This window comes from Populus alba, chromosome 5, assembly GCF_005239225.2.
Source record: "Populus alba chromosome 5, ASM523922v2, whole genome shotgun sequence".
Classification (NCBI taxonomy): Eukaryota; Viridiplantae; Streptophyta; class Magnoliopsida; order Malpighiales; family Salicaceae; genus Populus; species Populus alba.
The window spans coordinates 19099639-19170264 of record NC_133288.1 but is presented as its reverse complement, the minus strand read 5'-3'; the positions used below and the strand labels follow the sequence as shown (position 1 = coordinate 19170264).

The 70626-nt window shown below is 33.2% G+C and overlaps 7 protein-coding genes across 14 annotated transcripts; 4 read left to right on the top strand and 3 right to left on the bottom strand.

Annotated features, from left to right (window-relative positions):
* The first annotated feature begins 10591 nt into the window (after positions 1-10591).
* Positions 10592-17076, top strand: LOC118061839 (mitogen-activated protein kinase 20). Its single transcript, XM_035075434.2, has 10 exons — positions 10592-11343; positions 12678-13086; positions 13310-13437; positions 13524-13583; positions 14040-14189; positions 14399-14554; positions 14721-14932; positions 15048-15149; positions 15984-16153; positions 16244-17076. The coding sequence occupies exons 1-10, from the start codon at positions 11317-11319 to the stop codon at positions 16699-16701; spliced, it is 1872 nt and encodes a 623-aa protein (XP_034931325.1). The 5' UTR covers positions 10592-11316; the 3' UTR covers positions 16702-17076.
* Positions 17077-28691: 11615 nt separating this feature from the next.
* LOC118062220 (peroxisomal and mitochondrial division factor 2) lies at positions 28692-30444 on the top strand. 2 transcript variants are annotated; one of them, XM_035075952.2, is made up of 2 exons: positions 28692-28775; positions 29088-30444. In XM_035075952.2, exon 2 carries the CDS (start codon positions 29097-29099, stop codon positions 30006-30008), a length of 912 nt encoding a protein of 303 aa, XP_034931843.1. In that variant the 5' UTR covers positions 28692-28775; positions 29088-29096; the 3' UTR covers positions 30009-30444. The 2 variants fall into 2 exon arrangements, with proteins under 2 accessions (XP_034931843.1, XP_034931842.1); XM_035075951.2 differs by having other exon boundaries at positions 28752-28890.
* Positions 30445-32081: 1637 nt separating this feature from the next.
* On the bottom strand, positions 32082-35112 carry LOC118062217 (uncharacterized). Of its 5 annotated transcripts, none has more exons than XR_012169969.1 (5): positions 34888-35112; positions 33868-34630; positions 33665-33760; positions 32738-32793; positions 32082-32437 (listed from the first exon to the last, which is right to left on the bottom strand). XR_012169969.1 is itself a non-coding variant. In XM_035075946.2 (4 exons), the coding sequence occupies exons 2-3, from the start codon at positions 34612-34614 to the stop codon at positions 33671-33673; spliced, it is 837 nt and encodes a 278-aa protein (XP_034931837.1). In that variant the 5' UTR covers positions 34615-34630; positions 34888-35111; the 3' UTR covers positions 32082-32430; positions 33665-33670. The 5 variants fall into 5 exon arrangements, 3 of the variants coding, with proteins under 3 accessions (XP_034931837.1, XP_034931836.1, XP_034931838.1); XR_012169970.1 differs by having other exon boundaries at positions 32082-32430; XM_035075946.2 differs by lacking the exon at positions 32738-32793 and having other exon boundaries at positions 32082-32430; positions 34888-35111.
* Positions 35113-35962: 850 nt separating this feature from the next.
* Positions 35963-37306, bottom strand: LOC118061849 (xyloglucan endotransglucosylase protein 1). The gene is made up of 3 exons (XM_035075446.2): positions 36831-37306; positions 36551-36744; positions 35963-36461 (listed from the first exon to the last, which is right to left on the bottom strand). Exons 1-3 carry the CDS (start codon positions 37257-37259, stop codon positions 36056-36058), a joined length of 1029 nt encoding a protein of 342 aa, XP_034931337.2. The 5' UTR covers positions 37260-37306; the 3' UTR covers positions 35963-36055.
* Positions 37307-45783: 8477 nt separating this feature from the next.
* LOC118062244 (xyloglucan endotransglucosylase protein 1) lies at positions 45784-47167 on the bottom strand. The gene is made up of 3 exons (XM_035075980.2): positions 46799-47167; positions 46519-46712; positions 45784-46429 (listed from the first exon to the last, which is right to left on the bottom strand). Exons 1-3 carry the CDS (start codon positions 47081-47083, stop codon positions 46024-46026), a joined length of 885 nt encoding a protein of 294 aa, XP_034931871.1. The 5' UTR covers positions 47084-47167; the 3' UTR covers positions 45784-46023.
* A 2425-nt stretch (positions 47168-49592) lies between these two features.
* LOC118062295 (phosphatidylglycerophosphate phosphatase 1, chloroplastic/mitochondrial) lies at positions 49593-54552 on the top strand. Of its 3 annotated transcripts, XM_073409614.1 has the most exons (6): positions 49593-50136; positions 50248-50325; positions 50520-50593; positions 50689-50796; positions 51806-51965; positions 53782-54107. In XM_073409614.1, the coding sequence occupies exons 1-5, from the start codon at positions 49836-49838 to the stop codon at positions 51920-51922; spliced, it is 678 nt and encodes a 225-aa protein (XP_073265715.1). In that variant the 5' UTR covers positions 49593-49835; the 3' UTR covers positions 51923-51965; positions 53782-54107. The 3 variants fall into 3 exon arrangements, with proteins under 3 accessions (XP_073265715.1, XP_073265716.1, XP_034931907.2); XM_073409615.1 differs by lacking the exons at positions 51806-51965; positions 53782-54107 and adding an exon at positions 54186-54552 and having other exon boundaries at positions 49593-50004; XM_035076016.2 differs by lacking the exons at positions 51806-51965; positions 53782-54107 and adding an exon at positions 54186-54552.
* Positions 54553-62858: 8306 nt separating this feature from the next.
* On the top strand, positions 62859-64490 carry LOC118062246 (uncharacterized). The gene is made up of 3 exons (XM_035075982.2): positions 62859-63090; positions 63452-63803; positions 63926-64490. The coding sequence occupies exons 1-3, from the start codon at positions 62928-62930 to the stop codon at positions 64254-64256; spliced, it is 846 nt and encodes a 281-aa protein (XP_034931873.1). The 5' UTR covers positions 62859-62927; the 3' UTR covers positions 64257-64490.
* Positions 64491-70626: the final 6136 nt, after the last annotated feature.

Genomic DNA, 70626 nt, shown 5'->3' with positions numbered 1-70626 from the left:
CTTTATCCCACCCTCTTTTTGAACAAAAGAAGTAAATGATTGAATAATCGCTGAGCTTTCTCCTTCTTCTTCTTCTTGTTTTTTTTTTTTTTAAAATAAAAATAAAAATAAAAAATGGTAGTAAATGATTGAATGATTGTGATAGGGGATCTTCATTTTGATGGGCAAGTTTTAGGCGTCTTTCGCGTGCATATAAGGAGCCAACTAAGTCTTTCTTTAATCGTTGTATTGAACACTCACAACATGGCTGCTGAGAAAGGAAAATATATTCTACACTAGTTATTATTTTACCCGTGTTTGATTATAGATAGAAATAAATTTGTTTTAGCAAAAAAAAATATAAAAAGTTTTTAAATGTATTTTTTTAAATTTCTAATTATAAATCAAATTACTTATGGATACATTTAATTAAATAAATCTATAACCATTTATGTCAATAAATATATAAAAAAAAGTGTTAAAGTGTTTATTCAACTCGTCTCGTTGTAGGTCTACTGATTTTGTTTTCTAACACAAAATAATTAATATGTAGATGTTATGAACACGTTTTTTTTGACATCGAATAAAAAATATGACTGTGAATAAAAAAATCGATACTTGCATATAATAAACTATAGTAAATATCATATGCGTTAATAAAAACATGTAAGATCTCAAGTTAATTTTTAACGTAATAGAAGAATGGAACAATATTGTAATTGCTATAGTGAAACACCATTCCTTAATCTTTGTATAATAATTTTTTAAACATAAGTTTAAAGAAAAAAATTATAAAACAAATTACTAAAGCATAAAGACAAGAACAAAAAAATGGTATAAATAGTTCAAGTGTAGAGTGATAAATATTCAAAGTGTAAAAAAATATAAAGAAAAAAAGGAAAAAACTAAAAAAATATTAAAAAAAAATGAAGATAAATAAAATTGATAAATAAAACAAGTATAAAATAATAAAAATATATATATAAGAATTTTTTTTTAAAAAAAAAACCTAGACATTACAATTTTATCACTGCTATGGTACTGTTACAGTAAAAAAAAAATGGCAAACTTTATAATTATACATGAAAACACCATTGTCCGGTATATTTATAGAGGAAACAACGAGTCGAAACAGCTTAAATATATTAGCTATAACCTTTTTTTTTTCCCTTTTTACCTTATATTGCTTGGTCAGTGAGTGGACGCACTGTTTGCCTGTGAGATTTGGCTGTATGCTTAAATCTGTGTCGTGTTTTTCTCTGTATTTAAAAGGGATTCGTCTCCCTTTGTTTTAGTCTGTGACCTCAAGCCTTGCATCAACCTTTGTATTTTTTTTTTTTGATTAATATGGTGTACAATCTAGCTTACGTGCACTCAATTAATTCTACAGATTCTAAAATTAACAACCATATAAACTTAGTACTTGTATAATAATCTATTCATTTCCAAATCTTCCTATATATAAGACCGAAGATAAGTGCTTTAATATATAGTTGAAATTGGAATGAAGTAATTTCAGACATGTTTGATAGTTGTTGTATTCTGTCATGTATATTTTTTTTTATTAATATGAATATTCGTAGTAACTTGTATGTACCTCGATTAATCACACGAGTTCTAAAGTTAACAATCATATAAGTTTCCAGTGATCTTGAGATTTATGAGACTCAAATTAGTGATTTTTATGAAATAAATTTAAGACCTGGCCAGTTAAGTTATATTCCTTAAGGTTGTGTTATGCCATGTTTATAAATGATGTTAAATTTTAAGGCTTTGTTTGGACTGAAATGAGGTGGACATTTCAAGGTTTTTTTTGTTGGATTAAAACAATGTCTACACTACCATTAAATATTTGTTAATAAAAACTGCGTGTGGAGTCCACTTAAGCCCTCATGCACAAATTAGAGAAGCTCAAAAACTTTTTTTGGCTGTATCAAATATAATACATATAAAACATTTGGAATTTTATTTTTAAAACATAAATTAGCTTTCAACAACTCACATTAAACAAATAAATTTTTTCTATTCATAGCTAAGAACACAATTACAACCGGACCAAATACTAGGCAAAGTTGCAGAAACTATAATTTAAAAACAAACTAATTGACGTTTCAAAACAAAGCGCACCAAAGTAAGTATATCGTTCTGAACCAATTAAGATTAATTTAAAAAAAAAACAAAAAAAAGTTTGGGTTTCACTTAAGCACGAAAACACCATGGATTCTAATAGTGACACAAGTTTTGTTTTTTTGTCACCCAAATGTCTTTTCTTCCATTCTATCTTTTCAAATTATGTTGATTGTAGATTAAACTTAATAGTTTGCTTAAATTAACTTTATAAGAGGTTCTTGTGATGTCAAAAAAAAAAAAAATTTAATGTTCAATTGATACTTAGATTTGATAAAATAAAATTTAATTTCATTAATTTAAAACAATTCAAGTTTAGAGATTAAACTAGAATAAATATTTAGAGAATGAATTAAACAAAAAACAAAAAATATTTAGCACATGTGAGAAGGACCTCTACACTTGGAAGATGTAGGTGATTACTATTGGCCTTTAAAGACAGCTTTCTTTAATAATATTTGATTCGTCTCGGCATAATTTTTCTTTTATGGCAGCATGTGAAAATGACAACGCTTTAATTTGGCTGACGGTCCAATCTTCTTTTCTTTTTTTCTCCTTTCTCTTGTTTCTCCCATCGGTTTTCGTTCCTGGTTCTCTTTAAAATAGCTAAGTGGACTGTCATTTATTTTTAATGGTTAAATTTGATCATTATTGTTTGAATTTAGTCTTTTATCTTTCAATTTCATCATTTAATATTAAATTGATTATGAATTAATTTTCATAATTTTTTTTTTCCAATATGCTTAGGGAGTCATTTTTATATCACGATCCAGCTCATGAGTTTTCTGTGTGAATCTAGGTTGGCTTGAGTTTTTTTAATTGATTTTCTTTTTAATTTTATACTTTAATATTGAATTGATTTAAAGTTAAGCTTTTTTTTTTATTTTTTTATGGGGTTATCTTGATATCATGATTAGAGTTCTAGGTTTGATAGACTAACTTAGATTAGCTCTGTTTATATATATATATATATTATTTAATTTTTTTTCCTCAAATTCATCCTTCAATATTGGGTTGATCGGGAATTAAGCTTCATAATTTATTTTCAATTTGATTTCTATGAGCTTTATCATAATCTCATGATCTAATTTACGGATTTGACAAACTAACCTGAGTTGACTCATATTCTTTTTAGTTGATTTTTCTCCAATTTCTTCCTTGAACATTGAGTTGGTAATGAATTGAGTTTCATATATTTTTAAATTTTTATTTTTATTTTTATAGGGTTATCTTGTTTTCATGACTCTTGTCATATCTAAGAGGTTTAACTTAAGATGACTCTAGTTATTTTTTTATTCCTTAAAAAACATTTTTTTTCCCCAGTTCATCTTTTATTTTTTTTTTTTGTTAATTGAGAATTAAATTTTATATTTTGTTTTAGTTTTTTTATGGAATTATCACAATCTCATGATTGTAATTGCGAATCTAGTTGGTTATCCCAAGTTAGTTTTTATGTTGATCTAATATGTTATAATCTTAATAATTTTTTAAAAATATCATTAATATGTCAAGTTCTTAGTATTTAAAATTGGATTTTGAAATATTTATAATAAAAAATTTTCTTGCTAGAAAAGATTTTAATAATATTTTTTTATAAAAATAATAATAATTTGACTCACAGTACAGTGAAGATTAATCTTCTTGTAGCAGCTATAAAAAAGTCAAATACCACCGGATCATAGTATTTGTAGTCAATACTAGCCAGTAGATGGCAACGTCTAGAGCAAAGTTGTTATAAGTGCACGCAAAAATAAGTCTATTCAATTACTATTTTTTTTCCCCCCCCTTTTTTTTTCATTAAAAAAGAAAAGAAAACCGAGTTTATTCATTGAGAATGAAGACGGGTGTTTCTACCAAAAATAAAAAAAATTATCAAGATTAAAACTATTTATCATAAAAAATAAAAATCATAATTCATAATAGATGTCTTAATATTTAGTATTCATGATGATCTAATTGTAGGGTATTAATCTAATTTTATTTAAATTAAAAAAATATCATAAAAATTACATTACATTTATGATAAAAATTAGATTTACAACACTAACTAAAATGAAAAAAAATATAAAAAACAATATTTTATATAGCTAAAAAAAAACTTGTACAGAAGAAAAACAAATTATATGGTTCATGTCTTTTCTTCATATGAAAGGCCTGTAATTAAAAATCAAGGAAAACTTTTAAAATATATTTGCCAAACCCATTTGAAATTTGGAAAATAAAAAAAAAAATAGCTTTTCATTTACATTGCATTTGACCAAAAAATCTCAGTTTTTCGCCTAGAAACCCTAACTCTTCTGTTTGTAGATAGCAGCACTAACACCTACATTTTCAACAAAGTCAATTCGAAGGTGGGTAAAACGTCCAGATGAGAGGGAGATATTTGGTGTGGCGCTGGGTTTCATGTACAGGCCACAAAACTAATGGCTTGAAAGCTTCTTCTTGTTCGTCTGGTCATTGCTACAAGTTCACTCAAGCTGTAAATTTTTTATTTTTAAAATGAGAAATCAAAACCAAAGATCAATTACAAGAAATCAAAACATATGCTACACACTAGGAGCATGTTGTAGCATATGTTTTTCCACGACAAAAGCCTCGAGAAACAAATTTTGATGGAAACAAAACTTCCGATGGTTTTTAATAATAAGATCTTGTTTGTTTTTGTGTTTTAAAAATACTGTTAAAAAAATTAATTTTTTTAATTTAAATTAATATTTTTTTATTGTTTTTAGATTATTTTGATGTGTTAATTTTTTAAAAATAAAAAAATATTATTTTAATATATATTTTAAATAAAAATATTTTAAAAAATAACTATAATTATTGATAATTAAATCTGTGGGGGAGTACTTTCATTTAAGGAATTGGTTGATGAGATGATGGAGAGCAGTAATTACGGGTAGAAAAATGTAATTGATGTTGGAGAAAAAGTTGGGTCTCCATTAATTAATGAAGTTTATGCTTATTCATGTTTATAGATTTCAAAGAGATAGTTGAAATAATAAAAAATTCAACGATTAAAAACAAAAGAAAAAGAGAAATGAATACTTCTTCTGTTTGAAGTCTCATGCTTTATTTTATTATGTGACGTCTGCTATTTCTATAAAAAGTACTTTTTAATTAAAAAATACATTAAAAAAATATGTTTTGTTATTTTTTATTTCAATACTAAAATCATCAAAAAACACATAAAAAATATAAATTTAAAAAATAAATTGAAGAACAAAAACAAACACACCCTCCTAACATATCTATATTTTATAGCTTCGTTCTTAAAACAACCTAAACTCTAGCCCCAATAACAATTCAATAAAAATCTTTATAGGGTTGTATATATATGTAAAAAACATAATATTTCTTACTAGATATATCATTAATTTATTTATATATATATATTTTTGTCACAAAAAAATCTATATATTTGATGGTTAAAATTTTTGAAATACAACTATTTTTGCCTTTACAATGCCTCCACGTCATTATTAAAAAAAAACAACAAAATTTTACAACTCACGAAAATAAGAAATTAACTCTTTTTTTTAGACCTAGAAAACAATGAGGTTTCTCCTAGGTATAAACGCCTCATATGCTACGGTTCATAGCAACAATTTACTTCCCATCTAATGGAAAAGTCTTGACAGATATAGAAGTAGTTGTCTTTGTTATTAAAAACACAAGGCAAGAATCCCATCTAAAAGAAAGTGATAACAAGTGTAGGAAATGTCACATAATAAATCACAACATCAAGAATTGTCATTAACATATAAAATACAATTTTATTTTATTTTTATTTTATTTTTATGATTGGAAAGGACACACTTTTGAGACTTGTCGCAAGAGAAGGGTTGTAGCTGGAAAAAAAAAAAAAACGATATTGTTTCAAGAGGAATCAAGTTACATCTTACATGCCTGACAAGAAATAAAGTGCATCCAACTTCTCTTTTTCCCAAGATCAATGCAAACAAATCTTGAACATGTTGAGCATAAGTAAATTCTTTATAGCCAATCAAATCAATAATATTCATAATCATGAGAACTCTTAGGTAAAACCTTTTTTATTCACTCAAAATAGAAAGAAAAATATTTGGATTGTTATTAACCATATTATTCGCAAGATAAAGTTCCTTACCCACTCAAAATCAATTAAAAACCATATTCTGGAATTTCCAAATGTTCATCGACTAAAGTCACTCATGTTGAACAAGTTGTTCGGTCCTAATTTTATTATTGATATTATCTTATGTATACAAGTTTTTTATTTTTTAAACTTGATTTTCATCAATAAGTTGACTTTATTCTTTTTATATAACTATTTTTCTCATATAATTTTGTGTCATATAGGATTTACTGTCATATAAGATGACTGGGATGATAATTAAGCGAGTGAGACATTACTATCTCGACCAAGTAAAAAAAACTACTTGTAATTTTGTTCAAACTCAAAAACCTAGTCTCTGACATAAACGCCTTGAACATCCTTCTAAGAAAATATTTATGTTATTTTCATTTTTTAAAAATAAATCTTGTAATACAAATGAATGTTTAATTTTTATTTTGGCTAAACAAACCAAATTATCCTTTCCATTAAATTCAATTTTTAGTGACTCTTATTTTGAATTAATCCATGTTGATATTTTGGGTGGTTATCATTTTCCTTCACTTTCTAGTGCAAAATATTCTCACTATAGTTCATGATTATACTATGAGCGCTCAAATTTATTTAATGAAACAAAGATTAAAAAAAATGAGAAATTGTAGTCAATTTTTTCATGTGATTGAGAATCGATTCAATACTAACATTAAAATTGTATGAAATAATAATGGTGTTGTTGAACGCTAACATTGACATTTACTCAAGGCAGCATGTGACTTTTTTTTATAAGAATATCTTCTAAAATATTTTTTTAGGGGTGAACCCTTGCATTAATTTATCTTATTAATTATACACCTATACCTCTTTTTCATGGTAAAACTTTATTTGAATTTTTTTTTCAGAAGGAGTCAAATCTTGGTTAAAAGTCTTTGATTGTTTATGTCTTGCATCTATACATGTTAATCACCATACCAAATTTGATCTCTGAGCAACCTGTTGCATATTTATTGGCAACTCTCATGGCTAAAAAGGAAAACACATGTTTGATCTTACACTATAAAAGATTTTTGTCTCATGAAATATCATTTTCTTTGAGGATATATTTTCGTTCTAATCAATCAATTATTTTTTTGTCCGAAATCCGCAACTACACTCACCCATATTTTTACTCTCCTTTGATATAGATTCCTTTTCAATAACAAATTCACCAATCCATATCGATGATGTTTCAACAACCTTTTCCATTACTGAAAATCTTGAATCAACATTACCATCCCAATACTTTGATCTAACTCTATAGTATCATCCATCACCTACCTCACCTTCACTATCATTTGTTACACCACCATCATCACTTCATCATTCCACACCACCCACTAAGCTCCCTATACTTTTATATAATTTTTATGTCGATGCAATATTTTCTTTTAGGACTGTCTTATTCTCTTTCATGAACATGGTCATGACATCATATGTTGTCCACCATCTTTTATTTTTCTATTATGATCATCTTTCCCTAACTTACAGAGCCTTTACAACACAGCTTACCATTTTTAAAGAACTAACTAGTTTTTAACAGGTTGTTTGAGATCCAAAGTAGTGCCAAACCAAGCATAATGAAATCTAACCATTTCAATCAAACATGCATTTAAAGTTTTGTATCTTTACAACCTTATTAAAGACCTATTAGTTGTAAATGATCTATAAAATCAAACTTCATCTTAATGGCATTATTGAGAGGTATACGACTCAATTCAAGGAAACAAGGTAATAGTTAAATTACAAGTGTTGATTATCGAGAAACACTTGTTTTGATGGCCAAATCAACCATGATCCATGTGCTACTTAACATCATTGCATTTTAAAGAAGACATTTGCACAAATCTATTTATGATATAAAACAAGGTTCACGATAATGGTTCATCAAGTTGTCAAGTGCTCTCATATCTAATAGGTTTGATCAATCATATTTTAACTACTCATTATTTATTTGAAACCATTTATGCAACTTCATAACATTATTGGTTTATATTAATGGCATAATATTGGTAGAAAATAACTTATAAGACATTGCAAACACCAAATAATCTCTTTAAAGTCATTTCAAATTAAAGGATAGGGGTAAACTCAAATACTTCTTGGTGATAGAGGTTGCATGCTTAAATCAAGGAATTATATTATATCAAAGAAAATATGCACTAGAAATTTTAGAAGATACGAGCTTTTTAAGTGAAAAAACTCCATAGTTCCCAATTGAGCACAACTTATCACTCATACAGACAAGCATGGAGCCATTAATTAATCCATGTCTATACCAATGACTTTTAGGTCAATTGATTTACCTCACCATAACAAGACTTGATTTGGTTTATGTTATTCATGTATTGACTAAATTAATGAACAAATCTAGATAACCACATTTCAAAGTTGCACATAAGATCCTCAAGTACATTAATCAAACATATGGACAAATGTTTTTTACCCTCTATAGGTTCATCGGGGTTATAAGATATTTATGATGTTGATTGAGCCCCGATGCACAGATATACAAATATCGTTAATTGATTAATGCATTTTACCCTATTCAACACCAATTTATTAAAAGACAAAATAAACAAGATATTGTGTCTCATCCAAGTGCAAAGGTAGAATATCGATCTATGACCGCTACTGATTGTGAGATTACTTAGTTGAAAGATATATTAACATATTTGAGAGTGTATCATGCACAATCAGTAACATTATTTTGTGACAATCAAGCTATTATACGCACAACTTCAAATCAACTAGTTGACTTATTCATAAAGCCATTTAGTTTGGCATAATTTGAAATACTACTTAGCAAGTTGGTTGTCATTGACAATCACTCCAACTTAAGAGGGAGTGTTGAAGAAAAGAATCTCATATAATAAGTTGTCAAATATTGTAATTGGTTACTTGTTTTCTATCCTTGTATATGTTTGTGCATAATTATGCGCAATAAGAAAATAAGTTTGTTGTATAAAGATGTAATCTTGACATTGTGAATGAATTAATAAATTATTCCTCATCAACCACGTTTCTTCATATGAATCATGAATCATTCGTATTTTGAAATGAATTTAATATAAAATTAAATATCTAAAAATAGTATAAAATAAATAAGAGTTAAACCTAATTTGCTATAGTAAATAAGAGAAATTAATGTTGAAAAGTAGCTTCTCCAAAATACTTCATCATTAAAATCTCAGCTACATCACCACCAAAACACCATGCTCTTTTTTTTTTTTTTTTTCTAATCTCTTTAGATCATATTGTTTGCCCTTAAATATGGCTTACTAGGTCTTGAAAAAAACAAAACATTAAAAATAAATATTTGGATTTGATTTTATGCATAATTTGTGAATATAAAAGATAGAAAGAAGGGGGATTTATGGTGGTTGAAGCATGAAAGGGATGGGTTATTTATTATTAAAAATATCTATAGAATTGAAAGATCTTTTGTGAATGAATAAGATGATGAAGATATTATGAAGGAGACGAAAGTAATATAAATAAATAAATAAATAAATAAATTGAAGTTAGATATAAAATATATAAATTAAATTTATTTATTAATTAAATTAAATTTAAATACTATAATTAAATTTAGTTTTAATAATGAATTAATACAATGTTTAGAATACCAAATCAATTTTATAATAGAATTGGTTAAAAACATAGTTCATAAAGAGAAATAGAATCACATTACAAAATCAAGTTATGAAAATACCGACTCTAACTTCAAGCTTTAAAAAACTCTTTTATCTGCAATGTTTGGAATTTTAAAAATATTTGTTATTTAATGTGAGAAGTACACTTATAAATTCAAAACCAATATTTTGTTTTTATTTTAAAAATAAGGCTTACAAGGAAGAGTAATTAATTTTATTGTCTCCGGTTATTAAATAACATAAACGGTCGAATGGCAAGCAAAATCCAGCACAAATAAACCTTATGCAGCACCAAACCATAAAAATAAAATAAAATAAAATAATGTTCCAATAATATCATCACCCATTCATCATCACCAGCACATGCCAAGATCAACCATCATCAATGTTTATTCACATTTTACACACCTAGGCTGTAGGACCACCAATTCTTCACTCAACACACCATGATCTCACCACGTGTCAGGAAACTTGTCCATCAAATCATACAGACACTTGCACCTAACCCCCCTTTCTCATCCCCCCCGCCACCTGCCAAAAGAAAATAACCCCATGCCATCTCTACCCCTGAACACCCCATATAATTACACCCCAATGCCATTTCCGTATCTAAATCGCATTATCCGTATATTCAAACGGCATTAAATATCCGGTTATCAATTACAGTGCTAATAAATCAAAAAAATAATTTATAGTAATGGATATTGGATAGTTGGGAAGCAAAGCGTAAAAGCCCAAAATACCCCCATTCCATCCCCTGGATACATGCCGTAAAACCTCCCTCTCCCTCTTCTATTTTTTTCATAATCTCTCTTTCTTTACTTTTTTTTTTCCAGCTTCGTGTCGGTGACAGATCTTGCATTTCTCTACACTCAAAAACCCTCACAAACACACTATAATTTAATTTCTCTTACAAAATTCAAAATACGGATCTACACGCAAACCCGAAAGCAGTTTCGTTTTGTTAACTCAACAGATTATTGTTGTTGTTGTTGTTATTATTATTATTATTATTTTGTGTAGGGTTAGTTAGAGGAGAGATTGATGGATTAAGGAATGCAAGAAGGGGTATTCTCATCGTTGTTGTCGTTGTAAAAAAGAGACGGTGGCTGTTGATTTATGATAGTTATTGGTATTATATTGGAGGGAGGGAATTTGGAGCTTGGGATTGGGGGAGGAAGAAAATTGGAGGAGGAGTGCATGAAGGGATTGGTCTTGAATGTATGCTCGGTTAAGGATTCGAGGAGGATAAGGTGGGATTCTGGTCTTGTAATAAGGAGCAGAGGTAGATGGGGCAAATGCGGTTGATCAACTTTGATTGATCAGGACTTGTAACCTGTTTTATATATAATTCAAACGAGTTTCAGATTTTAGAAGTCGGAAAATTTTTTTTAGTCGAAATTTTGGGATTGGAGAACAAAAACTATGCAGCAGCAAGATCATAGAAAAAAGGTGAAATTAAGATTGTTTAATTTGTTTTGGATGGTAATTTTAACAATTTGACTCAGAATTGACTGTTTTCTGTGCTGTGTGGTTTTTTTATTTTCATGTTTAAAGATTTTTTTTTTGGTAAGATAAGGAAAACATCATTCTTGAATTACATGAAGAAATTTATGAATAATTAAGAGTTGGGATTTTTTTGCAGATGCGATTATTCTGTGTGGTAGCTAAACCATGTAGCAATTTGTTTGATTATCTACATAAAAATAAATGACAATGGATTTATGTTTTTGTTGTTTTCTTTTATGGGAGATGCAGTTGACAATGTTATCCATTAACTTAAATGCTTATGCTCTCCTGTGATTTCATTAGATGCCATTTTTATGTTTTCTTATTCTATGTATCTATCTTCATGTGGATTTGATTCTCTCTCTTTTAGTAGATTTTTTCATTAACCGATAATTTTTTTTATTTTTTTTCCCTATTAAGATTATTGGATTTTTTTGCTCCTCTTCATCTTATGTGTAAAATGTTTTCGATTTGGATTTACTTTCCTTCTATTCTGATTTTGTACAAGTGGAAATCCATGAATTGTCTATTTTGAGGGTGTTAATGCAATATTTCGGTGATTTTGAGGCTGCTAGATTGATGTTATGTTTGTTGAGATAGCTGTTCTAATTGATTCTAGGTTAGGAAGTATGAACTTGTAAGAAGTTGGTTTAGTAATTACATCCATTGCATTTCATCTGATTATTTTGGAAGCTATAGAACTTCTGTGTAATGTGTTTATATTTTCAAATTATTTGCATTATATTCCTTTTCTTTTCCTCCTTTCCATGCTTTTGATGAATTCCAATGTTGTACCCCACTGTTATAATCCTTTCAAAAGAATAAAACAAGGGTTTTGATCTCATGGAACCACTGGAAAATAAAGTGAAAATTGTGTGTGAGGGACAAACACAATCTTTATAAAAAAATCACTTTTGATTGGATTATTCTTTGTTTTTTGCATTTGAATAAGAGACTTCCATGTTCATAATAGTTACAATATGGGTACCACTTAATTCAATTTTATTTAAGTAATAAGATGTCAGATTTATTCATCTGAAGTGTCACATGCTGGAATATAGTTGCATATGATTTGGATATGTACAAAGTTCTATTTGATCTAAGATTCACTGGCTTTGATTTTCATGCTGTTGAATATGGTAAAAGAAGATATCAAATAGGCGATTAACTTTTCATAGATGATTACTGTCATAAAGTTAGTAGAAATGCATAGAAATATTTATTGATCTTGTGTAATGTGTTATTATTCCCAACTAACTTGGGTTCCAATGTCGCAGAATTCAACTGAAATGGACTTCTTCTCAGAATATGGTGATGCCAATAGGTACAAAATTCAGGAAGTTATCGGGAAAGGCAGTTATGGTGTTGTTTGCTCTGCAATCGATACTCACACTAGCGAGAAAGTGGCAATAAAGAAAATACATGATATTTTTGAACACATTTCCGATGCTGCTCGTATATTGCGTGAGATAAAGCTGCTTAGGCTCCTAAGACATCCTGATATTGTGGAAATTAAGCACATCATGCTACCACCTTCAAGAAGGGATTTTAAGGATATCTATGTTGTTTTTGAGCTCATGGAGTCGGATCTCCATCAAGTCATCAAAGCCAATGATGACTTGACACGAGAGCACTATCAATTTTTTCTTTATCAGCTACTCCGTGCGTTAAAGTATATCCACACAGGTACTAGACTGTTTATTGCTTTAATTGGAACTTTACTTAATTCCAGAAATAAGTTGATAATTTGCATTTAGCCACCCTTTCCTACTGTATTGGTATGCTTTGGTGACTGGTTTCCTTGCAATATAATTTCTCTGCCCTCATCTACCTCTTTCTTTGTTATGACTCTTATTTCCATTTGTTGAGAATGTGGCATATATCTAATTCCTTATCTACTTGGCTCCAGCAAATGTTTATCATCGAGATTTAAAGCCGAAGAATATATTGGCAAATGCGAACTGCAAGCTTAAAATCTGTGATTTTGGGTTAGCAAGAGTTGCTTTCAATGATACACCCTCAACAATATTCTGGACGGTACTCTTCTAAGATATTAAATCCATCATGCGCTTTTTAATAGGAACTGGGAGCCTTTACTTTGAATTCTTGTTGTACATTTACAGGATTATGTTGCTACAAGGTGGTATAGAGCTCCTGAACTCTGTGGGTCTTTTTTCTCTAAGGTATGACCATATGATTTTCAATTCATAGGCTTGACATTTTTGAAGTTAAGTTAAAAATGTTAGTTGTCGCTCTGGTTTGCGGAAAATGATTTTTCAGAACCATCTTCTTGTGTTAATGCTGAAAATTGATCCCTTAATTTGAGTATTGAGGCTTAGATGTGATACTGCTATTGTTCGGAAAAGGAAGCAATGGTAGCTGTGGTTATCTCTTAATTTTCCTTTTGTTAAATTGTGTGTAGTGGAATATCTCCATGCTTCATCATGCATTGATGGCTGTTTTGAGTTGTTGGTTCATAATTCTGAGGGTGAGAGCCAGAGTGGATTGTCTGTCAATGATTTATTATAAACAGAGTTATTATTCTGTAGAAAAAAACTGTAAAGTCTTAGTTTTCTTCTTTTAAAATAACTCTGTTAACAGTGTTTTTTTTTTTTGTTTTTCAATGGCACTGGTTGCAGTATACACCAGCAATTGATATATGGAGTATAGGCTGCATTTTTGCTGAAGTGATAACGGGGAAACCTCTTTTTCCTGGCAAAAATGTTGTTCACCAGTTGGACTTGATGACTGATCTTCTTGGTACTCCGTCATTAGATACAATCTCGCGGGTGAGTGCAAAGTTGTGATAAATCTTGTGTTTTTCTCTTGACATGCTCTTGCTCAACCTACATTAAAAACACTCCCTCGCAGCAGTAGTCCTGCTATAAAAAAAACAGAGGAATGCATGCTCACAAATACTAAAAAACACAAAATGAACATAACTTGTATATTTTATTGTGTTAAACTCTTTTTTTTTTATCTTTTATTATGAATCCAGGTTCGAAATGACAAGGCAAGGAGATACTTAACTAGCATGAGGAAAAAGCCGCCTGTTCCATTTGCACAGAAGTTTCCAAATGCAGATCCTTCGGCACTATGTTTGTTGGAAAGGCTGCTTGCTTTTGACCCCAAAGACCGGCCGACTGCTGAAGAGGTGTCTTCCTTTATAAAATTATTAACTTTTTGAGCTTTTATGCCATTCCTCACCCTTGTTGCTTGTCTTTTCTGCATTGCAATAATATCACTGCATGCTATTCTCTCTTGATCTTTTAATATGGCTATAATCTGTGGAATTCTTTTGGCCGGCTTATATTTATTAGGCTCTGGGAGATCCTTACTTTAAGGGATTGGCAAAAATCGAGAGGGAGCCTTCCTGCCAACCAATAACAAAGATGGAGTTTGAGTTTGAGAGACGAAGAGTTACAAAGGAGGACATACGAGAGCTAATTTTTCGGGAGATACTGGAATACCATCCTCAACTGCTCAAGGACTATGTAAATGGAACTGAGAGGACTAACTTTCTCTATCCAAGGTTCTAGCTTTTGGGACTTTCTTTTGTTTTATGCATTTTTTTTCGGCTTTCAAAGATGGGATATGCAACTATCTTTCTGCTTCCACTTTCCCCTGATTTTTGCTGGTGTGGACAGTGCGGTTGATCAATTCAGAAAGCAGTTTGCACATCTTGAGGAAAATGGTGGTAAAAGTGGGCCTGTAATTCCACTTGAAAGGAAGCATGTATCTCTTCCCAGGTAAATATATCCAGGCATCTTCTGTAGTCTTCTTGGTTTTTTTCTATGATCTTCTCGTTTTTGTTGCCTGCTTTTTGCAGGTCATGGTTTGTATAATAAGTAGGGATCAGAGGGAGGTAGTGATGATGTTACCAGTTACTTTTTGAATGATCATGAGATTTTGCATTCTATCAGTTTCTTCTAAACTTCAAAGTTTTCACCATTTGTTGATAGCAGAAAGTTAGTGATGACCTTAGTGAAGACTGTTGTAATGATCATCAGATTTTGTGTTCTTTCAATTTCATCTAAACTTTTAAGTCTTTCCAGATTGTTGAGAGATGCAAGTGTTGGGACAAGCCCAACAGGAAGATGGCATGTTTGTTGTAGTGGTTGGGGCACAGGATGTTCTTTATGATATGTAGTGGCAGTTTTAGCCGTATTGAAATTAGTTTGATGTTCCGCTGAATTGTTAGCTATTGTGTTGCATTCATGTTGAGGAAGGAATTGAAAGCAATTGTTGGAAGGATGAATAGATTGATGTGTGTGATCTTTGGAGTTAGATTATTTGTCCTGATATGTGTTGTGTTTAGATGGTTTGAAGGATCTGTCTCTTGTCAGATAACTTCTACAGGACAAGATATTTGGTTTTGATTCTGTATTGTGCTTCAGAGATTCTTGGGGGAGTTTATTTTCTGGATTTCAGCAAGACTGCAAAGTCTTATAGATTTGAATTTTCTTATTTTTTTTCCTTTTCAAGTATTTCTTGTTCTCGTTTTATTACTTATTCCCCTGGCTTAAAAGTATTTTACTGGTAGTCAGGTTAATTTTTCTCTGACCTTTGAAAGATATGTGCAGGTCTACAGTTGTACATTCAAGCTCAATCCCTTCCAAAGAACAACAGAACCTTGCTTCCTTCAGGGACAGGCACTCCGCAGAGGAAGTGTATAACAAAAACCCCCGAGAATCTGAAGGAATTCCCATAAATATATCAAGGACCTCGCAGGCACAGCAGAGAATTCCACTGGGTACTATACTCGTGGTGCCCACATTTTTTCAACTAAATGGATTTCGTTTTACATTCACAGTGTAATAATTCATTGCATTTGCCTCTGTAGCTAAACCTGGAAAGGTTGTGGGGTCAGTTGTGCCATACGAGAATGGAAGCAACACGAAAGATGCTTATGACCCAAGAACATGCATCAAAAGTACAGCCCTTCCTCTGCAGTCTGTCCCTTCTGCATATTGTTACCGCAAATCTAGCACAGGAAAGCTAGAACGATCTACCATGGAAGCTGAAAGAGACCTGTCCTCGCAAAAGCAAGTCCAGCAATGTGGCATGGCTGCCAAATATGCTCCAGATGTTGCTATCAACATCGACTCCAACCCATTTTTTATGACGAGGGTGGGAGTGAGCAAGGAAGAACATGCGGATGACCGGGTGATGATTGACACAAGTTTGCTGCAGACCAAGGCACAGTATGGTGGTATTGGTAGTGGTGGTGCTGCGACCGCATCTAGAGCTGCTCACAGAAAGGTCGGAACTGTTCAATATGGTATGGCAAGGATGTACTAGAAAAGGGCTGAGGAGATCCACTTCTCTTGAGTATAAAAGTGGAAAAATCCATGTAGAGCAGGATTCGTTCTAGGAAATTTGCTGTCAGAATACTACAGGATGTTTGTGTAAAAAAAGGGGGGCAGGATGCTTCTTCAAAGAGCGGTACTTTGTCAGGTTTTCAATAGGAAAATAGGTTTTGGTCATGAGAAACAATAAATGTCTATATCCATAAAAACTAAAAAAAAAGAGGGGGGAAATTAGTGGATTTAAATACGCATAATTCTCATTAAATAACTCTTCCAATGCACGTGCAGGTGTGAATCGGTATTTGTGTGTGGCTCTAAACTTTGTATGCTTCAAAATAGTTAGTATCCGTGTTGTGTATTGAGATTACTCCACGTGTTTTTGTTCCTCTTCTACGCTAGGCTTTATTCTTGTTTGCTGAGGTTAACAAACTAGATGGTTTCATATCAGGAAAGCATATGGTAAAGTGTTTTGAGAAGGTGATATTACTCTTTGTTATTCCTCTTTCTGTATTTTGGAGTGACAAAATTAGCCTTCTTTCATACTTTTAATTGCAATTTTAATATCTTTCTATTTTTCTTAATATATCAAATAATGAAAAGAACTCTAAATTTAATATACGATTATGGTAAAATAAATTAAAATTTAAAAGCGCGTGAATTTGAATAATTGATGTCCTGGGTGTAACATTTATTTTACTGCAAGTGGTCTTTTCATGTCTAAAATAAATTACAAATTTAGCTCTTATTTTTATTATTATTATTATCAGTTCACGCTTAAGTTGAATAATAGGTTTTTTTATGCCAATTTTATTCTTAAACATTTTCATCGGTTGACACGGATGTTTTTGCGTTGGCCAAATTAACTGAGTCACATCGTAAATATAATTTTAAACCTTGACTAGCAAATTAGACATGAGTAATTGTGGCGCTATGGTCATTATGGAAGAGACTGCTGATCGGACAGGAGCTCGAATAATGCTGTGACGACGTCGCAAGATAGGAGCTACATGGCGGCTGAGGAGACAAACCCTAGGGAAGAGGTGACCAACGTAACAAACCCTACAAGGAGGGTTGCTGGTGTTAACCCCGTGATTGGTGGTGGCATGTCATAAAAAACCAAAACCGAAATCCTTGAAAGCAACATTTGTAAAGGATTCAGTGGTGGAGCCACCAAAGAATAGATTGACGTCTCTTCAAAAGGTGGGTGATGTGACACGTGGAATGATGGATTTAAATGGGCTTAGTAATGAGTTGGGTGCAGGGAGCATCATGGGAGGTACGGGGAGAATTTTATAACAGGTGAGCCCAATGGTACTACAGATGTTGGGGGCCCATATCCTAGTTTAGCAAGGCAGAGGTCTCAATATAGCAGAAGGATATGGAGGAATGAATCAGATGTAACACCTAGTAGAGGTCTGGTGCATGTGAATGGCAAGAAGCAATTAAAGAAGGCTTATGCAAGAAAAAAGAAGAATATAGCTGGGAATTCAAAAGGATCAGATCTTGGGAGCATTAATGGAGCTGCCATGGAGGTTCTTACTGCTGGTACATCTCTGGTTGATAATAATATGACAAATATCACAGCTTCCACAACAGGAACCACAGATGACATGAATACGCAGGGAATGGAAGATAATCCTCTTGATCCGGGTATTTGTCATGAAAGTGCTTTTCCAGGGACTATATCTTCTATTCAGCAACCAGCAGAGGGTTTTAAGGATGATCTATCTAAACAGATCAGAATTCATCAGGAGGATAGCTCGTGGGTGGACAAAAGGATGGTAATGGATGTAACACATCATCAGTGATGTTGAAATCTGCTTCTACTATCTATACTTTTATCATGAATTGTTTTAGTGTCTACTCTATTCTTGCATGAAATGTACGGGGTGCTGCTAATATGAATAGCAAGAGACATTGACAAGAGTTCATACGCAAGTACCATATCCTTCTTTGGTTGTTTTACTTGAAACTCATAACCAGTTTGTTAGAGACTCTAATTTTTGGATGTAGCTAGGTTATTTGCCTGCAGCAGTTAGGGAGGCTAATGGCCATTCAGGAGGTATCCGGGTCTTTATGGCGAGTAGGAAATATTATTTTTCTATAAAGATGGCTATTTCGCAGTGTGTTACAATGGAAATTTCAGCTGGAACTCAATGCTGGACTTTAACGTCAATATATGCGTCTCCTGTTCCTAGCCTTAGATTCCATCTCTAGGACCATTTAAAGTCTATTAGAACACAGATTTCAGGTGCTTGGATGCTGATTGTTCAATGAAGTGTTAATCCCTTCCGAGACTCTTGGTGGGAGTTTCTCGATGGCCAGGGCATTAACTCAGTTCAAGGAAGTTTTAGAGAGTTGTGGTTTGTTGGACTTGGGTTCGAAGGGTCAGAAGTTAACGCGGTATAGACACATCCATGGAGTGTGCCATATAGCGAAATGGTTGGATAGAGCTATCTAACTATGAACGATGATTGAAGTTTCCTCAAGATTTTGTCCATTGCAAAGTAGCTTTATTCCAGGTAGAGGTACGACGGATAATATAATTATTGCCCAGGAAGTAATGCACCACATGCATCGTTCTAAACGTAAACAAGGACTGCTAGCTGCAAATAATATTGATCTTGAGAAAGCATATGATAGGGTGGATCGGGGTTTCCTTCACAAAACTCTTAAAGCTTCGGCTTACCTGCAATAACGGTTAACCTAATCATGTTTTGCATTAAATCTTCTTCTTTGAACTTGCTTTGGAATGGTTCGAAGCCGCCAGGTTTTGCCCCGATTATGAGGCTGCGGCAAAGAGACCCCATGTCTCCATATTTGTTTGTGTTAGTGATGGAAAAACTGGCCTGCATAATACCTAAGATGGTGACGAAAAGAAGTGGAAGGCGATTCATGTCTCTAGAGGAGGTCCTGGAATTTCAAATCTCTTCTTTGCGGTTGAGATATATCCTTATTCTCTTCGTAAAAGCTAAGATTTTGCAGGTACGACTCATGAATAATATTGTACCATCCGATTTTTATAAAGCCTCCGGGCTCGAAGTGAATTATGACAAGTCATGAGCTATGTGATCGATCCAAGGTTGTGAGTAGAAGAAAGAAGGCAAGAATATCTTGTCCTCAATCAGTGTGGCTAACAGTCTTGGAAAATACCTGGGATTTCCTTTAATTTAGGGTCGGGTTTTCAATTTCATATGGATCAATAAGGAGTCCAGAGGGGTTTTCACTTAGTTGATTTGATACGGTCACATGCCCGAGAGAGTGTGGGGGTATGCTCGTCTTACCAATGTGTCTTTACTAGGCAAGCTGATTTGGCACCTTGCCTTGGGGTTTGGCTACCTCCGTTGCCAGTGGGGCCGGGTTGAGAAAAACTCTCGTTAAAAGAAATTGCTCGACTCAGTACACAGTGGGATTAAGGCTGGCAGCAAAAGCCATCCACCAAGAATGCAACGATACCTGACTCCCACGCTATTAATTCCTCTCTAATTGGGATTATATTTATCGATTCACATAATTCGATGCTATGCAGGCGTGTAGGGCCCATCATAATTATTCAATACATCAAATTAACCCTCCGTCTCCTTCTCCTTAAGGGGCCCATATGCATGCATGCATTGTCCCAATAAAACCCCATCAAAGGAGGACCCGCTTCGCCCCTAAATCTTGCCTCATTCGATTAACCATATTCACCCAGGATTTATGCCTCCATAGAGTTCAAAATCATTTGACTCGCCTTGTTTTTATTGTTTAATTTTGGGAAGATAAGAAAACCTGTAGAGTCCTTTGTTAAAACTGTTCTCATCTAACGGTACCAAAAGTGATAAATGAAAAATATTTATAATCAAAGGGTGATAATTCCCTAAAATATGTATACATGATCAAGCCACAAGGTCATCTTTTTTTCCAGATAGCTTCGGAAATGAACTGATATATAGGATCGTATATATGTGTATAAGAGAACAGGGAATAGCTATATTAACCGAGGACAGAAGCTAATAATTGTCGATCAACGGAGCTTCTCAGTTTACCCTTTTGGACGTCAATGGGTACGGAATCAATACAATACATGAAGAAGAATAATGTAAATTATAGATATAGAGGATATGTGGGATTTGATTCCAGAAAATATGTATTTTGTGCGTGCAATAAAAACAAGAGATTAGGTGGTTCTGATCACATGGAACCCCATATCCCCGACACACAAAATCTCTCCCAAACAATCCCGATGACCAAACCACCTCCTAGTTTCCTTCTTGGACACCACCACCACGCAGTTCCCGGCTCCCCTCTACACCTTCACCACCAGTTCACAACCACCACCTCCTTACCTCCCACTTTCACCCTTTTATCAAATTTAAAAAGACTAAAAAAAGGCGTTTTCTTCTTGGGGCTCAAGGCGGGTCCCTTTGAAAAGTGCCACGTGGCTACCATGCCAATGAGGTAGTGGTATAGATCATAGGAGAGAGGGTGAATGAGAGGGCTGCACATGGGTGGTGCTAGATTCAAGAAAATCATGTGATCACATGTGCTCTCTCTTCCCTTTGTTTTGTATGGAGCCTATCCCACAATAGATCATCATCCAAGGTTTACTTAGTATCATTTATATAATTTTAAGGTTTTCAATTTCATTACACTCAGGATGACAGATATGTCTTGTATCATTTAAACAAAACATAAATTTTAGTTCATTATGAATCTCGATTCATTCAAGATTTTTTTGCTTAAATTCCAGCTAAAATGTTTCAATTTCATTCCATCTATTTGTTTTATTTCATGAATAATGTTTTTTTTTTCCTTTCCTTTTTCTTAGATTTATATATTTTTTTTAAAAATTTTATCTTTCAATACTTGACTTATTGAAGATTAGATTTTATAATTTGTTATAGTTTGGTTTTTTTATAGTCAGTATCATGATCCATGTCATGAGTTTGATGGATTAATCTAGTTGATTCAAGTTTTTTTTTTGTTATTTATTTAATTGATATTTTTTATATTTCATTATTCAACATCTTGAATATTTGGTTGATTATGAATTAACTTTTGTCATTTATTTTGGTTTGTTAATTTTTTATGAAGTTATCCTAGTCCTGATCTCATAACCCAGTCATGACTTTTGTGTTTTAACCCGGGAAGACTTAAATCGTTTTATTGTGTCCTTTTTTCATATTGAATTTGTCATATCCTACATCGGTGGGTGAGGAATTGGTAACTGACCTTATTAATAGTGTTGGTTGCTAACTTATCATACATGTTTTGGAGTGTTAGGCTCAGATGTGGGCTCGTGTCACTAAGAACAAAACCGTGAGGGCGGTAAGGCCCAAAGTGGAAAATATATGACAAGTTGGGCCGGGCTGTTATATTTGGTATTAGAGCCGACCTTACTGGCTGTTAGGTTGTGCCGATGGGGTCGTTAGGCTTTTTAAAAGGGGTGAATTATTATATCCCACATCGACGAGTGAGGGATTGGTAGTTATCCTTATTAAGAGTGCTAGTTGTTAACTTGCCATACATGTTTTGAGACGTTAAGCTCATATGCAGGCTCATTTCACTAATAACAAACTCGTGAGGGTGGAAGGCATAAATCAGACAATATATGACAAGTTGGGTCAGGCTGTTATATTTGGTATTAAAACCGACCTTACTGGCTGTTCGGTTGTGTCGACGGAATCGTTAGGCTTTTTAAGAGGGGTGGATTGTTATATCCCACATCGACGGATGAAGGATTGATAGCTGACCTTATTAAGAGTGACGACTGTTAACTTATACACGTTTTGGGACGTTAGGCTCAGATGTTGGTTCGCGTCACCAGGAACAAAACTTTGAGGACGGTAAGGTCTAAAACAGATAATATATGGTAAGTTGGGTCGGGATATTACATAATTTTCCCAATTTCATCATTAAAAAATGAGTTTATGAGGAATTGAATGTCATAATTAGTTTCGATTTGTTTTGTATAGGGTTAGTGAATTTGAAAGATTAACTTGGGTCAATTTAATATTTTAAAAAAATGATGTCGTTTTGAATTTTTTCAGTCAAACTATGTTTTTATAAGTTGCCTAGGTTGTTTTAAAACTCATTGAGTTGACCAGGTCACATCAAATTAACTTCTACACGGTTTAAATTTTTATTACTAGAAAAATGTTACCTATGCCTTGATTTTTTTTTTATATTAAAAAATTAATTCGACCCGTAGTACAATGCGAGCCAACAATCTAATAGTTACTAAATAGAAATGTTTAAGTTTTGAAATTATGTGTGCAAACTTGACATTGTATTTGAAATTTAAATGGTATAATTTCAAATTAATTTATCTTTGAATTTAAATTTACATTATATCTACTAAATTAATATTTTAAATTATATATATAATAGAATCCCAAAACAATACATCAAAATGCTCTAATATCAAAATGCATATTTGGAATTAAAAAAACAAAACCAAATTAACAACCTTAATATAATATTTTATTGTTTTATCCTATTTGCGCGTGGACTTGTATTTTGTATTCCTCACCCGAGGGCACATGAGATCTTTTCTAAAACAAAGAGTAAATTAAAAATACCTTTAAATATAGGTAAATAAAAACATGAGATATGAATTGAAAAAGTACACACGGAACCTATTTAGTGATGCATAAATTTATTTGGGTTTGGAAATTTCGGGTTCACTCTATTTTTTTTAGTTGAATATTTTTTAATTAGATCACACATTTATGGATTTAGTTTTTTTTTTTCTCAATTTCAACCTTTAACACTAGGTCTATTAAAAATAAAATTTGATATATTTTTTTTTATGAAGTTACCCTAATTTCATGATTCTAGTCACTGGTTTAACCGGTTAGTTTAAATTAACTTAAATTTTTTTTTTTTATATATATTTTTAATTAATTTTTTTTTAAAATTTTTTTTTAAAACATTAGGTTTATTAGAAATTAGATCTCTTGTTTTATTTATGCACACTATGAGGTTATCCCGATTTCATTACCTGATTTGTAGGTTTGACAAGTTAATCCAGGTAGTTTTTGTTCTTTTTTTAAATTTTTTGATTTCTTCCTTTAACATCAGATTGATTAAAAATTAACTTTTATAATTTATTTTGATTTATTTTTATATATTTATCATTGTTTATAATTTAAATTATAAATTTGACAGGTTAACTTGATTCAATTCATATATTATTATCTCAGTATTTTTTTTAAAATATCATCCAATATATTATCATATTAATTTTTTTAAAAAAAATATCATGCAATATGCATTATGCATTATATTTTAAATTTATAATTATTATTTTTTAATTATAAAATAAATTAATAACTCTTAAATATTTATTTTATATTAAAAAAATTGATTCCACCCAACCAAAAATATAGTTGGCTTCTAATCTCTGCATGCATGCCCTTCACAGGTAGGTCACAGGATGGCACCCTTGGTTCACCATAAACACGCACCATTGGTGCGTACACATCACCTTCCACTACAGTCCAAAAGCTAATTAAGATGGGCCCATCTTTGTTGGCATCGACAATTCGACATTGCTTGAACTCAACAATAATTCAACACCCTTTCCCTCAATACATAGCATAACACCGCAAGCTCATGATGCTCATAATTCTTAAACATAAACAGAACACAACCCTTCTTGCCCCATCTCTTTTCTCTCTTTGAGCCGTCCTTTTCTTGTGGGGTTCTCTTCACAGAATTGTATCCATGGAGATAGTTTAAATCAAGTAATAATACCCACATTTCATAAAAGAAAAGAAAGTAAAACAACCCACAAAAAACCTGAGATGGGTAATGCTAAGCATGGATCTTTAGTTAGTTTGACAAGGAGCAAGAGAGCAGATAATGTTCATAAGAGAAGCAGAAGAAAGGGAAATGAAATATTGAAGGCTCAAGAAAAGGATCAACCGTCGACGGTGGGTGTTGACGACGGTGGGAAGGCAGAAGTGGAGAGAAAGATTGTGACATTGCAAAGGATTGTGCCTGGGGGTGAGTCGTTTGGGGTAGACAAGCTGTTTGAAGAGACTGCCGATTATATAATGGCTTTGCGGTGCCAGATTAAAGCCATGAGAGTTCTTGCTGGTTTTCTTGAAGAGCTAGAAAAGGAAAAGAGGAAGTTTGGAGGTTAAAGCATACGGGCTACCACCTTGTATGACTTTGAGAGACTTGATGTCCATTTTTTTTCGTTTTATATTTTTTTTCCCTTTTTGTTCATTTATTTATTTTTATCTTAAAGATGGGAGGAGGATTTTCCTTGCATTTTGCCTCATATTCTTTAGTATTCATGTTCTAATTAATGGACAAGTTAGAGGTTGAGGTTGAAAATGGGATCATGGTTTTCGACAAATGGTTGTAGGAATTTTTCCTACCACGTTTTGTATAGAATTTTAATTGCCATGGTAAAGAAATTGCATCAAGTGATGATCTGCCTCTCTCCTTTTCGTTTTGTTACAGGTAGATAGATCTAATTAACGGTTATGAGGGGTTTTAGATGTTGCTGTTCTGGTTTGCATGCTAATCCTTTTTTGTTCTTTTATTCAAAATGAAAGAGGTTGTTGTATTACACGACTCGATGCAAACGAAAGCTAAAAGATTTTAACGAGAGAAAACAATTTGCATATGTTAACTTTTATAATTTGTAATTTTATTATATGATATTTAAATATATATATATGGAGGCCGTATCTTTAAAAAGTTCACAAATCCTTTAAGTAGACCAAGAAAACCTACATTACTAGTAAACAGTGTAAAATTCAAAAACATTAATAAAATTGAAACTTAATCCAAAAAAAATAAAAATAGTAAAACAACAAAATTGGACCAGCAAATAACTTTTAGTTATAATTTCAGAAAATCCACTAGTCCAATTAGCGACTCAAATGGTTCCTATAAGAAAACTGCATGTAAAATCACCTAAAAAAAAATAAGTCCGATTCAATAATTGAAACTTTTATTATCTCAGTTTTAAAGAGTTAGCTAAGCACGATTAATAATTCTTTAAGCCTAAATTTATCTCATTGATTCATAAAAACATTTGTTAAGACATCTACATAGTTTACTTGGGTCATATTTCCATCTAATAGTGTAAAATTTTCATTTAAATACTTAGAACTTTTAGTTTCTACAAGCTTGACTGCATCACTACTCCATCCACATTTGTTCTTTGCTGTCAACTATAGGAAAACAGGCTGGTTTCAAAGTGCTCAATCTGCACTCTCTTGTAGCATTCTAAGTTATATTTATGAGAATATTTGATGAAAAACCCACGTCTTTGCAATAATAATGAAACTATATTTGCACTAAAATATTCAGTTTACTATATATATAGTCCGATTGAACTAATATGGGTTAAAAGGGGACTCTATCTCATGTTAAAAGTATCTTGAAAATCGATAAATCAATATACAAGTCTGACTTAAGAACAGAGGCTGCCTTGTTACAATATGCAGGGATTCAGACACTTTTAACGAGGAGCAAACATCCTCCACAAAGCTTATTCAACTTGAAGCTAGCCTTCAATATATAACCTAGAAATCCTTTAGAATCACAGGAAAAAAAGAAGAAGTCAGTAATTACTCTTTTAATCGCTCTCGTATCTCTTTCAAAATCATAAAGAAATTGAAGTGTAAAAAATAACCAGAACAATGGCATATGGAGATTTAAAAAAAAAAAAAGATTTGGAGCTGGTAATCATATTTTCTAATATGTTGTATGTAATCAACTTAGAATATTTTTCATCATCCACATGGAAAAGTTGTCATCTTAATTTATAAGAGTTCATCGAATCATTATTAGACTATTAGTAAGCTTAACTATTTCAAGCAAACCCTTTCTTCACCTTATGACCTAGTCCAAAGGTTTTGTTCAAACAAACTAGTTAGCCTAGCTATTTTACTCCTCATCAATTCAAAATCTTTCAGGTAGTTTTGAATAAAAAGAACCCTTTTTTTTTTTTTCCATGACTTTGGAAAGATTGATAAATGTTAATTGTGTTTTTTTGTTGCCCCTTCTTCCCATTTATAAAACACAATAAATAACCTGTATAGACATGAATATTCATGAAAATGATGGAGTAGCCCTCTGTTATAGACATCCTAAGAAAAGGTTATAGTTAGTATGTGTAATGGTAAGTTGATTATCTAAATTAGTTTCAAAAGGGTCTCTCACTTCTTTATTAATAATCTTTATGGGATAAATAGAGACCTATAAATTATAAAGATTATAGACTGCGATATTTCCACATCAGCTACTAATAACGAACAAGTAGACTATCCACGAGAGTTTGGTAATTTTATGAGTTTTACCAAGATAAAAAAATTACTAGGGCACCATTACTTCCCTATATTATTAATCTATGGATAACATGTCCACAAAATAAAGTGTTGCACAGTGTATGAGCATAAATCCATATTCAATTTAGACAAATAAAAGGTATGATACATCAAAAGTAGACATATAATAATCACACCAAGTGATTAGGGAACAAGCTCGGCTATAAAACCTAATCTTCACTTTAAAATACAGGTATTGTATCTGAAAGGATGGTAATAAACCAATGGGTTATGGCTCATTTTTCTTTGTTTTATTCAAAATTATATTGAAGGCTTCCATTCACACCCAATGGATCTTTTATAGGATTGTGTCAATACAGCCCAAATTTGCTTGCCATATGAGCAAGAGAATCATAACACCTATAACATATTTGTATATATCAAAAAATCACATGGAAAATAAATTATTATTTTTTTAGCAATAATAAAAAGTAGTATATCAGCAATTTTCATTATTCGCTTGTCAACATTCTTGAATAAAAAGTTTTTTTTTTTTTTCTTGAGTTGACTTTAAATAATAAAAACAATTATTACGCAATTGTGAAAGGAACATAAACGATGTAATTTTTTTTTTAAAAAGTATAACTTTAAAGTAAGTAAGAACAAATATCTTAATCCAAATGAACAAAGACCTTATGGTTTATTTATAATGTATTGACTTTATGGAAAACAATATATACATGATAAATCAATTGTTATCATGTATGATACATAACTAAAACATATCAAATATCAAAGTCCACGATCCATATAAATCAAAGTTCACAACAACGAAGACTAGTTTGAGATTATTTTATTATTTTTTCTTTGATGAAAATCTTGCTTTAAATATACTAGATATATATCTTTCCTTTTCCAATGCCTACTATATATATATTTTTTTCCTCTTCCTTTACGATAATCTTGAATCTTTTCATTTTTTTTTAAAATCACAATCAAATATATTATTTTTATAGGAAGATAATCTTTATTTTTTTTAAATCTTTATCATATTACTTGATTCCCTATAATTTTGGTCTCTCTGTTTTTTTTTACTTGTCATTTTCACTTCCTAATCCTTTTTTTTTATTGATGTTGGTTTTTTTTTTTTGTTTTCGAATATTTTAAAAATATGTTGCAAATAGAAATAAAAAATGGATTATTACATGTTGCATCTCGGGCAGATCATTCATAAGATACAGAAAGCATTAGTTATAGGGTTGGCATTATGATTATTTATCTATAACGTCTTCTACGATGATTTAAATTTTTTAATTATAATTATTATTGCAATATCCACAAATCTTTAATTAGGATGAAAATTAAATATTAGTACGCAAACAGATGTATAATTCCTTGAATTAATAAATTAGAATTTTTTTTAATTTGTGAAATCCAAGAATGAGACCCACCAAATTGTTAAAAGATCATGCAGTTGAAGCTTGAAATAAGCATTTTTCTTTCCTAATTAGGCTTATGGAAAGGGAAAAAACTAGAAACCCTAAAAACTTTATTGGCTATATATATCAGATTAGATCCGGTATAGGCTGGGCCGCTGAAATCCGCCCAACTGGAAAAATATGGACTCAACTGTCCAGATGGCCTAATCTTGTGTGGGCCCAAAACCTTTATTCACGTGCACCTCACAAGCATCCTCAGCCGTCCATTGCTGGCAGATTCTGATGAAAAAAAAAACAGAAAAACACAAAAACAAAAACTTAAGAGTAAAGAGGAATCACAGAGAAAAGTAAAGGTCAAATTTCTTTTCCTTTCCCATCCCTTACTTTCCTGGAAAATATCTATTTTCTTAGAAACTTTTGAACAAATAATAATAATTCTTAGTAAGGAAGTTCTCTCCGATATCCGAGGTTAAACCCTATCTTCTTGTTTGGTTTCCGACTAAAACGATTCCTTTCAGACTAATAAAACGTTCTCGTTTTAAATCTTCTTTAATTCTACTCTTTCTCGGAAACCAAACAGTGCCCTTCTGTGTAGTTAAATTGCAACAGTATACAGTTATTCCTCTCTGATTTTGATTTTTTATAATTGATTTGTGTTATTTTAGGGTTAAGCAATGGCAGATGAGACGGCAATGGCTAACGGTGTTAACGATTATCAAATGGCAGAAGAGAATTTCTACGATCTCGATCAAGGGGAGAATGAAACCAAGCTAAAGCAAAAGATCGAATCTTTAGAGACCGAGAAGTACTCACTATCCGATGAGAACAAAGGAATCAAATATCAGGTTGCAAAACTGACGGCCGAGATTGAATCCTTGAGATCAGAGGAGTCAAGTCTGAAAATGAGGATTGCGGAGTTGGAGAGGGAAGTTGAGAAATCGAAGGAGACCCAGAGAACGCTTGAGTCGATAGCCGGGAGAGCTGTAGAGCTTGAAACAAGTGCTTCTAGGCTTCAACATGACTTAATTTCGGCGGTAAGTGAAGGAGATGAAGCGCATAAGGAGGCTGCGGAGTTGAAGAGGGTGGTGAGTCAGAAGGAAGTGAAAATTGAGGAGGTGAAGAAGGAGAAAGCGGAGACGGAGATGAAAGCGAAGGAATTGGAGAGGAAAGTTGGGGTTTTGGAGGTGAAGGAGATTGGGGAGAAGAATAAAAAAGTGAGGCTTGGGGAGGAGATGAGAGAAAAAATGAGTGAGAAAGATATGGAGATTTTTGAGTGTAAAAGGAGAATTGAGGAGTTGGAAAGTCAAGTGGCGGAGAAGGAGAGTTTGGAAAAGAAGTTGAGGGAGACAGAGGAGAGGGTGAAGGAAATGGAAGGGAAGCTGGTGGAGTTACAGGAGGAGGTCCAGGAGGCTGAAAAGGTGGTTGGGGGACTGCAGGAGACGACCGGGGAGGTTATTAATGGGATTGAGATTGAGAGTAGGGAGAAGGGGTTCAAGGTGCAGCCACCCGTGGTGGCAATTGGGTCAGTAGGTGCTATTGTTGCTGCAGCTGCGGTGGCTTATGTTTGCTACGCGAGGAGGCGGTGATTTGGAGGCTAGGGTTTATTCATCCCTGAAAGAAATGTTTCAGTTTTGTTGGCCGGATATCCTTTTTCCTGGCTTTGTTTTTTTCTTAGCCTTATTATGGATTTTGGTTTATACCTATTTCCGGCATGTTTCGAAGTTCAAATTTTGTTAAAAATGCTGAGTTATTTGATATAATTATAGAGGTCTTACATTAGGATGGTCAAGTGAAGATATCAGACATGATTGACGTTGCTCATTAGTAATCGTTTGCTTACCCTTCAATCTTGAAGTTAGTCAAGGTCTTCTTCCGGCATGAAACATTCTCCCTCATCTTTCACATTTTCACATCTTACTTTTTGTGCTCTTAAATGGCCAGTGTGATTGGAATTTGGAAGATCATGTAATTTGAAGCCTTTTTTAGTGATTAATCTAGCACGCTCTTGAATTTGTTGTGTTTTCTTATTGTTTTTTTTAGGAGTTCATCTAGTACATGAAGCATGTGTGACTTCAATTGCTCTTCATAGTGCCTCCGAAGCGGTGACTTGATTGTTTATCCTTGTTGCTCCTTCTTTCCCGATGCTTGGACATCCCCAAGCTTGAAATACCCATAAAACACCCAAAAAAGGCTAAAATATATACTACCTAGCTTATTGCCAAGAGAGATGGGCCCAGGCTGTTTTCCTGGCCTACGATGCATGCTCGGGCATGATAGCTCGGGCGTATGTAGGGCGTGCTGCCTAGCATCAACATGGACTCGGGCTACTATGTCCCGAGCCCAACACTCCATCAAATTTTTTTTTAAGACTTCATGCAAATTTTTTAGTATTTTATGCTGATTTAATACTTTATTATTTTAAGTAGTACATAATTTAAAATATTATAATGTGAAATTATATTTTACCACCTTTTTTATTTATAAAAAAACAACACTTTTTAGATTATAAATAATCATAAATTCTTCAAATTCAAGGTGCACAATCTCTTTTATTTTTAATATTTTTAGTATATATATTTTTAAAGTTATATCTAAAATATTATTGCACTTTTTTCTTTCAATAAAGTTACTGTTTTAAGCATTTAAGAGTTCTCACATTTATTAAATGAGATTTTTTTACAGTATCAATTACATTAGTTTATTAAACACCACCATCTACTAACTACTCAGCTTTTCATATCAAGTCACAAACTTCTCATTTGAGAAAATTGATCAAATTATTTAAATTAAAATATTAATTGATTACAACTATTAACTTTATTTTTAAATATTTTAGATTTTAAAACTCATCACATCTAATAAAATGGAACTTTATTTTTATGTCTAATCATTCTATGATTGTTAGTTTCTGAAATTACAACTTCCAGAAATGATGGCACTGAAATCATTTAGATCTCTATATTTAACACTGAACTCTATTTTTTAAACACGGTTTCCATGTTGGTATGCTGTTTACTAACGAGTTGATTATTTATTTATGTGTTCCGGCTAGTTGCGTACACCAAAGGGGTAAGCAGTAAGTATCAACAGAAGCTCTTTATATTTATTATTGCAGCAACTTTGCAAGGCATATATCCATGTGATTTTCAGCATTTTGTTCGTCTCTGTGCTTCGTAGCCCCTTTTTAGCTGATGCCTTCTGACAATCATGTCTTTTGATAATTTCATAAAATTCCCCTCTAAACTAAAAGTGAAACTTTTATCTTCTAGATAAATGAGGTATAGAAATAATATATATAGAGAGAGGGGTCAAAAAGTGGCCATTAATTTTTTTTTTTTATTTTTATAAATAGTTTAGTTATTTTATTATACTTTAAAGAATTTGAAAAGTAAAATAAAAAAATAAACTTCGTTAAATAAATTTTACTTTTAAAAATTAATTTAATTATTTTTTTTATGCTTTAAAGATGTAAAAAAATCGAGTTGATAATAACTATTTGATCTTGAAAAAAATTTATTACCTCCTATAACCAAAACAGTAATCTTTATTGAGAAATATAATATATATTTTTTTAATTATGAAACAAGCCACTGTTGAAGACCTGGTGGTGTTTTATGTCTTGCGAGATGAGGGAGCTTCCTTCGAAAATGTAGAGATAGTGAGAGTAAGCTCTTCGTCACTGTACCTCTTTTCTCATTAATCAATAAATTATGTTTTATAAATATACACTCGAAAGTATGGGATTTTTGCCATCAAACTTAATTACAAATCACTCTAATACAATCAGAATACCTCCAAAAAACAAGAAATACAATAAACAGACGAGGAGGAGGAGGAGGAGCACACCACACAATTGCCAATGAGCTGTAGGCTAACCGGCAAGTTTTCATCCCCATCCCATGCAAGATCCGGTTGCATTCGATTAGTGACACAAGACAGAAACCATAGCACAGGTCTCAAATTTTTGTCGATCTGTCTTAGCAGCACTCCCGTGACGATGCTCTTGATCTGCAACCTAAGAAGAAACACTAACGTTAAGCAAGAGTTCTTGATGTACGTACAAGTGTTGGATCACTTGCTACAAACTTCACGATTGGTGTTGCTATGCATCGATTTGTAGGTATTTATCCATTTAATTACTTGGTTCCACACAGTATTGGTTATAAATTTAGGAAAATGGAAGCCTCCTTTTACTATCTATCCATCTATGTATATCAACAGCTCTTTTCCTGTCATGGGACCGATTTATTTATTTTTTATCTTTTTTTTATGAAGGAAAGCTTCATTGTCAAATAAACAAGTGGTGAGTGCTCACCACATTACAGGAGCTTACAAATACGTTTGCCCTCGAATAAGTTCAAATTGTCCCCTCTTGATATTTTCAGAACACAGTTTCAGAAAACCAGAAGATGTTAGCACAAAGATGCAAAAGCCCCGAGCACACAGCAAGGATTTTCCACAATCAGCTGATCAATGAGTCCAACCAAGAGCATCCTAACTCTAGCAGTAACAGAATTTCCACACCAATCATAGATATGTATCGACCAACAGGAAATTAATGTTCCGGAATAATTCTGAAAAAGCAAAAAACAATGCCAAAGAAAGCCTTGCTAGAGGGATTCTTTTGTTGCAGGGAACAAACCTGAAGCAACGCAGGGAATGTTTTACCAGATATAGCAGCAGCAAGGAGAGACTGCAATATTGCAACTTTAGTCTTTATCAACATAAAATTAGAAGAACAGGTGGATTTTCCTGAAAAAGTAAAAGCCAGATTCCACCTTGCACGAATCCCTGCCCTCTACGGTTCTACCTTCTGTGACTTCAATTCAACATTAACCGCTAAGTATTTGCTGTTGATCACATGGACCATCCCCCCCCAATAATCTAAAACTTTTAGGATGGAAATCTCTGCCAGATCTTCAGCTTTAATTAAAATTAGGTGTCTAAGGTAAATGTCTGTTTCTCAATTCATAAGCTTATGACATAGGGAAATAAGAAAATCTTAGTGAATGCTAAATAGAGTTAGTCCACATGAGATCCCAGGTAATTAGAATAAGCTCCTGAATGAACTGCAGGCATCATAGGTTTTAGTCACTTCTTTAAAATCAAACCAGAAAATCACTAGAAACTATGTATAATCCACAATCAATATAATCAAACCATTAACAGAGAGAAAAGAAATGAATGACCAACTTTTCCATATGCTAAAGCTGAAAATCAATGAAGGGAGTTTATTGCTCACATTAATTTATCTATTGGATCGCCTCAGAGCTTCAAAAAGGCCACAGCAGTTCCTCCAAGATGGACACAGGTTACGCTGTTGAAGGGATATGATAGGCTGTGAAAAAATTCAAAACAGAACACTGTGCCCATTCAGTGAAAAAATACGAAAGGGCAGAACGATTAGGCGAACTTTCAACATTGAATCCCAATAAAGTTACTGACCGGATCTCCTGTGCTTTCAGGAAAAGCATCGCTGCTTCCAACTACAGTAGAAGATTCGAAACTTTCCACAGTTTCATTGTGGACATTGCCAGATGATTCCCCAGTGTTTTCCTTCAAAGCTGCCAGCTTCTCGTCCTCGATCCCCTTTGACACTGCATCTGTCAAAGCTGGAGGAGCCGCGTTGTTTTCATCAAGAGATTGCAACACGTTCTCCTCAATTCCCTTGGACACTTCATCTGTTACAGCAAGAGATGATCCATCTGTTGCATTCAATACCACTTCAGGTACTTCCGCATCATTCTGATCCGTGACAACTGAAGGAAACACACCAGTTTCGTTCAAAGGAACCAAAACCTTCTCTTTGGTTTCTTTCACTTCTACTTCAGCCACATCCGAGCTCTCAGATTTCTCCACCAATGCTTCAATAGTTTCAGCCAATTTTTCCTCCACAGACTCGGTCGACCCAACAGCTAAATTAACCACATCTTTCTCCACCACTTCCAGTATCTCTGAATCCTCCACTTGAACTGTTTTCTCTTTAGCCTTTGCCTCTTCCTTTGAACTATTGCTGCCCTCTAAACTCGAATTATTCTCATAAATAGTTTCTTTCACAGACTCAACAGTACTATCAATAACCACTTCTTTCACAAATTTATCCCCTGAATCGACCACCTCAACTTCCTCAATAACTTCCTGTCGTTCCACAATTTTTGTCTCCTCATTTTTCCCGTTTGAAGGCTCATCCATTTTGGTTAAAAACTACCTATACAACAGACAAAAGAAAATGCGTTTCTTTCTTTTCCTTCTTTCAGAAAGACATGTACATAGATCACAATAGTTATGGGATTTCGGTGGAGACCATAAATTGTTTATGTAAATGGAATTCCTGGTCGAGAATTCCTCCACAAGTTAATCAAAATAAGAAAGAAAACAAGAACTGATGGAAACAAGCCAAACAATAGTGTGAATTCTAAAAATATCAGCGAAAGAAAACAACAAATCACAGAAAAGAAAAAAAACCTGAGATGATAGAGAAGGAGATATGAGTGCCTTGAAGCAGAATAGTAGATGGAGGAGGATAGGAGATGACAAACCGTACAATCACTGTTGTTCTCTTTAGACTCCAAGTCTTTGACCGGTTGGTGTGCTTATGTAGTAGGAATTTGAAGGCGGATAATAGAATGGTAGATGGTGTTGATTGAAGATGGAAATTAAAACGGCTGACATCTGGCAGCTTTTGGAAACTGGAAAGGCGGGTGGTTTTATTTAAGTAGCACAGCTAGAGCTACCGAGCCAAATTCATAGTGGATTTGGACATGACTTCCTGTCGTATTGTCCGACGCTAAAATGCCACAACTTGGACCTTTCTCTTCTATCACTCTTCTTGCCCAATTGTCTGCTGCCATTTTACATAACCTCTTGTTTTTGTTATTGAACCAGTCCTAAGCCCAAGATATTACCGACAGTGTTTCAACGTAATTGACTAGATCATGCAGGCCGGGCTTACATGGTGTGGGTAATTTACCCTAGGACCGTTCCGTGGAAGATTTCAAAGTGAGAGCAAGATTTCAGAAAACAGTTCAATAACCACCTCCAAAATAGCCCAGCGTTTTTTATGATGAATTTAAATACCTACTTAGGATCCCTGTTGCTGTAATTGCAGGGCAAAGAAATAAAAGGTTATGAGAGACGTCTTTTTGCTAACAACAGAGATTGACCTGTGTTGGAGGCTTAAAATTTATATTTGTCAAATTATCTAGAGCAACCGTCATGTATACCATAAAAAGGGAATAAATATGTCAGTGTGCGCTATAAAGCAAGCATATGGTACCAGCCATGTGTGATTATTGATTATTCCTGGCAAATTTAGAGGGCTGGAAGGTTGGCCGACTGGAGTTTCGATGCTTTTAATTCTGATTCTGGTCTGTTTCTTGTACTTGACCAGTGCGTTAATAGCATGATTACTTCTGATGTACACCGCAGTTTCATCAAAATGCTGATGGGAGGATGTGTTGATCGAATGTTTTATTTATAATGCCAAGGTAACAGATGGGTTGTAATGTGTGTGAAGAATCAGAAAGTAACTCAAGATGAATTAAGAAATTGAATTGTTTCACATTACGTTATTTATATCTTCAGAAAGAATAAAGAATTTCATGTTCCAATTAAATTTTAGCATGTAGTTTCTTCAAAGGAATCTTGATCGCTTGCATTCAGCTGGGATACCCTGAGGGAATCTTTTCAAGTCAGTGCAGTAGTTGTAAATCATGTACTTCTGCTGCACCCATCGAAGCCTGTTGCGGCCGGAGGCATCAAGAGCTTGAACTTGCCAGATACTGTCCTCCACGGAATTCGGGGATGTGGAGGTGCAAGATGATCCAGGTGACCAAACACAAGCATTGGCTTTGAAATTTCTGTAAGAAGCAGTGAAAGGAGCTTGTGTCCAGTCAGTCTTCACGAGCCCCCCTCTCGTTGCCCAATCATCAGCATTCCAGAGACTCGAATAAATCCTCATGGGTTGCTTCGTCGGGAACGGCACTCCGATTGATTCCGAGTTGTGGAATACTCTTATAGGGATGTTGTCCACCAAGAAACTGAAGCATACCAAATTGCAAATTAGTATTCGAAAATTCAGTATCCGCAACGAGACAGAAGTACTGAGGTGAGCGTATGGTTGACTTACATTATTCGTTGTTGGTTCCACACAATAGAGTAGGCGTGGAAAGCCTTTGTGGGATCAAACCAGAGATAAAACTGCTGTTCTTTGTTGCCTTTCCCTTGGGAGAACACATTGGTATGGAGAATATATGGTTCTCCAGTTACATTGCCTAGAAACTCGAAGTCAATCTCATCGTGGGTCGGCCCTTGAGAGGATAGCTGCATAACAAGTAGGAAAATATGAGAAAACTCAAATTTACGAGTTACAGCAGAATTCGATTAGAGAAGAAAGGAGCGAGGCTTACATAGTATGTGGTGACAGTGCCGGCCGAGTTGCCCGATACCAGCTTGATTTGCATGTCGATTCGGCCAAATAAGTACTCATTCTTGGACCGGAAGCCAGAACCAGAATCCTTGTCAAGAGACAGTGTGAGAAGTTGGCCACCATTTAGCATCTTAGCACGTTGATCGCCCCAGGTGACGTCAAAATCTTGGAAGAAATTGCCACCCATGGAGGCCCCCAGTAGACAAGCAAGTAACAGAGCAAACAGAAGCATTGAGGGAAGCTTACTGGGACAAGAGAATGGCATCTTTCCTTTTCTAACAGAGGGAGATGGAGGTATCTTGAGGATAAGTAGAGAGCTAGATTTGTATTCTGTGATGTTAGAAATGCAGCTTGGTTCCTTTATATAGGGCATTTCCAGGCTGTAACCTTTCCTGGTTGACATAACCATTCGCTGGAGAGAACTAGCGTTTTTGGATTCTTTTAGAACTGCTGACAGGCTTGCAAATTAATGAGGGGCAGAGGAAGAAGCTAGGAAACTAGAAAATCGTGTTTTTCTTTTCTTTTCTTTGGCTGAAGAGGAAGTTAGTGAAGCATTTGAAATAGGGGATGGACTAATTACAAACAAGACCATGCGATTTGACCATATAATAAATTAATTAAATATCAGATTTATGACTAAATGATGGTGAGTTCACAACTTTCACATACATAGATAGGGCTCAAAGCAGCTTTATCACGGGAGACAGACTAGACAATACGCGTTGGGTGGAATATCAATCTAGGTGTATTATACTAGAATATCAATCTAGGTAGAGCTAATTATTAGAGATTTCTATTGTATATGAATGTACTTTATATCAAGAGATAATTCATTGTGGATCAAGATACAGTTAACTGTAGACTTGCATAATTGCTTTGCTATGTATTAAAATATATGAGGATTTTTTTAATGTAAATATATTGTGGACAACACTGTAGCTCTCTGAAGGACATTCCTTTATTGTATTTTTAGTTAAGAATTGCAGCTAGGGGCGTGGCCTTCTCTGTTAAAAGCTGTTGAGTCTGGCTTTGGCAGCTGGACCCAACGCTATTAGGTTTGGTTGACAAGTCAGACCTAAAACATTACAAAAAAATATCAATAGCATTGGGTCCTGCCTGACTATGGACATCACTGTAGCGTTTGTTAGGGGGGTGGAATGACAATCGCTTAACACACAATTAGGTAAGGGAATCTCATTTATTTTTCGTGTGCAACATGCTTCGGAGGAGATCCCCCCTTCCCTGAGTTAGTCCAGTAAATAAAGAGGAAGGCATGTTGACTACATTTCGGGAGTTTGAACACCATCCCATTTCAACCAAAAATACAACCTTGTCAAAGGTATCTAGCCTTCCTTCCTTATATATGGAAATCGAATCCCATTTTGTTTTTTTTTGCATAAAATAATAGATGATAATTTTTTTCCATTTGAGATTCAGTTGGATTTTCTTATTTAAGTATGTTTATTTTTGTTTTTCAAAAATGCTTTTAAAATGAAATTTTTTTCCCTTTACTTCAAATTAAGATTTTTATTATTTTTAATTTTATTTTTTAATATTGACATATTAAAGTTGATGGAGCTCTCAAAATTTTTTTGATTCGCATCATATACTTTATAAAATTTTGGTAATATATAAGAGAATTTTTTAACACTACAATTCATTAAAAAATAACTTATAAATATTATAATGTAATTTTATTTTTGGGTAATAGAAGATATGTTAATTTTTATAACATTAGTGTATGAGATTCAAAGTTTTATAATTGTTTTATTGTCTTTAGATTTTTTATCCAGTAATTTTGGATTATATATATTATTAAATAATGCAATATTAGGTAAAATTACTTTGGGTCTTGACGTGTGTAGAACCTAGTTGGGTGTTGGGTCATACAGGATGCAAGACCTATTTGTGTGTTAGGTCCAGTGGATGCAGGATCCAAAATAACCTTGGGTCCTACATGGTATAGGATCTAATTGGGTGTTGGGTCCTGTTGGGTGCAGGACCCATAATACCTTTGGAGATATAATTTCTTTGCTTCAAAATATTTTTTTTGATGTTTTTTATATTAATTTTTAAATACATCTTTTTAAGAATGTATTGAGATTGTGTCTAGTTGAGAGAGGAGACCCAAGAAATTTAAATTTTTTTTATTTTTTTTTTTACTTTAAATTAATATTCTTTTGATCATTTTGTATTATTTCTTTAATATTTTTAGGCACTAAAATTATATTTCTTTGATTTAAATTTATTTTTTTAAAATAAATTGATAGGACTTTTTTATATTGACCAAAAGTTGAGTGATGATAATTTTTTTTTCCGTTTCAAGTTCGGTTAAATTTTCTAATTAAATCATGTTTGATTTTGTGTTTTCAAAAATTAACTATGGACCAAGAGACAATTAACTATGGACTTATTGTACATGCATGTACCGTGGACCAAGATACAATTAAATGTAGACCTGTATAATTGCTTCGCTAAGTATTAAAATGTACGAGGATTTTTTTTACTATACATGCACTGTGAACCAAGATACAATTAAAAGAAAGCGAAAATGAACTTTGCAAAAAAAAAAAATTATAGGGATTACTCTATAAAATTAATTAGATCATGTTTGATTTTGCGTTTCAAAAATTCTTTGAAAAATATTTGACAATTTTGAACTTTTTTTTCTTTACTTCAAATTAATATATATTTTTTTATGTTTTTGTGTTATTTTTTTAAAAATGTTGGAATTGTGTTTGACTACAACGTTAGACTCAAAAAATTTTAAAAATTTTAATTTTTTTTTCTTTACTTCAAAATAATATATATTTTTTTAAAAAATATATTGATATTCTGTTTGACTGAGTAAATAATTCTCTAATATTGTGATATGAAAGTTGATAAAGCTCTCAATAAATTTTTGATTCATATCATATACTTTATAAATTTTAGGTATTATATAAGAGATTTTATTTTGGGTAATAGAATATATTTTAATTTTATAACATTAGTGTATGAGATTCAAAGTTTTATTGTCTTTACATTTTTTATGCAATAGTTTTGAATATATATATTATTAAATACATAAATAAATTGTGTGTTAGATCCAGTCCCCTATAGGAACTATTAGAGTTGGGTCCTGTCGGTGCTGAACCCAAGTGGGTGTTGGGTCCGCCATAAATTCCTTCGAAAAAATCAGAAACTGCCGATCCAAGAAGGTTTGCAAACTTTGAAAGCTATCTAGGGGCGTGAGCAGTCTCCCAGGGTCCGGTTGAAAACCATGGCCCAAGTAGAACGAAAAGAAAAAATCAGAGTTGTTCATAGGAAAAGCAAAGACCGAAAATGCCTACTCCCTTGGTAGAGCTATTCAAAGAAATCCACCCCAAGGACATCAACATAGGAAGATTGTAAAAAAACAAATTAATTTTCTTTAGTGGACAGATTGAGAATCCATGTTATCATGTACGCGAAACTTCAATCCCTTATGCCTCTCTATGCCTTTGCACATTGTCTCTCTCTCTCTCTCTCTCTCTCTCTCTCTCTCTATATATATATATATATATATATATATATATATATATATATATCTTCTTCACTATAGTATAACACCACCATTGAATATTAATGGAATACCATTGATCAATAAGGATGACTGGCTTCCAAACCCGGCAGTCATATCAAGTTAAATTTCTTTGTCAATGCCTTTTCTGATTTAAATTTATTTTTTAAAATAAATTGATGAGATTTTTTTTATATTGTACAAAAGTTGGGTGATGCTAATTTTTTTTTGTTTTAGGTTGGGTAAAATTTTTTAATTAAATCATATTTGATTTTGTGTTTTCGAAAATTCTTTGAAATTTTTTTGATAGTTTTTAAGTTTTTTTCTTTGTTTCAAATTAATATTTTTGTATTATTTAAAAAAAAATGTTAAGATTGTGTTTGACTGTGATGCTAGACCCAAGAAATTTTAAAAGTTTTAATTTTTTTTCTTTACTTCAATTTTTTTTTGTTTGTGTATTTTTGTTAAATGTTGGCATTGTGTTTGGCTGCGACACCAGACCCAAGAAATTTTAAAATTTTAATTTTTTTTCTTTGCTTCAAAATAATATTTTTTTTCATGTTTTTATATTTTTTTCTTTAATATATATATTTTTTAAAAAAAATATTGAGATTTTATTTGGCTGAGTAAATAATTCTCTAATATTGTCATATTAAAGTTGATGGAGCTCTCAATAAATTTTTCATTCACATCATATACTTTATAAATGTTTGGTATTATATAAGATTTTTTATTTTGGAACACCATACCAAGGCTAACCCATGGAATACCCCTTTATCAATGAAAGATAGACACTATGCAACTTTATTACAATGAAAAAAACTATGTTATGGACCTTTCTTTTTTTAGTGGATTATCTTGGAGAAATGATTCCATTTTTTAGTATTTTATAGCTTTGGGTCTTGCTGAGTGCAGGACCTAATTAGGTGTTGGGTCTTGTCGAGTGCAAGACCTAGAATATCTCTAGGTTCTGCCTGGTGTAGGACCCATAATTGCTTTGGATCCTGACATGTGCAGGACCTATGTTGGTGTTGGGTCCTATTGGATGCATGACCCAAAATAAATCAGCAAGATCCAAAATTGCTTTGGTCCCAACGCCCATTTGAGCTTTGTTGCCACCAGGACTCAATAGCTTTGTACAACCATGACCCAACATCTAATTGGGCTTTTCTTCCACAAGGACCCAACATCTTTGGATCATTTTCTAACCATAACCCAACATCTTGGGCCATGCCCAAAGTAGAACCCAACGCTTTAGGTCTTGCTAGGAGGCCAGGCCCAACAACGTTGAATGGGTCTGTTTCATTCAAAATCTAAGCCTGTAATTGACCTGGAGTAAACCAGTTGCCCTGCTGGGTCAACCCAAAACGCGGGTGATCTGGAAAAAATCTGGAAGGGACCTTTTTTTTCTTTTCAAATATGTTTTTTCTCCTACACTAGACTCCTTGTTTTTTCATATTTTCTAGTTGGTTACCAACTCATTTTATAGTTCACTATATAAATACTATAAGAATGTATTTTTTTCCTCATGTGAGATTTAAAGTGCTTTAGTATATATTTATGTTTTGTCAATATGAGATAATAAACCTTTTTGTTTAAATACAAAATAAAGTGACATGATAGGTTAAAAAACCAAAAACTAAAAAATAGACAAAACATTCTCTATTTTATTTTATTAGGAGCTTTTTAATTTATTTTTTTGATTACTTGACCCGTGGCGAAGCGCAGGTCACATAGCTAGATAGAATCATGCTTCGTTGTTGGTCAAATATTTTTATGTCTTATAAATAAAAATTTTTATGCACACATGTAAATAAATAAACTGAAAACTATGAGAACTAAAAAATAAATTAATAACATCTAAAAATAAAACTTGAAAAATTGAAAGATAAATATAAATCAAAATATTTAAACTCACAAGATGAGATATTTACATGATCATGTTTTTCTTATTTTTGTTTATTAAAATATTTTTTTATTTAATCAAACGATAGTGAAAATAGACAAACATATTAAATTGATTGAATAAAAAAAATAAAAAAGAATAATATGCAAGGCTACTCATATTAGAAATATTATCTGAAAAATAAATATTTTTTTTTATTTTAGAAAATATAGTTCATCTATACGAATGATAAAAAAAAAAAATCATAGATGAATCAGAAAAACTTCTTCGAAAACTAAAAGCATAACAATAAAATCACCATCATTTAAAAGAGATTCTCTAAACAAAATAAAAGAAAAACAGGGTATTAACATAATATAATTAAGTTTTTTTTAATAAAAAATAAGCATTAATTCAAATAAAAAAAATTAGAAAAAAAGGGTCTGACATTGATGGGTCTGGCAAGCCAGGGCATCCCACGTGTCCCATTTCATCAAGACCTGTGTTGTCCATCCCACTTTCTTTTAAATCAATATAAGATGTCGGCTGTCAAGGGCGACGACGTGTCACCTATTTTGCCTAGATTATGTCGATATGATGATTGGAAAATCAGGCTTAAGGTTCTTTTTACCTAAAACCCATTTTGACTTAAAACACCTATTAAACACCTTAGAAACCATGATAAATCTAGTGGGTTAACCATCATTAACCTGCTAAACTTAGGGGCCGTTTGGGATTGAGGTGTGACCTGCTTTTCGAAAAAATTCAAACTTTTTTTTTTTTTTTTGCTAAAATTGAGTTCGGTTTGTACTTTCTGGATCGTTTTGATGTGTTGATATCAAAATAATTTTTAAAAAATAAAAAACATTATTGACATGCTTTTCGGCATGAAAAGCTATTTGAAAAGCAACAGCTACCACACTCCCAAACACCCTCTTAATATTTAGTTTTTGAGACTGTGATAACATTTAAAAAACAAACTCGTGATCCATATTATGAATTTCATTGGGTTCAATAACATTTTTGTTTTTAATTTAGTTAGATGATAAAAAAAACTTTAAGGAACAAAATACTTAAAAATCACCTCCTGTACGGTGAAAAAAAGAAAAAGATGTTGAATTTTTTATTTGAGTTTAAAATTTTATCTTTAAAGCTTTAATTATTTTTAATCAATAAAATAAATTTTTTTTTTACTAAATCAATTATCAACTTAACATGGAAACAATTCTTCTACGTTGTGAAAACCTTATATCAACTTTGTTTTACTTATAATTATAATTATATATTTTTCTTTTGAAGTTTTTTTCTTGTTGACATCTGTTAAATAATTTCAATATTTTATTTGTTTGAAAATAAATAAAAAAGATGTAATTTCCTTTTGGTTGGAGGGTAATGCTGCAATTTGGTTAATATGTATGTGTAAAAATAAAATTTACCAAAAAGAAAAAGGAATGAACTAAAAAGATTGAAAAACAAAAAGTTTGTAAAAAATATTGGAAAAACATCATTGTGTTTGAACCCGTGCAATCTTAAAAAGTGTTTAGGAACATAGTTGAAACTGTATTTTTCATAAATTAAATGTTTTTTTTACTTAAAATTATTTTTTATATATATTTTCATATTGTTTTGATGTGTTAATATTCAAAATAATTTTTTAAAAATAAAAAAATATTATTTTAATACATTTGTAATTGAAAAATATTTTAAACTGCAACCATTATCACACTTTCAAACAACTCTTTGTCTCATGTTTCTTTAAATGTTCTTGTTTTTTTGGAAAAAAAAGAGAATAATCAACACGTCTTTTGACATCGTAAACAATATGTTGTTTTTATATCGGAACTTTGCTACCACAATGGTGACCATATATTTTTTATGTGAGAAATGCATCTTTCTCACCTATTATGACCCAAAAAAATTTCTATAAACTTAAAAAACCTTTTTATCATGATAAACAATCTTTTAAAAAAAAAAAACCAAGAAAATATTCTCACTCAACATTGCTTTGAATGTTAATGAGAAAGAAGTTCTCATAAATGACTTTTAAATAAATACATTGTATTTGAATTAATAGTTTCTTAAACTTAGTTGTATGTTACACCCTCCCCCCATGTAACTCCTTCAGATTATATCATCACACCATCATGATTGTGTGCATATAATATGATTGTCTCCACATCTTGATGAATTAAGTTCAAAGTTTGCAATTCATTATTTTAGAAGTCATTGAAAGAGATATTTCTTATGCAAGATTTAATTGATACCTAAAATAATTATACACCTAAGAAAAAGAATTTGAAGAGTTTCGATTAGACATCCATGAAATCAAGACATTAACAATCTGAACTCGATGATGAGTTTTTTCCTGTACAAAAAGGCTGACGCGAGAGATTTTATGAAGAATTATTTATTATTAGATATTTTTTATATATATAATTTAAAAAATTAAATATTGTGCTTAATAATTTTATTTCTTTATTTAATTTAGGAATCCTTATAATAATGCTATGGTTATTTATTAGCATCCTTTTCTCTTTAAGGTAGACATAGAGCAAGTATAAATAGGATTTTTTTTTATTTTTTATTTAAAGAGATTACTAGAAAATAATATATTTGGTAATAAAATTTTAAATTCGAGTTTTTATGCGGTGTTGATATTATGTGTTGCTTGTAATTATTATTTTTCTTGTATTGTTTTATTTGCCTCAATTAAAGAAGTTTCTATTGGAAGAAAGCTTATATAAGTTATATATAATTTTTCACTCCACCTAAAAGAAAGACTCGAAATTTATATATTATGGATAACTTATGAGCCATCAAACTAACATTATTAATATGGATTAATTTTAACTAGATATATTAATATCTTTTAAATACATCTAAAGCTAACTTAATTATTTAGGATTAAGAATTAAAATCTTTCTTAATAAAAGTTTTCAATCTCATCCAATACTTTTTTTTTTCAAATTGAGAAAAAAAATCAAATAAGTTGAAAAGGAAATTGGAATTAATAAAAGGGCTAAGTTACTAAGAACTAATATTAATTGATAATACTTTTTGAGATCCACAAGAGTTAAATTTTATTAAACTACAATGACTAAGTATTAAGTTATAATTAATTGAAAGAGAAGAACATGATTCGTGATTAGGTATTCATTTACAAACAAAATTTTGCCAAAGTTCCTTTTACAGCAGTGAGCATCTTTAAGAATGTGTTTGGTAAATAATTTATTTATTTTTGTATTTTAAATTAATCTGTTTATGAAAAAAAATGAAAATTATTTATGTTGTTTTATTTTAAATTATTTTTTTATATTTTTAAATTGTTTTAATATGCTAGTGTGAAAAATATTTTAATAAACAATTGCTAGCTATATTAATTCACTCTAATGTGAACGACTGCTGCATTTCTTCTAAACTATCAAAATCATTATGTTCCACCCACATTTTCTTGTAAATGTTGGATCAAGATTAGTTGTAATAATGCTGAAGGAATTAAGTAGAGGATAAATAATTAAAAATGATTTATTTAATGTTTCATTAATTTTTATTTGCAAAAAGAATAAAGAATTAAAATTTCATATTACATTTACATATATTTTCAAAAAGAATAAAGAATTAAAATTTCATATTACATTTACATATATTTTCAAAAAGAATAAAGAATTAAAATTTCATATTACATATATTTGCATAAAGAATAAAGAATTTTCATAATCTGGAACAGAGCCATTAATGTCTAGTTTTTCAAAGGAATCTTGATCGCTTGCATTCAGCTGGGATACCCTGAGGGAATCTTTTCAAGTCAGTGCAGTAGTTGTAAATCATGTACTTCTGCTGCACCCATCGAAGCCTGTTGCGGCCGGAGGCATCAAGAGCTTGAACTTGCCAGGTACTGTCCTCCACGGAATTCGGGGATGTGGAGGTGCAAGATGATCCAGGTGACCAAACACAAGCATTGGCTTTGAAATTTCTGTAAGAAGCAGTGAAAGGAGCTTGTGTCCAGTCAGTCTTCACGAGCCCCCCTCTCGTTGCCCAATCATCAGCATTCCAGAGACTCGAATAAATCCTCATGGGTTGCTTCGTCGGGAACGGCACTCCGATTGATTCCGAGTTGTGGAATACTCTTATAGGGATGTTGTCCACCAAGAAACTGAAGCATACCAAATTGCAAATTAGTATTCGAAAATTCAGTAACCGCAACGAGACAGAAGTACTGAGGTGAGCGTATGGTTGACTTACATTATTCGTTGTTGGTTCCACACAATAGAGTAGGCGTGGAAAGCCTTTGTGGGATCAAACCAGAGATAAAACTGCTGTTCTTTGTTGCCTTTCCCTTGGGAGAACACATTGGTATGGAGAATATATGGTTCTCCAGTTACATTGCCTAGAAACTCGAAGTCAATCTCATCGTGGGTCGGCCCTTGAGAGGATAGCTGCATAACAAGTAGGAAAATATGAGAAAACTCAAATTTACGAGTTACAGCAGAATTCGATTAGAGAAGAAAGGAGCGAGGCTTACATAGTATGTGGTGACAGTGCCGGCCGAGTTGCCCGATACCAGCTTGATTTGCATGTCGATTCGGCCAAATAAGTACTCATTCTTGGACCGGAAGCCAGAACCAGAATCCTTGTCAAGAGATAGTGTGAGAAGTTGGCCACCATTTAGCATCTTAGCACGTTGATCGCCCCAGGTGACGTCAAAATCTTGGAAGAAATTGCCACCCTTGGAGGCTTCCAGTAGACAAGCAATTAACAGAGCAAACAGAGGCATGGAAGAAAGTCTACTCGAACAAGAGAAAGACATCTTTATGTTTCTAAGATACGGAGATGTATATACCAGCTGCTAGTTAGAGATTATGAGAGAGCAAAATGTTCTGTGTGAGGTTGGATCTATGAGCTTGAGTCCCTTATATAGTTGTTTTCATAGGCAGGAACCTATCCTAGTTGATTGAAAATCAGTTGTAGCTGGCATATATTCACAATCTTGGAGGACTGGAGACAGGCTTGCAAAGTTAATCGAGGAAGTAGCCCAGGAAAGTGGAAAAAAGTGGGTGTATGTGAAAGTGAAGTGGTATGCGCTATTTGACTAACAGAGCCAAAGCAGTGTCCATACATAACAAAGAGCTGGCTAAGCTTAAAAGTATTTTATCCAACTGGAGACAGAAAATACAATACGCGTTGGGTTGTTTGTGTGCAAGGGGCGTTTCCTGTTCTGGACGTGCCATAGATCAACGGGCCACAAGCCACCCACTCTTTGAAAATAACCACTCTTCAATGGAAGGCTCTCATGCCCCTTGCTATCCTAGCAAGATCACATACCTCTCACACTTTAATGTGACCACTCTTCAAGAGATGATCTCAAATCGCTTATTCTCTAACAGAGTTTTAGATTAACACTCTAAGTAATGCTAAAGATTGATCTTGGATCTCTCACCTCTCCAATAAAAGTCTCAGACTAGCATATTCTCTAAGTAATGCCAAAAGGCCTCTCACCAATTCATCAAAGATTGATCTTGAATCTCCTACCATTTTAATATAGTCTCGGACTAGCATGACTCTCTAGAGGGGCTCCCAAGCGTTATATTATCATCAAGGATGATATTGGATCTCTCACTCTTAGGTGCAACTTCTCTCTAATGGGGGGCTCTCACTCCTCATTTCATCACGAAGAAGGCCATGGACCACAAGCCACCCACTCTTTGAAAATAACCACTCTTCAATGGAAGGCTCTTACGCCGCTTGCCATCTTAGCAAGGTCACATACCTCCCACATTCCAATGGGACCACTCTTCAAGGGATAAACATGATCTTTCTAGTGCAATAGCATCATCCTTCATGAGTCTTTTCCCTCCACCTCTTAGAAAATTTTCTAGTTATTGGCATCAACATGGATCCATCCCCTCCACCCTTTATGGATTCTCCTCAGCTTTTTAGAAAACTTTCTAAGTTAAGGCTCCACCCTTTATGGGTTCCCCTTAACCACTTATAAATTTTCTAAGTATAGGTTTCTCAATGTTTTTCCTTTAATTACTTCGAAATTCCTTTTACAATCATGATGTGTGTCTTTACACACGAGCTTCTTGTTATATTACCCGGGGTTTTCACCCCTCTTTTCATACAAATAAAACTAGATAAAAATTATCATATCAAGAATGTTTACAAGTCTTCGTGTATAAATATCACAAAGACTTATGAGATTACTAATAAACCTAAATTTAACAGGTCTAAACCCCATTAAAAGGAAAAGGAAAAAAAAAAAAAAAAAAACTCCATATGTTCAAGCTACCATGCCCTAGCCTAAATACTACCAAGATGCATAGGTCGGGTATCGTAACTTAAACCCATATTGAGCATGCATCCTAACGCCTCTATGGGTTAAGGTTGCCACACTCGAGCCTAACATGCTTGGATTCAAGTAATGCACATGAATTCATTTTTCATCTCTAATAGGCTCAGGCAACTTGCCTAAGCTTAACTTTCCCTTGAGAATTTTTTCAGCTTTTGATATTTTATAATGATTCAATATATATTAGTTTGAGTAAATACAACTTAAAAAATTATAAAAGTAAAATTACATTTTAACCCAATTTCTCAACAAAAGATAAGATTTATAAATTATAAATACATAATTAATCCTTCAAACGTTAGGTTTACAATATTTTTATTCTCAACAATTATAGCATATATATTTTAAAAGTTTATCTCAATAAAATATTATTATATTTTTTAAAAATATTTATTTAAATGTTTAAGAATCTTCATATCTTAAAAAAAAGAAAAGAATTTTTTTTTTTTTTTTTTTTACATTTAGTAGCTGCCAAAACTGAAGTAACATGTGATAAGCCAGTTACCAAAGATTCTAGGCCTGTGATTTTTCTTTAATTAGGAAAATTAGCAATAATATGAGGCTCAAAGCCCAAAATCTAATAGCATGTAGCTCAGAACGGGCCACAGCCACAGGCTGGCCTGTGAAATAAAAAATGCGGCTCTTTACTCCCTTCCCTTGATAAAATGAATATTTAAAACACAAAAATCAGCCAACTATAAAAGGCTGTTTCGAAATACTTTTTCAAAATATTTTAAAAAAATTTAAATTTTTTTTTATTTTTTATTTTATTTTGAATTAACATGTTTTTGATATTTTAAAACTATTTTTAAAAAATAAAAAAAATATTATTATTATATATTTTTAAATAAAAAATATTTTAAAAAATAACAATAATCACACGCTAATGTTACTAGTACTCACCCCTTACCCAACTGTTCTGTTCCTGTACCTCTTGACTTCCATGCCCATCGTTCCCATCTCAGAATCGTAGAGCCCACCTGCTTTTCCTCTTCACATCACCAAACCCACTCCAAAAATATCTGTTGCCTCACTCTCCACCCCACAAGCAATTGTAAAAGCAACAACAAAGAGCAAAAAGATTCCCAAACTCACGATAATAAAAGCTACCCTGAACCTGATCACTAACCAAATCCCAGAAACCAAAAACCAAGAAATTGAAGAAATAGGAGACACTCAAACAGGGAATCATAGAAGACTTTTATCAAACATGTGGTGGAAAGACTTGAGAGCTACTTTAAGCCAAAGAATCAACGTTGAAGGAATTGGTTCGTCGGCTTCCGTGCTTGTTAAGGACCAGCATTTGGCTCTGCCTCATGTTTTGGTGCCTGATGTAAGGTACATTGATTGGGGAGAGTTGCAAAGGAGAGGCTTTAAAGGTGTGGTTTTTGATAAGGATAATACTATCACCGTGCCTTACTCTTTGACAATTTGGGACCCTCTTGATGCGTCCATTGAGAGGTGTAAATCTGTTTTTGGGAATGATATCGCTGTGTTTAGTAACTCTGCTGGTAGCTTTGCCATGACCCTTTTGTTATTTGATCTTTTTTGTTGTTTGCGATTTTATTTTTTGATGGTAGGCTACTAAGCTTTGTTCGTGTGCTGTTGCTGTAATGAGTCAGGTCTCTTCGAGTACGATCATGACGGTTCAAAAGCCAGTGCACTTGAGAAGGCAATTGGAATTAAAGTAATAAGGCACAGTAAGTTTCTTCTCTGCCAATTTGAGCTTTAATTTTAATGGAAAACTTATTATTTTTTTATTTTATATGGTTATGCAATTGGGAAGCTGACATTTTTTTTTTTTTTTTTTTGACGATTGTGAATAATTTGCTTAGTTAACATGCTGTCCATTGAACTACTTGAAAATATTAATCATTCACATATTACACTACAGGGGTAAAGAAACCTGCTGGAACAGCTGAAGAAATTGAAAAGCACTTTGGCTGCAAATCCTCACAACTTGTAATGGTATATGCAAACTACATGAGCTGCTTTGAGTTGTTGCTCTGGTTTCTTTTTGTTCATTGTATGTGAATAGTATACTTGTGTGATGCAAATTACAGGTGGGTGATCGGCCCTTCACAGACATTGTTTATGGAAACCAAAATGGCTTTTTGACGATATTAACGAAGCCACTGAGTCTTGCGGAGGAACCATTCATTGTTAGGCAGGTTAGTCATCTTCTATTTGAGACACTGAATTTGATTTTTTTGGCATCCATGAAAAATAAGAAAAACATGGGGAGTTGTATTTTGAATAGATATATGCTATTTTCTATTTTATGGATGAAAAGATCCTGCAAAAGGTTTCAATGTGAAATAAGGCTGTTTAAGTGTTGTGAATGTGATGCCATTAACAGCCTGTTGTTTTTATTTATCGGAGGATATCACTTTCTTTCAATAAGTTTTTAGTTGTATGCAGTTGAGGCTGTCCATTATTTGTCTTCTGTCCAGCGAGAAGGTTTTTTTTCTGCATTGCTGATGGCTTGCCTTTCCCTTTGAAATATTCATCATTACCTCTGCTTTATCCCTCCTTGAAAATTGTACCTCGGTTTTCGATAATCCTCATGTGGGTCTCACTCCCTGATCTTGCTTGTGTGATGCCTGCTGTGTTTTTTGCTTTCGCATCTTTGTTTATGATTTTTGTGTCATTTAGGAGCAAAAGAATGTAGAACATTTATAGTAGCCTAACTCATTGATATATTGTGTTATAAGAATTTTCCTTAAGATGCCATGGAAGTTAAAATCGACTCATGGATGTGACATGATAGCTGTACCTTATAAAGATAGCTATTTAAGTTGCTTTACCATACTGAGAAATTGTACATTTGCGTTTACTCATAGAACTACTTAAAAGATTAGACAAGTTCTGCTTGACCGGTCTTCTGTATATTGTGTTTCTTCTTCCATTTTTTAGCTGAGGATTACTGCTGCTGCCTTGTAGCATGTGGCCCTTTTTACTTCTTGTATCTACCTTTCTTATTTCAAAATAAAAAGAGCAAAATAAAAGATTGACAAAATATTTTTGGAACTGAAGCAGGCATTGTCTGCTAGTTACTTCTCATCGCTAATACTTTTGGTTCTGCATTGTTGAAATCTCAGAGAATTAGAAGAAAAAGTTAGTAGTTTGTTCTAGCTTCCACAGAATACTTGATTGATTGGATGAAATAAATGTTCACAGGTGCGGAAACTAGAAATGTCTCTTATGAACTATTGGCTTAAAAGAGGAATGAAGCCAATCAGTCATAATCTACTACCAGATGCCATGGAATGTGTAAAAGATCCACCAACTTTGTAGGAAAACTTTGGTGCAAAATCTTGTAGCTACCAATGATTCTCAGGTTATTTCTTGTCATCAAATTTTGTTTATTTAATTGATTAATTGATGTCCAATATGACTTTTTGTGTCAATCACAATTTGAGTGAGAAATTTCCAAAAGAAAGACTGGTGATGGAAAGCCAAATCTTTTTAATTGATGAAGGCCCTATTAGATTGACAGATTTCATCTTGGAATGATCATAAACCACATTCAAGCAATTTACAGGGCATTTTTTTTCTCCTATAGGAGAGTCACTCATCCAGGGATGATTAACATCATCAAATATATACAATAGGTTGTTATTTATGCTGACATCATCATTTTTTTCCTTGCATTGTGAACTGTTACTTCGAGTCAGAGGACATGTTCTTTTATTCTTCTAAATTTTCATGGTTAACACGATGACATCTAATTGTATACATACATGAGTGTGTGGACAAGTATGTAGACAGATACCCTACATAAGTTGTGTAATTTGTGATAGATCATTAGGACAGTGATCAAAACCTCCCAACATTTTTGTGGTTTTTTACGGCTTAATACTAAAGAAAACATTAAGATAAGGTGTTGCTGTCATCTGAATACAGAGACTTTGCCTATTCATGTATGGATCGATGACATCATAAAAAATTCTTTTGGTTCTCATGTATGCTTTTGATACATGTTCTAGCATCTAACCTTTCAGACTACATTTTCTATGAGATATTTGAAAAGAAAAATATTAATCTATATTCTGCCAAGCCAGGATGTAGCTTTTAGACGTAATGAGATCAGGACTTGTGTGAGGAATAAATTCTTTCCAAACATTCCATGATATTTGGATTGGTGTTAGGGATAAAAGCCTTTGAAAACTGAACCATACAATGATGCTTTTTTCTTTCTGATACATGTTAGCATCTAATCTTTCAGACTACATTTTCTATGAGATATTTGAAAAGAAAAATATTAATCTATATTCTACCAAGCCAGGATGTATCTTTTAGACGTAATAAGATTGGGACGTATGCGAGGAATAAATTATTTCCAAACATTCCATGATATTTGGAGTGGTGTAAGGTATAAAAAACCCTTTGAAAACTGAACCATACAATGATGCTTTTTTCTTTCTGCTTGTTTTGGTTCTTTATTTGTTATTCTATTGTCTTTTTAATCTAAGATTTTCTGCACTGGTGAAACAAATACTTTCTGTATTCTAGTACTAAGTTACTCTGTGATGAAAAATCACATGACCAAGTACATATAGGGAGGACGTGTCTGGTGATTTTAGACACCTTTAGGGATATTGAGGTATTAACCAATATTGTATTATTAGTATTAAATTGAGGGAAGATGGGATTGACATTTCTGGAGTTGGGTTACAAATTGAAGGGGTCTAGATTAGTTCCATCTTGAAGTAGGCTGTGCTGGTAGCCTTTAGAATCCATTGTGCTTGAAATGCTTGCTTATGTCCGTGCAAATATATATCAAGTTGAAAGAAAAAGGTTTTTGTCCGGGCCTGCTATGAATACATTAGTGCATTCTCAGACATCCCAAGAGATTATATATATGATTGTAGATGTGAGATCCAGCGCAAGATTAGCCCCCTCATAATGCTGTAAAAAGTAAAACCTAGTTTGTAGGACATGATTCTTTGAAGAATTGAACATTTGTGTGCAAAGTATCTAAATCCTGCTGTTGGTTCTACTCTAAAAAATGACTTCTTAGAAACTTTGATGGGCATTCCATGGGAAGGGAATGGGAGAGGATCCATGGTGATTTGCTCATCAGGGCAGAGTAAGGACCAATTGTAAAGAGTTACAACAAAGTGGATGAAAATGAGGATATTCAATTTTGCCAGGTGGTTTCCTGCGCAAAGTCTTGGTCCTCCTCCAAAGGAAAGGCAAAGCATATGGTGGAATTGGCTTCTCAAATCTGCTTGGACTGAAAGTTAGAGGATCCTTGAAATCCTCTTTCATTGTAGTGGGTGCGGTATGTTGTCCACGGAACCTGCAGAAGACCAGATGAAATTAGATCTATGATGAATTGTTTGTTAAGATATTTGAAGGCTAATTTCCGGTAAACATGCATTTTTCTGTTGCCGCATGTTTTCTCCAATATCTGGAATGCTTGTAATCAAGCCACCCTTGAACTGTGTTATATAAGCGTTTTTTTTTTTTTTTTTTTTTTTTGAGAAAGCATGAAGATTGGGCCACGGGTAATCTTTTCAATGTTTGAGGCTTTGAGCTCTGTTTTGTGTACCAGCATCAAGGAAAGAAGGATTCAGAACAGATGCGCACCTTCCACCCTTCAGGAATAGTGAATCCTTCGCATTCAATGTCAACGATAGCTTTTCTAAAGGAGCCAAAGATAGGTGGGAAAAGCCGCAAGCTTTCACGTGCAACTTGCCGTGTATGTTTCATCTTCATGTCTTCCAATGTTAGATGCTCTACAGGTTTCCTCTTGCTCATTATGTCAACAATGTTCTGCCAAGAGTAATAATATACACTGCATTTAGTAGAATCATGGGAAGAAAGCGCTTCCTAAGTGAGTTCATTAAATTCACTTTCAAGTCTGAATTGTATTTATTTTCATATAATTTGTCTTAGGGATGCCCCTCCGATTTTGGAAATTTTCTTTGTAACCTAAAATTCTGAAAGCAAAGAGTACCTTGAAGGAGGAGAGAATGGCAGTCTGGATGCTCAGCTGGCATTTTGAAAGTCACGGCAACGGAAAAGGATGCTGTGTCATGAGCTGCAAACACTAGCAAAACCACATTATCAATAACCTCCTCTTCACTGATCTCCCCACTCACCAACTGGGAAAGTAATATTCCTTCATCACCCCCGAGCCCGCTTTCCTCCTCCTTCCTCTTCTCACATGCCACTTTAATCAACTTTTCTTTTCTCTTTGCTTGCTTTCTTAGCTCCTGAAAACTTGGAACCATGAAATGAAACAGGTGGTGCGAAAACTCCGTCCAAAACTCTCTCAAAAGCATTCGGTGTTCCAGGCTAAAAATATGATTTGAATTTTTTGAATTTTTTTGATGTGCTGATGTCAAAAATAATTTTTAAAAAATAAAAAAAAATCATTGGCATGCATTTCAGCACAAAAAGTTATTTGAAAAGCAATTGCTACCACACTGCCAAATACGCTCGTAGGAGGCAACTATTCAAGTGGCTTGCGTTACACTGTTGCCCGAATTAAAAAAATTTCAACATTTAAAAAGTCGAGACAATTCAGATTAAATTAACTAAAACATGGTTTGAGATATGAGAACAAAAAAAATTACAAAAAAAAAAAATTAAAAAGTTCAAGAACTAATAATGAATACTCAAGATAAAAACCAAAAAGAAAAATTTTAAAAAATACAACACCAAAGAAGAATACCCAAGTCATCTCTAAGTAATTTGACGAAATGATAACCCGTGATATGAAATCGGGATAAATTTTTTTTTTAAAAGGATGACTTAGTAAAAAAACTAAAGTTCAATTAAAAAAAGGTCAAAATAATGGTAAATTAATCCAAGTTAACTTTACTAACCCGCGCTCAAAATAATCAAACAATAAGAAAAGTGAAAAAAAATCTTAAAGGAAAATAATTTAATATAAAATGATGAAATTGAAAAAAATAATAAAAAAAAATTAAGAAAAAAATTTGAATTAACTTAATTAATTTGTCACACACGCTGCATGAGATAAAAAAAAAAATGATTCCATGAATGCATCAGTGCTGCTGCCCTTGCTTTTCCTTGATGGAATTCATGCCCATGAACTGAACCGATGTAGGAGGCCATTATTTAAGTGGCTTACGTTACTTCACGGGCCAAATCAAAAGTTTTTTAACATTAAAAAAATATATTCTAAGTGATGATAATCCGAGATAATCTGAATTAAATTAACTAAAACACAAATTGAGATATGAGACCAAAATTTTTTGAAAAAAAAACAAAAGAAAATTGTAAAATTTAATGTTTAATAACCTAATACTCAAGATAAAAACCAAAAAAGAAAACTTCAAAAAATACAACACCAAAGAAGAAAACCCAAGCAATCTCAGAATAATTTAGCGAAACGACAACTTGCGACATGAAATCAGGATAAAAAAAAAAATTAAATGATGACTTAGTAAAAAAACCAAAGTTTAATAAAGAAAAAGAGAGGTCAAAATAATCTTAAGTCAATCCAAGTTAATTTTACCAATCCGTTCTCGGAATAACCAAACAATAAGAAAAGTGAAAAAACAAAAAATCTTAAGGGAAAATAATATAATGCAAAATGATAAATTTTAAAAACAAAACATAATAAAAAAAATTAAGGGAAAAAAATCCGAGTGTACTCGGGTTAACTCAATTAACTTATCACACACGACATGAGATCATGATAAAAAAACAAAAAATTAGACCTCTAAAAGAATGGCCTAACTAAAAGGCCCAAGTTAAATAAAAAAACAAAAAACACTATGAACAAAAATGCAAGTTGATCCAGGTTAACTTGATCAACTCCCTCTCGAAATACCAAAATAGAAAAGAGAAGCAAAAAAAAATGACAAAACTAAAGGGAAAATAATTTAATGTAAAATGATAAAATTAAAAAAAAAATATAAGTCATAAAAAAATTAAGAAAAAAAATAGACTTTACCCAAGTTAACTCGATTGATCCGCCACTCACGACATAAGACCGGGGATAAAAAAAAAAAATAGACTTTCAAAAAAAGAACTTAGCGAAAAAGACCGAAGTTAAATAAAAAAAACATTAAATAAAAAAATGCAAGCTAATCTAGGTTCACTTGATTAACCCACTGGGAGAACCCAACAAGAAAAAAAAAAAAAGAGAAAATCACATAGTTCAAGGGTCAATAATTAAATGTCAAATGATGAATTAAAAAAAAAATTCAAAAAAAAAAAACAAGGTTAAAAAATATAAGGCAACTATGGTTAACTTGACTAACCTATTACCTGGGATATGAAATCATGATAATTCAACAAAAAAAAAAAACACAAAAAATAATCAAACTAAGGGCTTAATAATCAAATGTTAAATGATGAATTTGAAAAAAATATTCTATTAGAAGGTAACCATGAAAAAAATAACAAAGTAAAATATCCAAATATAAAATAACTTAAAACCTAAATAATGCAGACCAAATATAGTATAAAAATATAAAAGAAAATAATTAGGGGCTAAATTAAAAAAAAATAAAAAAATGATAAAAAAAAAAGTTAATGAAAGAATAAGGACCGAAACTGGATAAAAAACCAAATAAAATTAAATGTTGATAGATAAAATTAAAAAAAAATAAATCAAGAAAAAAAATAAGAATATAGAAATCAAAAGAATAAGAACAATAAATGAATTAAAAAACAAATATAATAAAATTAAAATGGATGGAATTTAAAAAATAATAATAAAGAAAAGTATAAAATATATAAATAGAGCAATTAAAAGTAGAGGGATCAAATCAAATAAAATAAATTAAATTGAATAAAATATCAAGTGATGAAATTAAAAAAAATAAAATATCAAAAGCCAAATAAACAGTTTGCCAAAACTATAATTTTTATTTATAAAAATATTAAAAAAAAAAGAGTTATGTAATCACATCTCATAATTTACTTATGAAAAATCATATATGGTGACAACAATAAAAATAATTAACTACAACAAAATTTAATCGAAGTTACAAAAAGAGGTAAAAAAAACCCACATCTACTATCATTAAAAAATTCAATCCTCAAGCTGTTCATGTCTTTCTAATTATGCAGATATTTATTTATATCCACCGTTTCACCTTGTATTTATTCACTTATGATTAATGTTTAAAATTTAAACATCAACAATTCTAGGAAAAAAAAGAAGAAGAAGTTTTATATGATGTGGGACAACTGAAAATGTAACATTTGCTATTTGTTCTACTGTGAACCATTTTTTTTTTTCATTTAATTGAATTGGGTAATTTACTTTCAGACAGTGTTTTAAGACCCGGGCAACCCGGGTCTGTGGCCGGGCCGGGTCTAAGCAAAAAACAGGCTGGGAATTGGCCCGGTCGACTCGGAGGGTCGACCCGGGACCCGGCCGGCACGGCCAAACCCGGCTGAGACCCGGTTTATTTTTTTTTATATCCTCATGCCCGAAAACAACGTCATTTTGGTCTTTTACAATTAAAAGACCAAAACGACAAGAGCAGAGCGACGAATGCATTGCAGAGCAGAGAAGTGAGAAGAAGACCTAATTAATTTCAAGAATTTGTCAAACCTATTTCACTCTCAGTTGCGAAGAAGAGCAGATGAGCAAAAAACTTTTGAATTCTTGATTGCCGTTTCAATTCTAAGCATAAGGTTAGATGAGTTTTTACTTGTTTCTTTTTTCTTTCACCTTTCGCTATACTCTGTTTCATTTTCTTTTCTCTGTTGAAATTGCAGGAGAGTATAACAGTGGTGAACTGTTCTGGTGGAAGCACTGATAAAGAAACAAAGAGCCCAAATGAGAAAATGCCTCAGAAAGTTGCAATGTACTGCACAGGAGGAATTCGATGTGAAAAGGCTTCGAGTGTTCTCCTTTATAAAGGTTTCAGAGAAGTGATTTTCTATTTGAATTCTTTCTTCTGCCATGCATTTTTGATGAACCTACTGGTGTTTGATAAACATGATCTTGTACCTTGTCGTCACATACTGAAGGTGATCTTTTGATTAGTTTTATAGTGTGTTCAGGTTTTAATTTTTAATGAATCCACAAATCATGCACTGTAATAGCAGAGGCTAATTTCCTTTCCATTTCTAGATTCAGACTTAATTATAGAATTCAGAGTTCAAACTTAATTATAGATCTAGTACTATTTTTTGTTTTTTGTTGAGATATATGTTAATTGTGTTCTTCACACAAAAAAAAAAAAAAAAAAAAAAAAAATATATATATATATATATATATATAGTTTTTTTTTTGGGTTGACCGGGTTAACTTATCTAACCTATAATTCTATCACTTGACCGGATCAACGATCAAATCGGGTTTCAAAATTATGCTAAGTGAACTTGGAGTGTTCATTGCTTTGAAGTGGATATGGGCAAGAAATAAATGAGAGTCATGAAGATGCCGAGCCAGATTTCAATATGTGTTGTCTATTCTATCCCTCCAGTATTTTTATTTATTTATATTTTAGCATAGTTAAAGAATAAAAAATTCATATAATGAATATTTATAAAAAAATTTAACCAATCGGATATATCTAACTCGTGTAAATAAATAAATAAAATTAACTAAACACATAAAAACTGTTTTTCAATCAATAATAATTTCAACAAAAGTTTAAATCAAATATATATTTTAATATAATTTAGGATAATAATTTATTTGAGAAATGTGATTACAGTTATTTTTTAAAATATTTTTTATTTATAAATATATTAAAATAATATTTTTTTATTTTTTAAAAATTAATTTTGATATTAACGCATTAAAAAATTAAAAAATATAAAAAAATATTAATTTTAAGTAAAGAAAAAAAATAAAAAAATAAAAACATTTTAAAAACATTTTTAAACATAAAAATTAATATTAAACCAACTTTTTATAAGCTACAACCGCAAAAACCAACGAACGGTTGAATTAGCATGTGGGCCACTGTAAAATCATGGGCCCCAAAAACTTTACCTCGCATGGAAATAGTGGGTGACAGTGACTTACGATTAATATGCAAGAGAGCTGGCAGGCAAAGCTAATGAGGTGATTCATATTAATTCCTGTTTCTGTATTTTAAAAATATTTTAAAAAAAATTTATTTTTTTTTTTATTTTTTTATTAATTTTAAATTAATATATTTTTAATTTTTTTTTTTAAAATTATTTTGATATGTTAATATTAAAAATAATTTTTAAAAAATAAAAAAATATTATTAATATATATTTTAACACAAAAACTTATTTAAAAAATTATGAGAACTACACTGCCGTGTTCATGTGGGACTTGGGCTTTCCTATCCTCGACAGACCAGAACTCTATAATGTATTACAGAAATGGCCAAGCAGTCTTCTACACTCAAAAATAAATTTTCACTTAAATAGGCCACAGCCCACAGCCATCCTTAAAAGGAGAGAGAGAGGGAAAAAAAAATAGTTTCAATTTATTTCGGTCGATGCCAATATAAGTTTGCAAGATAGGAGTGATGGAATATATTTTGGATTGAAATCTCTCGATCCTTTTAAATTTTAAAATCTAAAAATTTGAAACATTAGTAGTTGTATGTTAAAGAATTATTGGTCAAAGACAGTTTTGCTGTCATCGTCATCCAAGGCAACAGAGCCCTGAATTGACACCAGCTTTGCTGTATTTTATTAACTCATCTCCTAACGCTTGTGTTCTGCCTCAACTACTTCTCTGTCACAATCATTAAGGTGACAGCTTCTAATTTCAGAATTATGGGTCCCTTTTCCCTTAGGATGCCAATTGCCATGGTTTTTGAAGGTTTTTTTTTTTTTTTTTTTATCACATTCCTGTAGCCTGCGTTTGTCTGCTTATATTGAAGTTGCAACGATGACAACTATGGAGCAACAGGCTGTGCTGCCAAGAGACACCATTTTATATTTTCGTAAAGATTAGTACAAGATCTAAATATCCCAACAAGATCTTGTTCTTGTTTTCAATGGCCTGGTCTGGTCTACGACGAAGAAAATTAATTTATTTGAAAACGTACGTGATCTGAAATGGTAATAAAACCAATTACTGGATGGAGGTTGTGGGCAAGCGCGCAGGGCTCAAATCTTTATGGTCTATCGAACCACCATAATTCTTGGGCTCAATATTTGTTAGCTTGTCTGATGAGAGAGAGAATAGAAGGTACCTGCCCCTCTCCCTCTCCTATTTCGACAGAGTTAATTTATTAATTAGAAGAAATACATTTCATATCTAGCTCAAGTTTAAAACGGGACCGGCTGAACGGAGACTTTGAAAAAAAAGAGAAAACAACCCAGTCCTGAACTCAACAGCTTAAAGTCTAGGGATAATGAAACAGGATGAAGGGTTCATCCCTTGGCATGGAGCAAGTTGAGACATGCGTTTCGATCATTTCTCCTGAGGTTGAAACTAAATGCTACATTGATAACTAGGGGATGTTGCAGCACCAGCAGGTCTTACAGGAAATGATAAACAAAGAAATTAGGAGACATTATGATGTTTCGAACCTCCCAGTATCACAGTGGATGCCTATTCCACTGTGCTTCGTGATTAACCAGTTTGAGTATTAGTTGTTTAAGTTTTGCTGCTTGATCTTATTGTCTTTGCACAAATTTTGATGGATTCAAAAATCATGTCGATGCCGAAACTTTTGAGACTACGTACTCCCTGTAGATGAATCACAGCCTGTTAATTGAAGGCAACTTGGTCCCAGATCACTGTACGAGCTTGTTCTATAATCTTGTCAAATGGGTGCAGGTAGAGATTAGGTCATAGAATTCTGCCCCATTATTTTGTTTGCTCTTGTTCTCAATGATTCCCGATTCCGTCTCGCTTCTAGTGAACCATGAGCTAAGTCTGCGATCGAGCTTCTCTTTGGATTTGGAAGGACACGCATTCAGGAATAATCTTTGCAGAAATTAAACTGGTTCCTACCAAGAGAGCCAGGAATGTTTTTTGTCCTAAGCTATTAAATAATCATATAAATATTTTTTAAGATTGATTATTAACTCATATATATAAATTTTTGAAATTAATTGTAAAGTTTTAATTTAAATACACTATTCAAAATATTAAAAAATAAATTTGAAAGTACATAAAATTAAAGCGAAAGTAAAAATAAACTCATTATTAAAGTTACATCCTTCGATGTTTTGTGAAATATAATTCATCTATAATCGAATCTGAATTGATATTGTAACAATCTCTCAACCGGGATAAAATAACAATCTCATGTCAACTAGAAAACAAAGTAATTAATTTTTTTTTCTTTTTTAATTCCTTCTTCCTTCACTTGATTCTTCCCTAGATTAATGTTTTATAAGTTGGACTTTGTAAGTTTACAAGGTTATTCTCTCACTTCTTATTTTTTTTCTTGGAATTTTTTTATGTTTTTCCCTTACTTTTTTCTATTTCTCTTTCGCCTTTTATTTTCTTTCTTCTATTCTGGTTCTGCTCAGTCGGCAACATATAAAAGAAAGGAGGAGCTGATTTGTTTTATTTTTTAATGGTAAATAACCATTTTACTCTTAATGAGTTATTTTGTTTTTATTTGACGTTTTTTTTTTTTTGTTAGCACTACCAAGCTCTGTTCATCCAAAACTCTTAACTAGATTTTATTCAATATATTATAAGATCCCTCATAAAATTTTAACTCGATCTAATGGTCGGATTGAAAATTACATCCAATAACGTAAAACTGATCAAATTGTGATTTTTCATCAAATTTTTAAATTTCTCTAAAAATTCTGAAATTTTAACCCAAGTTAAAGTATCATATTAGAAGACTCCATACAAATTTTCAGAATTTTTAATAATTTAATTGAAAATTATAAATTTTTTTTACATAAAACTAGTTAAAAAATATTGATAAAGTCTTGATCCAGGTTAAAACCCACCCTAGTCTTTACCCTGCCTCCGCCTATGGTTCCTACTATACATCCTTAGAGTTTGGATAATGACAGCTCCCGCTGCTAGAATAATTCATGCTACAGTAACCTTGGCAAAACCTAGATGGCAATGACAATTAACACATCAAGCTGACAAGTTCAATCCCCACAACAATCCATTATCACGAGTGATCAGCTTATGGAAGTTAAAACTATAAGTATGTCGTGGGTGAAATAAGACGAGGGAAGGGGTGGATCTGCACCATCGCATCAATACAAGTCATTAATAGCCTTATTAATGCTCCTGCAACACATCAACTAACCACATACTCTTTCACCTGCTAATATTTACTTCCCTCTGTCAACTCTATATAATCACCTGTCCTTCACTGGAGAAAGCATCTTTCAGTCATCTCTTATCTTCCTTCTACTCCTCTCCGAGCATACAGAGATGGAGAAGCAGAAGAGCAATCAGGCTCCAATGTTGATGTGGGTTTTGGTCGCTGGCTTGGTTTCCCACAACTTGGCCTTCCCTGTCTTGGCCACAACCTTTGAAGATCAAAAGAACTACTACTACTCCCCACCAGACCCCCATTCAAGAAGCCCCCCTTCTGGTCTCCATCTCTCTCTCTCTCTCTCTCTCTCTCTATATATATATATATATATATATATATATATATATCACACAGGCAATCGCGCTCTAAACTACAGTACTTGCACCCTATATATGTTGCATGCACGACCTACTTTCTTCTTACTAAGTAGCTAGATAATTTGTAAATTATGTGTTCGCGTGTCTTCATGCTATTATATATAGGATTTTTTTTTTTACTATATATGCAAGTGATAGTGGGAAGAAAATGTTCATATCTGATCAAATCACTAAGAGGATTCAGCTAAAGAAACCTCTGTAAATCTACTTCACTTCTTTCTTCCAATATCTAGACTGTTAACGGTTCAAATTCTAATTGGCAGGTTCACACACCCCTTCCCATGGAACTACACCTTCACATGGCTCAGGAGGTAGCTCTGGTGGCACACCATCTCACCCAACACCATCAACCCCTTCAGGTGGAAGCCACAACCCAACACCATCAACCCCTTCAGGTGGAAATTGTGGAACCCCACCAAGAGTTCCTACTCCATCAATACCATCAAACCCTCCTCGAGGTGGTGGATACTACCCCACCCCTCCGACCACTGGAGGCAGCCCGCCTACACCAGTGATCAGTGTAAGCCCACCAACCACCCCAAGTATCATTCCAGGCACCCCTTTCACCCCCACGCCTCCTTTCATTCCTGATCCTAATTCACCCTTCTCATGCAAGTAAGTTTCTATTATTCACCTCGAATCTAAACTATATGAAATAGATTAAATATATACATCTATCATCATGCAGTGTCCATATATTAACAACTAACAACTGACACGTATGTTTTTTTTTTCAGTTACTGGAGAACTCACCCTACGCTAATATGGGGTGTTTTGGGCTGGTGGGGAACAATGGGAAACGCATTTGGTGTTGGTAGCTTGCCAGGATTTGGAACGAGTATGACCGTGCAGCAAGCACTTTCAAACACACGTACTGATGGGTACGGAACACTCTACCGAGAAGGTACTGCTTCCTTGCTCAACTCCATGGTAAGCAACAGGTTCCCTTTCACAACCAGGCAAGTCAGGGAGAATTTCATTTCTGCACTCGCCTCCAACAAGGCTGCAGGAGCCCAGGGACATCTCTTCAAGCTGGCCAATGAGGGCAGACTCAAGCCTAGAGCCTGATGAGAGATTATCTTTTGCTTATGTTCACTGTTCAGTTGGTGCAAAGCATAATTAATTAGTGTATCTTTTGTGGTGTGTGCTTTTTAATTGGGTTCTTATTTGACCTAGTGTCTTATGATCAACGTTGATGTCATATTTATATTCAAGGATAGAAACTATGTTGACATTTGAATGCTTAAGTTGATGTTTTCTTATTTAGTCTTAAATAAGATTCATGGTTCGAATTCAATTCCATTTTTGTTCTTGTCAATAAAAATGTGCTACTGGGTTAGCAGTGCATAGACTTCTGACAGATTTTTATAAATAATAAAAGCCCAAAAAGAGAGTCTGCGACTCCAAATACACATGAAGTATCTATACAGGAGATCAGTATAAGAAATATGCTGCATGATAGTTGGAACTTGCAGAAAAATACAAGGTACAGTTTGTCAAAATCCCAATATGGATTTTATATATCCTTAATAATAATAATATATATATAAAAAAAAAAAACATCCCGCCATGGCCTAGCTGTCAGTCTAAGAAATGGCAGCAAACGAGGCAAGCTAGGTTACTACCAGAGAGTAAATGAGAATTGAATGGGCTTTATGTAAGGCAGCAAGCAGTGCAGAAAAACACTTACTGCATAGCACAGCTGGAGGAATTAACTCAAACCCTACTTATTTATGAGAAATCTGAACATGCATGGATAAGGCTGTCAAAGGAATCCAAGATGAACGTGCACCAAGGTCAAAATACATCTAGGCCTGTGATTATCATTGTTAAATCACAACATCTAGAGGAAGATTTGTGCCTCAGCTTAAGATGACCAGAGGAGCATTTTATGAACACAAATATCAAGAAACAATGGACGATAGGTGAAAAGAAAAGGCTTTAATAAGTTTTTTTTTCTTCTAACAAATAACCAATATAATTTATTTCTTCTTTCCTTGTTTCTTGATGTACGAACAGTTGAACACTGAGCACTGACTGTGTGGTGTTACCGACAAGAAGTACTTAAAATATGCAAAATCTTGGAATCTAGAACAGATTGTCAAATCCGTCTAGGTTTCACTCGTCCTTCCTCTTTGCAATCAACAAACAAATGATTCTACAGCTCTAAAGTCGGTTAAGTTCCCCCTCACTGTCCAGAGTACAACAAAATTTGGTGCTTGAATTATGACTTAAAATGACAGCAATGGCTTTGTACATATACGTGATAAAGATTGATGATTTAGCATATGTCGGATCATGATATATATGAGCTGGGACATATAATTTGTCTGTAATAACAATACCTACCTAGAATCATCAAAATTCCCATGCCAAATGCAATTAATATCACTTAAATTTCATCATCACCCACCTAATTGTTGTATGAATAAGAGAAGAAGAAAAAGTATTACTGTGTTTTGGACATTTGTTAGCTGCACATTTACAAATGTAAAAGATTTTAGCAGGAGAGAACAGCTATCGCCGTGTAAAGGTTGTTTCCTTTAGGCGCATTGATTCAGTTGCAGTTCTGACGTCAGAAGAGAAAAAAAAACTCTTGATGTGTTCCAACTTAAAATAATACTACTAACAAATTGGCAGAGGGCCAGATGGCTTAAGTTAGAGTAACAATAAATGCAAACCGACGGAACAAAATAAAGGAAGGAAAACAGAAACTTTGAGAGGTATGATCTCAGGACAAGAGCAGTCCAGCAGCTGCTACATTTCCTTGTGGTATGTAACAAAAATATTCCGACAGGCAAGTAATTGAGAAGGAAATTTAAAAAATGGGTTAAAATTCTAGCTCAAGAATCACGGCAAAAAAATTATTAAATACAAATACCAGAAATTCGCTAAATACCAACGGACATACCGACATAATTTTTTTTGTCGGTAATTTTCGGCCGAAATCACCGACGGAAAATATTCGTCAGTAATTAGGTCGGTAATTACCGACGGAAATAGGCCGTCGGTAATTACCGACCGAATTACCGACCGAAAATTCAGAATTAATGAAAAAAGGGCGGGCAGTGGCGCCGGGGTTTTAGCGGGTGATTTTTCCGACGGAATCACCGACGGAATTAAAAACTGGGGCCCGTACGCGTGATGGGACCTGTTCACCGTCAAAAAATACCGACGGAATCACCGACGGATTTGAAATGCCAGATCCGTACCGGTGACGTGACCGGTGCACGTTAAAAATACCGACGGAATCACCGAGGGATTTGAATAGCAGGTCCGTGCGGTGACGTGTCGATTGCCCGTCATAATTACCGACGGTTTTTGCCGACGGATTAACCGACGGAATACAAACCGTCGGTAATTCCGTCGGCAAAAGTGAATATATGGCCACTCTGTCGACACTCTCCTCCTCCATTTCTTCTTCTTCTTCCTAATCCTAACCCTCCCCATCTGCAAAATAATCAGCCCCCCCTCGCCCCAAAACAAAAATCTTTCTCATCTCAGCACAACAAGTTGTATTTGTTTTGTGGTCACAACATCCGTGTTCTGATTTACCGACGGATTTTATCATTTTTTGTAAGTAATTCTATCTTTTAAAATTTTAACATTTAAATGTTAATTTTATTGTTTTTTTAGTATATATATATATATTTTTTTAGTAGATGTACATGTTTTATTGTTATTTCTCAAACAAACTTGTAGTATAATGAATGTATAATTTTATACTTGTTATGGTTTGTTTTAGATTTTGTAAGATTGTATTTGTTTGAAAATTGTTAAAACTTAATTTGTAGAATTACTCGAATTACATGTTGTGTTTTGAAATAATTAAGAGCTTGCTTAATTAATGGGTCCTTTTTATAGAGGTTCGATAGAAGTCATGGATGATCGTTCATGGATGTATCTAGATTCACCCCAAGGATTGCGGAGGATGGATTATTGTAACGGGGTTCAGGGTTTTATTTAATTTCGCAACATCTATTCCCAGAAATTTTACTGGAGGCGGTATTAGGTGTCCATGCAGAAAGTGTCAAAATAAAAAAGTATCTGCATCCAGATGTTTGTAATGATGCATCTTCTATACAAAGGGTTTGTGGGAGGATTACGAGTGTTGGTATGCACATGGAGAGGTATTTGTTAGTAATAGGAGAATGGGAGAAACGGTGGTTGGGTCAACTTCTAGTGCTAGCAACGTGCATGAAGCGGCAAATGACAACACTAATCCTTACAGAAACATGGTTATGGATGCAATGAGAATGAATCAAGATAATGTCAATCAATGTCCAATCGTAGAAGAAGAACCTAATGCAGAGGCAGCTAGGTTTTTTGATTTGTTGAAAGATTCTGACGAACCATTATGGGATGGCTGCACAAACCACAGTAAATTATCGGCTGTGGCACAGGTGTTCACCATCAAGTCAGATCACGGGTTAAGTGAGGCCGGGTATGACAAAATTATTGATTGGGCAAGAAGCATTTTACCAAAAGGGAACAGGCTCAAAGAGAACTTCTATGCTGCGAAGTCCATGATGAAACCCCTTGGTTTAGGATACCAGAAAATTGACATGTGCCCTAACTTCTGCATGTTATACTACCTTGAAAATGCTGTGATGACCGAGTGCATGACATGCGGGCATTCCCGTTACAAACCCAGAACTGGCAGGGGGAAGACTCTAGTGGCATATAAAAAACTTAGATATTTCCCGATCACACCAAGACTGCAGAGGTTATTTATGTCACCAAGGACTGCTGAGCACATGACATGGCACCAAACACATGATGCCGTTGATGGTGTGATGGTGCATCCTTCTGACGGCGAAGCGTGGAAACGCTTTAACAGTGTTCATCCGGACTTTTCTGCTGAATCAAGGAATGTTCGACTTGGGTTGTGTACAGACGGGTTCAACCCATTTGGGTCATTTGCTGCTCCCTATTCTTGTTGGCCGGTCATTTTCACAGTTTATAACTTGCCACCGGGAATGTGTATGAGGCCGAAGTTCATGTTTCTATCTACTGTCATACCCGGTCCAAGCAGCCCGGGGCGGAATATAGATGTTTGTCTTCGACCGTTGATAGATGAGCTGGCACAGTTGTGGTCCTCCGGATCTCTGACTTATGATATATCGAGGAAACAAAATTTCCTTATGAGGGCGGCTTTGATGTGGACTATCAGTGATTTTCCAGCTTATGGAATGCTTTCTGGTTGGAGCACGCATGGGAAACTCGCATGTCCATACTGCATGAAAAACAACAAGGCATTCACGCTAGCAAACGGAGGTAAAGCTTCTTTTTTTTACTGTCACCGTCGCTTCTTGCCACTTAATCACAGGTTCAGAAAAAACAGAAAAGATTTCTTTGTTGGTAGAGTTGAAAAAGATGTTGCATCCCCGCGTCTTTCTGGTGAAGAATTGCATCATGTTGTATCAGAGTAGGTGACATTGTGTTTGGCCTTCAATCAGGTAAGCAAAAGTTTCCTGGTTTTGGTTTGACCCATAATTGGGTAAAAGCGAAGTATCTTTTTGGGAGCTTCCGTATTGGAAGACTAATCTTCTCCGCATAACCTTGACGTCATGCACATCGAAAAGAACGTGTTTGAGAATATTTTTCAACACCGTCATGGATGTGAAGGGGAAGACAAAGGACAACATGAAGGCTAGATTGGATATAGCTTTATACTGGTAACCGTAAAAATATGGAGTTGGTTTATGACGAGTCACGGGTTGCAAAACCAAGGGCAAGCTTCGTGTTAGAGAAAAACGCACAACTGCTAGTCTATAAATGGCTTAAGAGTCTGCGTTTCCCGGATGGAACATGCATCGAACATATCAAGGCTTGTTAACATAGAGGACTGCAGATTGTATGGAATGAAGAGCCATGACTGCCACGTGTTTATGCAAACACCTCATCCCATTAGCTTTTTCGTGATTTGTTGCCAAAAGGGAATATGGGATGCACTAACGGAGATCAGTTATTTCTTCAGAGATATATGCTCCAGCAAGATGAATGTTGAGCACATTGAGATGCTTCAAAACGAATATCATCGAGACACTATGCAAACTTGAGATGATATTCTCTCCTTCATTTTTTGGCTCAATGGAGCATCTCCCTATACATCTACCGTTCGAGCAAAAAGCTGGAGGACCGGTCCAGTATAGATGGATGTACCCATTCGAACGGTGAGATATTACAGTTGCAATGGGATTCATATCTTAAAGTATTTTCTATGTTTTTCTTATTTGAAAATACTTGAATTGTACTTCAATGCAGGTACTTGTTTAATCTAAAAAAAAAAGGTTAAGAACAAGGCGCATGTTGAGGCTTCGATATCTGAGGCCTATATTGTTGAAGAGATATCAACATTTATCTCGTACTATTTCGAACCTCATCTGAGAACAAGAATCAATCGCGTTCCATGGCATGACGATGGCGGTGAAGTGCCTTCCAGTGGGAACTTGTCAATATTCTCCAATACTGGACGACCCACACCTAAAAATGCGTAAGAGGAAGATATTTGTCGGAAAATAGAATTCAAACAAGCACACAACTATGTTCTATTTAACTGTGATGAGCTGAGACCATTTATTCAGTAAGTCTATATATGTGTAATAGTAATTAAACTTTGTCAGTAATATACTGTTAATTATATATTATAATATCATACACTCATTATCACTTGGCAGGCAACATCGACAATATTTGCTCTCCAATAACTCGCAGCTGACCGAATCCCAGATCTTTCAATTACAAGATGAACAATTTGCCACATGGTTCAGAACACATGTAAGCACTATCACAAACTCATTCTAACGTATGCATGTCATTACGAGATTCTCGTTCATTTACCGTGTATTGATGTACATTTAATTACATATATTTACAAGGTTTATCAAATGGGAAGGAGTGCACCCAAGTCATTGTCTTCACTAAGCCTCGGCCCTGAAAGAAAAGTTAGGTGCTACAACGGGTATTTTGTCAATGGATATGTTTTCCATACTGAAGAATACGGGCAAGGAAGAAAGACATACAACTGTGGTGTTTGTGTTAAGGGATCCACAAGTAGCCAGTTAGAAGTTGACTACTATGGTAGATTAGAAGAGGTCGTCGAACTGCAATATCATAGCGAGCAGAATAAAGTGTTTTTATTCAAATGCTATTGGTATGACACGACGGACAGAGGAATCAGAGTTGATCCACACCATGGTCTGGTCGAAATCAACTCAAAAGGTAGACTCCGCAACATAAATGATGTCTTTGTTTTCGCAAAGCAATGTCAACAAGTTTATTACACATACACCCCTTCATTTAGAAAGGATCGTTCAAGAGTTGATTGGTTGTCCGTTTTAAAAACGAAACCACGGGGTCGTGTCGAGGTTGTTCAGGATGAGAACGAAGACACAAGTGTGCGAGATGAAGTCTTTCAAGTTCGTGAGTTGGTTGA

Excerpts from the sequence above, each read along its gene's own strand:
- LOC118061839 (XM_035075434.2), top strand. The coding sequence starts at position 11,317 with ATGCAGCAGCAAGATCATAGAAAAAAG. Across the intron at positions 11,344-12,677 it reads AGCAAGATCATAGAAAAAAG|AATTCAACTGAAATGGACTT; the intron begins GTGAAATTAAGA and ends CCAATGTCGCAG. Across the intron at positions 14,190-14,398 it reads CATTAGATACAATCTCGCGG|GTTCGAAATGACAAGGCAAG; the intron begins GTGAGTGCAAAG and ends TTATGAATCCAG.
- LOC118062220 (XM_035075952.2), top strand. The coding sequence starts at position 29,097 with ATGGCAGATGAGACGGCAATGGCTAACGGTGTTAACGATTATCAAATG.
- LOC118062217 (XM_035075946.2), bottom strand. The coding sequence starts at position 34,614 with ATGGATGAGCCTTCAAACGGGAAAAATGAGGAGACAAAAATTGTGGAA. Across the intron at positions 33,761-33,867 it reads CTGAAAGCACAGGAGATCCG|CCTATCATATCCCTTCAACA; the intron begins GTCAGTAACTTT and ends ATTTTTTCACAG.
- LOC118061849 (XM_035075446.2), bottom strand. The coding sequence starts at position 37,259 with ATGGTTATGTCAACCAGGAAAGGTTACAGCCTGGAAATGCCCTATATA. Across the intron at positions 36,745-36,830 it reads GCACTGTCACCACATACTAT|CTATCCTCTCAAGGGCCGAC; the intron begins GTAAGCCTCGCT and ends CTTGTTATGCAG. Across the intron at positions 36,462-36,550 it reads TGGAACCAACAACGAATAAT|TTTCTTGGTGGACAACATCC; the intron begins GTAAGTCAACCA and ends GGTATGCTTCAG.
- LOC118062244 (XM_035075980.2), bottom strand. The coding sequence starts at position 47,083 with ATGTCTTTCTCTTGTTCGAGTAGACTTTCTTCCATGCCTCTGTTTGCT. Across the intron at positions 46,713-46,798 it reads GCACTGTCACCACATACTAT|CTATCCTCTCAAGGGCCGAC; the intron begins GTAAGCCTCGCT and ends CTTGTTATGCAG. Across the intron at positions 46,430-46,518 it reads TGGAACCAACAACGAATAAT|TTTCTTGGTGGACAACATCC; the intron begins GTAAGTCAACCA and ends GGTATGCTTCAG.
- LOC118062295 (XM_035076016.2), top strand. The coding sequence starts at position 49,836 with ATGTGGTGGAAAGACTTGAGAGCTACTTTAAGCCAAAGAATCAACGTT. Across the intron at positions 50,326-50,519 it reads AATTAAAGTAATAAGGCACA|GGGTAAAGAAACCTGCTGGA; the intron begins GTAAGTTTCTTC and ends ATTACACTACAG. Across the intron at positions 50,797-54,185 it reads AACCATTCATTGTTAGGCAG|CATCAAGGAAAGAAGGATTC; the intron begins GTTAGTCATCTT and ends TTTGTGTACCAG.
- LOC118062246 (XM_035075982.2), top strand. The coding sequence starts at position 62,928 with ATGGAGAAGCAGAAGAGCAATCAGGCTCCAATGTTGATGTGGGTTTTG. Across the intron at positions 63,091-63,451 it reads TTCAAGAAGCCCCCCTTCTG|GTTCACACACCCCTTCCCAT; the intron begins GTCTCCATCTCT and ends TCTAATTGGCAG. Across the intron at positions 63,804-63,925 it reads AATTCACCCTTCTCATGCAA|TTACTGGAGAACTCACCCTA; the intron begins GTAAGTTTCTAT and ends TTTTTTTTTCAG.